A 72,089-nucleotide genomic window follows, 5' to 3' on the forward strand; every position below is an offset into this window, starting at 1 on the left:
CAGACCCAGGGGAAGCAGACCCCCCAGACAGCAGCCCCAGGGAATGCAGAGATCTAAGCAATGGAGTTCCTCCTGTTCCAAAACAGGGAGTGCAAAGCCACCCCCTTATGGTAAGAACTCACAATGACTTTACACCTCCACCCCTTACCTCTGCCCACCTGCTCGTGCCTCTAGGAGGAAAACTCTCCTTCCACGCAAGTAACTGGGCCACTATTGCCAACGACTGATGGGCTCTCAACATAGTGTCCCAGGGATACAAATTTTATTTCCACACACTGCCAACCCCAAAAGGGATCCCAGATCTTCCTCCAAACCAGTGGGCAGAGGCTAAAAAGCAAGTCCTTTCCCTGCTCTCCATGAGGGCAATACAGCATGTTCCTGCAGAACAGATAGGCCAAGGTTTCTACTCCAGACTCTTCCTGGTACCCAGAAAAGAGGGCACATGGCGCCCCATCCTCGATCTATCCATTTTAAACACCTTTCTCGCGATACCAAAATTCAAAATGCTCACCATCCAGCAGCTTCTACCAATGCTTTCCAAGGATGCTTGGTTAGCCACCCTAGACCTAAAAGAGGCCTACTTACACATCCCAGTCAAGGAGTTATGCAGAAAATGCTTATGTTTCAGGGCAGGATCTTTGCACTTTCAGATGTTCTTCGTGTTTCACTGTTGCAGTCATTGCATTTGGGTAATCTGCTGGCAGGTTGCCCTCAGTCGGCCTGATTAACAAAGTCTTGGGTCCTGCGTCAGTTGCTGTCCCTTCTTCCATGACGTCAGTTCATCAGGGGTATAAAACATGCAGCCGACACCATTACATCAGTCTTTCTTGCCACGTGGTGCCGAAAGCAGAAGCAGTTTGCAAGTGCCGGTCGGCCGACTCCTTAAATTTTTGTTTTCGAGTTTCATAACCGAAGTCTTCAACTAAAAAGCTAAGTACCCCATTGGGGAAACTTTTTCTTGCTCCTTACCGATGTCAGTAAAAGTTAATAATTGCATTACTTGTGGGAAGCAAATACCTCATAATGATTTTCATTTGTACTGTATTGCTTGCCTAGGCCCTGATCACAACATGCCTTGCTGTCGGTTTTGTGCTAAATTTAATTAACGCACTATTAAACATTGGTATATTTTTGCTTCTAAATATTTTGGTTCACGCTTTAATTATCCAGAAATGTCATCGGTTAGTAATCCAACTACCGGAATACATAAAAAACACAAAGAAAGACAGAGACAGGCTGAAGAGGTCCAAAACTGACGACGCTTTTCCTAAGCCAGTTGCCAGTTCGCTGGTACTCAGTGAGGCTCTTTCGCAGCCCCTGATACCCGCTACGTCTTATTTGCAGGCTTCTACTGAGACCCATTTGGAGTCTGGTATGCCGCAAGATGCTTCAATTATGGAACCCGCGGATGTCTCTACCTTAGATGGGTCTGGAGCCGCTGTGCAGGCACCGGCTTCTGAGGGTGTTTTCAGGCCTACAGATTTATGTATTAGACCGATGCCATCTTCAAAACTAAGGCCAAAATCTAAATCTATATATAAAAATCTACGCCTGTGCCACATCTGCAGACCCCTATGCCTAAAAAACAAATGATCAAAATGGCTGAAGATTTAATTACTCTGATCAGGGTAGCCACCCCCCCCCCCCTTCTAAGAGGCCTAGGCAAGACATTGATTATGACTCTTCTGAACAGGATTCTATTTCTTCTGACTCCTCTAATGAACAGGATTTAGATTCCATTCCTTCTGCTTCTCCCCCTGAGGATTTTTCTTTTGGGGAAACTTTACATACCTTACGGGAACATTTCCACTGGGAAAGTCAGGATTTATCTGAATCTAAAAAGAGACTTGGGGAGTTTCTTCTTCTTCCTCAACATAGGCCTTTGGCTATACTTCCTGTCCTAGACATTGTTGATGATGTTTTCACAGAATGTAGTATGGCTCCTGATTCTCTGCCTCCGGCTCCTTGTAAGCCAGACAGATACTACAGTGTTCCTGACCCACAAATTCCTTTGCAAAAATCCTATTGCAGATCCTGAAACCATATGTTCTTCGTGTTTCACTGTTGCAGTCATTACATTTAGGGTAATCTGCTGGCAGGTTGCCCTCAGTCGGCCTGAATATCAAAGTCTTAGGTCCTGCGTCGGTTGCTGTCTCCTCTTCCATGACGTCAGGTCATCAGGGGTATAAAACATACAGCCGATGCCATTTTCTTTAGTCTTTCTTGCCATGCGGTGCCCAAAGCAGAAGCAGTTCACAAGTGCCGGTCAGCCGACTCCTGAAATTTTCGCATTCAAGTTTTAGAACCGCAGTCTTCAATTAAAGCTAAATACCCTGTTGGGAGATCTTTTTCTTGCTCCATACCAATGTCAGTAAAAGTTAATAATTGCATTACTTGTGGGAAGCAAATACCTCATAAGGATCTCCATTTGTACTGTATTCCTTGCCAAGATCATAACGTGCCTTGCTGTCGGTTTTGTGCTAGATTTAACCAACGCACTATTAAGCGTCGGTATGTGTCTGCTTCAAAATATTTTGTAAACAGATTTAATTACCCTGAAATGTCATCGGATAGCAATCCGACTACCAGAGTTCACAAAAAACGCAAAGAAAAGGACAGAGACAGACTGTCGAGGTCCAAAACCGACGACAAAACTTCTCCTTAGCCAGTCGCTGGGTCGCCGGTACTCAGTGAGGCACTTTCGCAGCCCCTGATACTCGCTACTTTCGAGTCGCAGGCCTCTACCAAGACCCATGTGGAGTCCGGCATGCCGCGAGATTCTCAAAGTATTGTACCCGCAGATGTCTCTCCCTCGGATGGGTCCAGAGCCGCTGAGCAGGCACCGGCTTCTGAGGGTGTTTTCAGGCCTCAGCATTTCTATATAAAACTGACGCCAGCTTCAAAAACAAAGAAAAAAAACTTCTAAGGATAAAAAAAATGACGCATGAGCTACATGCTCAGGCCTCTATGCCCAAAAAACAGATGATCAAAATGGCTGAAGACTTAATTACCTTGATCAGGGGGTTCCCATCCCCCCACCCCCCGAAAAGAGGCCTAGCCAAGACACTGATTATGAATCTTCAGATCAGGTTTCTATTTCTTCTGATTCCTCTTCTGATCAGGAATTTTCTATACCACCCTATGAGAATTCAGATGCAGAGGAATCCATCCCATCTGCATCTCCTCCTGAGGATTATTCTTTTGGGGAAACCTTACATACTTTGAGGGAACATTTTCATTGGGAGAGTCAAGATTTCTCAGAATCAAAAGAGGCTTAGGGATTTCTTTCTTCTTCCTCAGCATAGGCCTTTGGCCATACCTCCTGTATTAGGCATTGTTGATGATGTGTTTTTGGAATCAAGCATGGCTCAAGATTCCCTACCTCCGGCTCCTAGCAAGCCAGACAGATATTACAGGGTTCCTGACTCCCACACATTTTTATTCAAAAACCCTGCTGCTGACCCCAAAACTATCTCACAGGGTCCCAAAGGTGTAAAGGCCTCAACAGCTAAGAATCCTACCTCCTCTGATAGAGATTTCAGGGTGCTGGATAGATGGGGAAAGAAAGTTTATATGCCTGCAACCTTGGCAATTAGGGCCTTAAACTGCCAGTTTCATATGCTTAAATATCAACAGCATGTTATGGGATTATTGAAACAGAAAATGATGTTGATTTCTGAATGTGCAGAAAATAAAGAATTACAGGAATTATTGCATGCAGCAGAACAGGTTGGAAAGCATACTTTGCAATGTGGTTTTGATTCCTTGGAGGCCTCCTGCAGGGCCGCAGTTACTGGATCTGTGATTAGAAGGCATGCCTGGCTCAAGGAGCAAAATCTGCCTGATCATGTTAAAGCCAAATTGTTGGATGCATCATTACAGCATGATACTCTGTTTTGTAATAGGGCAGAAGAGGTTTTAAAGAAAGTGGGAGACAAAGCTAAGTCTATGCAAACTGTAAAAGACTTCTTACAAGTGCAGCCACCATGATTCAGTAGACACTGACCTACAAAAAATTGGTCCTTTCCTGTGTCCGACAGAGCCTCATGGGGCAAATCCAGGCACTCAAAAGGCTCCAGATATCAATCACAGGGTTCTTACAGGTCAAAGCAATGGGGTGCCTCTACCTCCAAATCTGGAGGAAACAAAACCCAACCCTACAGTAAACAGTCTCAGTGACTTCCCTCTGCCATCACCAAGCACTTATCTTTTGGCAGCCCCCTTAGGGGGAAAACTAGCACTTCATGCTCAAAATTGGCAGTTAATAACCCAGGACAAGTGGATATTAAACATAGTATCCCAGGGATACAGATTTCATTTTCATACCTTGCCAATTCCAAACGATTGGCCAGATCTGCCACAAAATCACTGGGCACAGGCACAGAGACAAGTTACGTCCCTCATGGATATGGGGGCTGTTCAGCCAGTACCAGAACTAGAAAAAGGACAAGGGTTTTACTCGATTGTTCTTGGTACCCAGAAAAGACACTGCCTGGCACCCAATACTGGATTTATCGATTTTGAACACATACTTGGACATCCCAAAATTCAAAATGCTGACTTTGCAACAGCTTCTGCCCATGCTGGGCAAGAACGCTTGGCTAGTGACTCTAGACTTAAAAGAGGTATACCTGCATATCCCAATAAGGGAATTATGCAGTAGATACCTCCACTTCAAGGCTGGTTTTATACATTACCAATTCTCTGCACTGCCCTTTGGTTATCTACTGCGCCCAGGGTTTTTACTTTTGCAGACAAAGAAGCATACAGATCTATCCATACTTGGATGACTCTCTCATTCAAGCAGAAAACAAGGACATTCTGCTTCCACATCTGGCATTTGTAAAAAGGCTTCTAACATGCCTAGGGTACACAATAAACGAAAAGAAATCACAAACTGTACCCTCTCTAAAGATTACATTCCTGGGTGCAAGCTTGAATACAACTGCCCAGATGGCTTACCTTACTCCAGACAAACAAAGGCAACTGACTACTTCAAACAGATGGCAGCAAAAACCCAGTTATCTGCAAGACCAATTCTGCAGGCTTTGGGGTTCATGGCGTCCTGCATTCTACTAATTCCATATGCAAGACTGCATATGAGGAAACTACAGTGGTATCTAAAAAGTTTATGGAGTCAACATTGTCACAGTCTGGAAACAATAATTCCTCACATTCCCTGCCTACAACAGGAGTTTCTTTGGTGGGCAGAGACATGTCACCAGAACATGGGGCAGTCTTTCACTCTACCCCCTGCCAACCAAACCCTAACTACAGATGCATCAGATTATGCTTGGGGGGCCCACCTGGCGGGGAGATGCATTCAGGGCATATGGAGCCCAAAACAAATGCATCTGCATATCAACCAGAAAGAGATGTTAGCTGTTCAGAATGCCCTGATAGCCTTCAAGGACTTACTTCATCCAGGACAACTACTGATAAAGACGAACAACACCTTGGTTATGTGGTACATAAGCAGGGGGATACACATTCCTACCTCCTTTGCAGACTAGCCATGGCATTGTGGGACACAGCCCTGACTTACCAAATACATCTTCAAGTTCAATTCCTGCCAGGAAAACAAAATACTCTGGCAGACGACCTAAGCAGAAATGTTATGGTCCCTCACGAGTGGAACCTGGATCCACAAGTCTTCAACATGATAACAGAGAAATGGGGGAGCCCGGACATAGATCTATTTGCCTCCCCCCAGAATTATCAACTGGATAAATTCTGCACAAGGACTTATCACAGACAAGCATGGAAAGTGGATGCTCTATCCTTCAGTTGGAAAAACCTATCAGTCTACGCCTTTCCTCCTCTGCCTCTTCTTCCCAAGGTCCTACTAAAGGTCAGACAGGAAAAACCTAATTGCCCCGGACTGGCCTCGCCAGCACTGGTATCCAATTCTAAGGAATATGTCTCAACTCCCTTGGTATTTGCCTCAAATACCTCATATAGTGTCTTAGCAGAACAATCAAATTCTGCACAATCAGCTCCAAACTCTGAACCTGGCAACATGGCTGATCATGTAATTATTTAAACAACACCTCTCAGTAAATCTGTGATGGATGTAATTTTGGAAGCCAGAAGGCCTAGTACTAGAAAATCTTATGCTGGTAAATGGAAGAGATTCTGTGGTTGGTACCAAGCACAAGGGACTGACAGAACAAAGCCAAATATTCCTCAGATTTTACAATACTTAACTGAGATGCTTGACAAGGGCCTATCTTTTTCATCAATAAAAATCCATGCCTCTGCCATCTCTGCTCATTACAACAGAGAGCCTCCCATCTTTTCTCATCCACTGCTAAAACAGTATCTTAGAGGTGCCAAAAATTTAAGGCCTCCCAGAAGATCAACAATTCCTGCATGGGACCTCAATTTTGTGTTGGAAAAGCTCACCCTGCCTCCATTTGAACCAGCAGCTACTGCAGATATAAAGTTTTTATCTTGGAAAACAGCTTTCCTTCTGGCAATCACTTCAGCAAGAAGGGTTTCAGAACTACAGGCCCTCATGGCTGTGGAGCCTTTTATTATTTTTTCCTAGACAGTGTGTCCCTCAAGACCAAACTTTCCTTTATCCCTAAGGTGGTATCCAGTGTAGCTCTTAACCAAACTATTTGCCTGCCAACTTTCTACCCAAATCCACAGAACAAGGGGGAGTGGATTCTGCATTTCTTGGATGTACACATACAACTAAGATTCTACTTAAACAGGACCAAATCTCTAAGAAAATCTGAGCAGCTACTGGTGGCATTTGCTGCAGGATCAGAGGGAAAGGCTATTTCAAAGCAGACTATTTCAAAATGAATAAGTCACTGCATTCGTTTCTTTTATTTGCATCATGGTAAACTGGTGCCCAGGGGTATCAGGTCACATTCCACCAGAGCTGCATCTACCTCAGCAGCTTTTCTCAGAGGGGTGCCAACCAAAGATATTCTAGAAGCTGCTACTTGGAGCTCTGTTCATACTTTTACAAAGCATTATCATTTGCCTCTCTTCTCTAAGTCCAGGGCAGGCTTTGTCACTGCAGTTCTGCAGGGCCTTATAGCCACTCCTAAGGCTATTTAGTTCCAGCCTCCCATCCATAGCTTTGGGATTCTACCCAAATGTAATGACAGCAACAGTAAAACACGAAGAACATTGTACATTTGTGTACACTTACCATAAATGTAGATGTTCGAGTGTATTCACTGTTGCAGTCCAGTTTACCCATCCGCCATCCCCCTTTTTTCTAGAACTTCTCTTTCCTTCACTATATTCTACAGTCTTTGTGGTGTATTTGCTTTTAGATGAAGGTAAAGTCTATGTTGTTACAATTGCTTTGTTATATATTGTTTAATATATATATATATATATTTTTTTTTTCTCCCCATTTGGGGGGCACCTGACATCTGGGGCAAGAAAAACTAAAGAAAATGGTGTCTGCCTGATGACATGACATCATGGAAGAGGAGTCAGCAACTGACGCAGGACCCAAGACTTTGATATTCAGGCCAATTGAGGGCAACCTGCCAGCAGATTACCCTAAATGGTAATGACTGCAACAGTGAATACACTCGAACATCTACATTTATAGTAAGTGTACACAACTGCACTTTCTCAGGGTCCCAAGGGCATTAAGGCCTCTACTGCTAAAAATCCTACCCCTTCTGATAGAGATTCCAGGGCGCTGGATAGATGGGGTAAGAAAGTTTACACTTCTGCAACCTTGGCAATCAGGGCTTTAAACTGTCAATTTCATATGCTTAAATACCAGCAGCATATCATGGGACTGCTTAAACAGAAAATGATGTTAATTTGTGACTGCATGGAAAATAAAGACTTACAGGATTTATTGCATTCAGCTGAACAAGTTGGAAAACATACTTTGCAATGGGGTTTTGATTCCTTGGAGGCCTCGTGCAGGGCTGCTCTAACTGGCTCTGTGCTAAGAAGGCATGCTTGGCTCAAAGAGCAAACTCTGCCTGATCATGTTAAAGCAAAATTGTTGGATGCTCCTTTACAACAGGACCGTCTCTTTGGTAATAAGGCTGAAGAAGTTTTTAAAAAGATGGAAGATAAAGCTAAATCGATGCAAACTGTGAAAGATTTCTTACAAGTGCAACCTCCAAGATTTAGTAGGCACTGACCTACTAAGAACTGGTCCTTTCCAGTTCCTTTGAGAGCCGCTAAAGTCAAACCCAGATATTGCAAAGGCTCCAGGTTTCAGTCACAAGGGACTTTTAGAACAAAACAATGGGGTGCCTCCTTCTCCAAATCTGGAAGCAACAAGGCACCTCCCTATGGTAAGCAGTCTCAATGACTTCCCTGTACACTTACCAAGCACTTAACTTTCAGCTGCCCCTTTGAGTGGAAAACTGGCACTTCATATAAGAAACTGGCAACTTATAACCCAGGGCAAATGGGTTTTAAATATAGTATCCCAGGGATACAGATTTCATTTCCACACGTTGCCAATCCCAAACGGAAGGCCAGACCTGCCCCCAAATCAGTGGGCAGAGGCCCAGAAAAAAGTACTCTGTCTCATGAACATGGGAGCTATTCAACCAGTCCCAGAAGAGAAAAAGGGACAAGGTTTCTATTCAAGACTTTTCCTGGTACCCAGGAAAGACGAATCATGGCGTCCAATTCTGGACTTATCTACTCTAAACACATTTCTGGACATTCCAAAATTCAAGATGCTAACTCTTCAACAGTTACTTCCTATCCTAGGCAAAGATGCCTGGTTTGGTAACTCTAGACTTAAAAGAGGCTTACCTGCATATCCCAATCAGGGGAATCTTGCAGAAGATACCTCCGCTTCAAAGCAGGCTATTTGCATTACCAGTTCTCTGCACTGCCCTTTGCCTTATCTACTGCACCCAGGGTGTTCACAAAGCACCTGGCTCCAGTAACTGCATTTTGCAGGCAAAGAAATATTCAGATATATCCATACCTGGAAGATTGTCCAATTCAGGCAGAAAACGGGGACATTCTTCAAAAACATCTGGCATTTGTAAAAAAATGTTCTAACTTGTCTAGGGTACACCATAAATGAAAAGAAATCACAACTGGTACCCTCTCAAAAAATTACATTCATGGGTGCAAGCTTGAATACAACTGCCCAAATGGCTTACCTTATGCCAGAAAAGCAAATTCATTTGGTGACTTACTTCAAACAGGTGGCCACAAAAACCCTGCTATCTGCAAGACAAATTCTGCAAGCCTTTGGGTTCATGGCCTCCTGCATTCTTCTAATTCCATATGCAAGACTGCATATGAGGAAATGTCATTGGTACTTAAAGAGTTTATGGAGTCAACATTGTCACAGCCTGGAAACAATGATTCCTATCATACCTTGCCTGCAACTAGAGTTCCTATGATGTGCCGAGGCCTACCACCAAAACAAGGGACTGCCATTCATTCCACCCCCTGCCGCCCAAACCGTAACTACAAACACATCAGACTATGCTTGGGGAGGCTCATCTGGCAAGGAAGTGCATTCAGGGCAAATGGAGCCCAAATCAAATGCACCTTCATATCAATCAAAAAGAGATGCTAGCTGTACAGAATGCACTGACACCCTTCAGGGACTACCTTCATCCAGGACAATTAATGATAAAGACAGACAACACCAAAGTTATGTGGTACATAAACAAGCAGGGGGGGGTAGACACTCCTACCCCCTTTGTAGACTAGCCATGGCATTGTGGAACACGGCCTTGACCTATCAAATTCAACTACAAGCTCAATTACTGCCAGGAAAGCTGAATACTCTGGCAGACGGACTAAGCATAAATCTCATGGACCCACACAAATGGAAACTGGAACCATGGATTTTCAACATGTTGGCACGCAAATGGGGGGAGTCCAGACATATTTTTGCCTCACCCCAGAACTATCAGTTGGACAGGTTTTGCACAAGAACTCATCACAAAAAATCCTGGAAAGTGGACACTCTATCATTCAATTGGAAAAAACTATCAGTCTATGCCCCCCCCCCCCCTGCCACTGACCTCCAAAGTTCTACTAAATGTCAAACAGGACAAACCAAAAATTATTTTTGATTGCTCCAGACTGGCCTCGCCAACACTGGTACCCACTCCTGCGTAATGTATCACACCTTCCACTGTGGCACCTGCCTCAGACACCTTACTGTCTCAGCAGAACAACCAAATTCTGCACACTCAGCTCCATACTTTGAATCTTGCATCGAGGCTAATCAGCTAAATTCACCGTTGGCATCCCTCAGCAAACCTTTAACAGATGTCATTTTGGAGGCAAGAAGGCCTAATACTAGAAAATCTTAGGCTGACAAATGGAAAAGATTCCGTGCCTGGAATCGGTCACAAGGGATAAGCACAACAGTGCCCAATATTCCTCATATTTTACAATATTTAACTGAGATGCTTCACAAGGGCCTGTCCTTTTCTTCCATAAAAATCCATGCCTTAGCCATTTCAGCTCATTACAGCACGGAACTTCCCCTCTTCTCTTATCCTCTGCTAAAGTAGCATCTCAGAGGGGCCAAAAACTTAAGACCACCCAGGAGAGCTCCAACCCCTGCCTGGGACCTCAATTTTGTATTGGAAAAAATCACTCTCCCTCCTTTCTAGACAGCTGCTACTGCAGACTTAAAATTTCTCTCCTGGAAAACAGCTTTCCTTTTAGCAGTCACTTCAGCTAGAAGGATTTCCAAATTACAGGCTCTTATGGCAGTGGAGCCTTTCATTATTTTTCATGCGGACAGGGTGTCTCTCAGGACCAGTCCATCCTTCATGACTATTCATTTGCCAACTTTCTTTCTCAATCCACAGAACAAGGGGGAACGGATTCTGCATTCATTGGATGTACACAGACAACTTAGATATTACTTAAACAGGACAAAATCTCAAAGAAAATCTGAACAACCACTGGTGGCATTTGCTGCAGGGGCAGATGGAAAGGCTATTTCAAAGCAGACTGTTTCCAAATGGATAAGCCATTGTATTAATTTCTGCTATATGCACCATGGTAAATCTATCCCCTAGGGTATCAGATCTCATTCCACCAGGGCTGCATCTACCTCTACAGCCTTTCTCAGAGGTGTTCTTACCAGAGACATTTTAAAAGCTTCTACCTGGAGCTCAGTTCATACGTTTACCAAACATTACCATTTGCCTTTCTTCTCTAAATCCAGAGCTGGTTTTACCTCTGCTATCCTACAGGACCTTATAGCTGGTCCTAATGCTGTATAAATCCATCCTCCCAACCATAGCTTTGGGAATCTACCCAAATGTAATGACTGCAACAGTGAAACACGAAGAACATAGTACAGTTGTGTACACGTACCATAAATGTAGATGTTCGAGTGTATTCACTGTTGCAGTCCTGGTTACCCTCCCTCCAACCCCCTGTTTTTTTTTCTCTTACTATACCTCTTCTTTCCTTTACTATGCTTAAAAGCCTTTTTGGTGTATTTGATTTGGTTTGGAGGTATATTTTTGTGTTTTTAATTAATTAAATATTTCGCTCCCCATTTGGGGGGCACCTGACATCTGGGGCAAGAAAAACTGATGTAATGGCGTCAGCTGCATGTTTTATACCCCTGACGTCATGGAACAAAGGACAGCAGCCGACGCAGGACCCAAGACTTTGTTAATCAGGCCGACTGAGGGTAACCTGCCAGCAGATTACCCAAATGTAATGACTGCAACAGTGAATACACTCGAAGATCTACATTTATGGTAAGTGTACTCAACTGTACTTTCTCTGCGCTTTCCTTTGGCTTAACTGCTCCCAGAGTTTTCACAAAATGCCTGGCTCCCACCATTGCTTTTTGCAGACAAAGAAATATTCAAATTTACCTATACTTAGACGATTGCCTGATTCAGGCAGTCAGTCAGGAAAAACTGTTGCAGCACCTGACAGTTGTACAGGACCCACTGACCTCCCTGGGGTATACTATCAATGAAAAGAAATCAAAACTAGTACCCACACAACAAATTTTATTCCTGGGAGCAAGCCTGGACACAGCATCCCAGATGGCATTCCTTACTCCAGAAAAACAAGCCTACCTGACAGGCTACTTCTCTCATCTAGCCACCAGAACCCAGTTAACCGCAAGGAAAATCCTGCAAGCTCTAGGATTCATGGCTTCCTGCATCCTACTCATTCCATATGCCAGACTGCATATGAGGAAACTACAATTGTACCTAAAAAGCCTTTGATGTCAACACTCTCTAGACCTGAAAACTCTCATACCAATGATAACTTGTCTACGGAAAGATTTTCTTTGGTGGGCAGCAGCTTGCAACCACAACAAGGGACTTACCTTCTCTCAACCTCATGCCACCCAGACCCTCACCACAGATGCATAAGACTATGCCTGGGATGCACACCTGGATGGCAGGTGCATTCAGGGCCATTGGAGCCCAAGACAAATACATCTACACATCAACCAAAAAGAGATGTTAGCTGTTCAGCCTGCCGTGACAGCCTTCAGACCCCTACTCTTCCCGGGACTGATACTGATCAAAACACACAACACCACAGTGATATGGGTATATCAACAAGCAGGGAGGGACTTACTCTTATCATCTCTGCAGGCTCGCCATGACCCTTTGGCACATGGCCTCAGCCATGCAACTACACCTGCTAGCACAATTCCTGGCAGGCTTTCTAAACTCTCTGCCAGACAACTTAAGCAGAAACCTGCTAGACCCACATGAGTGGCAGCTAGATCACAGAACCTTCACCCTTGTAACCCAAAACTGGGGCACCCCGAAGGTCGACCTCTTTGCCTCCCACTCCAATCATCAGCTCAGAAAATTCTGCACCAGGGAACCTCACAGCAAGGCCTGGAAAGTGGATGCTCTATCCTTCCAATGGGTAAACCTCTCAGTCTATGCATTTCCCCCTCTACCACTCATATCAAGGGTACTGCTCAAAATAAGGGAGGAAAAACCGAGGACAATCCTGATTGCCCCAGACTGGCCATGCCAGCACTGGTACCCACTGCTGCACAGCCTGTCACCCCTGCCACCATGGCACCTACCTCAGATCCCAATACTCCTGACCCAGGGGAATGGAGAATTAATACATCCCCAATTGCAGACCCTCAACCTGGCAGCCTGGCTTATTCCCTGACCACCCCTCCATCTGCTAGACTAAGCAAACAAGTCCTAGATGTTATACATGAAGCCAGACACCCCAGCACTAGGAAATCCTATGCGGACAAGTGGAAAAGGTTTTGCACCTGGATCCAGGCTAAGGGAGCCGGAATGGCACAGCCCTCCCTACCTCTCATCCTGGATTACCTGGCAGACCTACTGCACAGGGGTTTATCCTTCTCTTCTATTATAATTCATGCCTCTGCCATCTCTGCTCATTACAGCACAGAGCCTCCTCTCTTCTCTCAACCTCTCATTAAACAGTTCCTAAGAGGGGTTAACAACTTAAGGCCACCCAGAAGAGCTCCTACCCCAGCTTGGGACCTTAACTTTGTGTAGGAAAAGCTCACCCTTACCCCCCTTTGAACCTACAGCTTTAGCAGAGTTACAATTTCTCTCTTGGAAAACAGCCTTGCTTCTGGCCCTCACTTCAGCTAGAAGAGTATCAGAGCTACAAGCACTCATGGCTGTAGAGCCCCTCATCATTTTCCATGCTGACAGAGTCCCACTCAGGACTAACCCACCTTTCATGCTTAAAGTGGTGTCCAGTGTGGCTGTCAACCAATCCATACATTTGCCCACCTTTTTCTCTACCCCACAAAACAAGGGGGCTAAGGATTCTGCACACTCTAGATGTGCACAAACAGCTCAGATTCTACCTGGAAAGGACTAAATCTTTCAGAAAAACTGATCAATTGCTAGTCAGCTTCACAGCAGGAGCAGAGGGTGTAAGGCCATATCTAAACAATCTCCAAATGGATAGCACATCGCATCCATTTCTGCTAAAGACAGCATGGGAAACCACCCCCAAAGGGGGTCAGGACACATTCCACCAGAGCAACCTCCACCTCTGCAGCCTTTCTCAGAGAGGTCCCCACCAGGGACATCCTGGAGGCTGCACCATGGACATCTGTTCATACCTTCACCAAGAATTACCACCTTTCTATCTTCTCCAAATCCAGAGCAGTCTTTCCATTGCAGTCTTGCAGGGCATCCTAGCCAGCCCACAGTCTTCTTGACTGCCTCCACCTTTTTTTTTTCAGCTTTGGGAATCAACCCAAATGTGATGACTGCAACAGAGAAACATGAAGAACATAGTACAGTTGTGTACACTTACCATAAATGTAGATGTTTGAGTGTATTCACTGTTGTAGTCCTGGTTTCCCTCCCTCCATCCCCCTTGTCTTTCTCTCTCTTCCTATCTCCTTACAGGGATTTTTTTTGGTATTTACTTTCTGCTGGTGGTGTTCTTCCACTATAACCTAGCTCCCTATTTGTGGGGCTCCTGACAGTTGACAGGACAAGAAAAACTGATGTAATTGCGTCGGCTGCCTGATTTTATACCACTGACGACCTGACATCAGTCCTGTAGCTACAGCAACTGACGCAGAAATACTAAGCCTCTGGTATTCGGGCCGACTGAGGGCTAGCCCTGACAGAATAACCCAAATGTGATGACTACAACAGTGAATACACTCGAACATCTACATTTATGGTAAATGTACACAACACAGCTGTACTTTCTGAGGTAGGTGCGTGCTGATGTCTCTTTTTGGCCAACATATGTGTGACGATGTGTGGTGTAGCACATACCTCACAGTAGCATGTAGACATTTGGATACTGGCCAGACATACGAGTCAGATGGAGGCAGACTCCCTTATGTGATGAATACTGCAGCATATAGAAGAGAAGGACATATATGATTATGGTAAGATTTTACACAACTATTCTTTCTGAAACCATACATTTTATTTAAGCTTCATAATCTGATACGAGTATTATGGCTTGCAATTTTGCCAGAAAGCATTGAATTTTGGTAAATCTCAAAAAGTGGAATCCATTAGTAATGCCTTTGCAAATGTACACGTGCAATGCCATAATTAGTTTTGACTTCTAGGGAGTGTTACTGTTTTAGTTGTTAGATACATTATTTTGATTAAAGAAAGTGTCTGGCTTTGTGGTGCAGAGGGATGGAGCTCTAACTGTGACTTGGGTGATCATGGTTCAATTATCAGCCCCAGCACTGGAGGGACTAGGCATTAAGGGGGAGGAGTGAAGGAACATGGTCTGCTTTTCTCTCCCAGGGGGAAGAGCTGGGTTTGCATGCAGTTGCAGGCACAAAAAGTTGTGCAATCTCCCTGCTGGAGGCCAGAGAGACCACTGATCATATCACTGGGGGAGGTATAGAGCTGCTTAAAGGAAATGACCTTGCAGAAGTAAGGGACACCCCCCTGGAGGCAGCCCATTGCACATCTTCTTCCTGGTGTCTTTCTGAGTACAAGCAGTTGGAGCTAGGAGAAAAATGGAAAAACCTTGAGCCACTCGTAATGGTTGCCTCAGTGATGACCCTTCTCAGTCGGATGTCCTTCCATAGATCACTGTTGCAGTATTACAGACTGTTGCTTTATCTCTCAAAATAACCATGACATCTGGCCGGGGTACCAAAGCCAAAACCTTCCACTGAGCCATACATCTGACGTATGACCTAAGTCTGCAGGTGTAAGGGTACATAAGCAGATGCATGAGCAAAAATTATCAGACTGTCTTGTCTCGTCACCAGTCTGAATGTAGGCCCTGCCTTCGTATGTCTGTTCTTTGCAGGGTTATTTGTACCTTTGTCCTTCTGTGGTTCAGATAAGTGTCCCATCAGGCAATCTTCCTTTCTTTTTCTCAGTTCTGTTGCTGTTTGTTGCTGTATTAGATGTCAGCTAGGAGGAGAAAATGTGCAGTAGGCAGATTTCCTACAAGAATCTTCACTCCCAGTGCCTCTTCTGCTTAGGACAGTGTGTAATTATTAAAACTGTATGATTTGTCAGTCTTTCTTCCCAAAGACCTTAAGAACTTTACTTTCTTCACTCAACTCTTATTTGGAAATGCAGAATTTAAAGTTAAAATGGCAAATGCCACTGCCCCTGACATCCTGCCTAATAAAACGAAATGTAAGTGGCCTAGGCCTGAAAGTACTGCTTCCAAGTCAGACTCGGACATACCTGCTGAAGCCTTAGAACCAACGCTACACCTGATAATTCAGATTCCTGCTGCCGCAACCCCGCTGGAGGCCAGTGTGGCATTTGAGATTTACACGTCCAATGCGACTATAGATATAGATGCAGGTGAAAAAGGGGGATCTCCATATTATTATCTCAGAGGGACCAAAGGACATTCCACAGATTCTTGTTAGAGAGGAAATCTCAGTGTCTATCATTGAAGTGGGGTCAGCATCTCCTTGAGATGTAGCACCAAAGAAAAAAAAATGTTTCTTCCCCTCAGATGTCCCAGGAAAAAGAGTGGATGGATTTCTGTCAGGGCAAAGCCATCATGGGACTCGGACTGCCCTCCTTCTCAGGGCCTACTCTGACATCCTCTTCCACTCATACAAAGCCTGTAGAAACCTCTGCTGATGAGGAAGTGGATAACTCAGATTATCGTGAACACTCCTTGGCATATTCTTTATAGATCCATTCCCCAGGTCAAGTGGGCTCAAATGATGAAGATGCCATTTCCCCTGATTCCCCAGTGGATGAGTGTTCATTTGGAGAAACTGTTGTCAGTATAATGAAACACTTTGGAAATGCAAAGAAATCTCTAATATTCAACATGCCACTTGTTATAGTGGCCTTCCTGGATGCCTTTGCATTCACTTTCTCTGCACCCAACTCCCAGCCCCTAAAATGACTGATCGATTTTACAATATCCCTGTGAAATTAAAATTCCTGTACAAAAATCTGGTATCCGACCCAGCTGTCTTTTACCGGTCTACTGACAAACCTCCAAGTTGCTGCCTAATGCAAATGCTCTGCCTTCTAAAAAAGACAGCAGGTTAATTAAAAAGTTCAGTAAAAACGTCTAAACATCTCCCTTTCTAGCCTTTAGAGCACTGAGCTAGTGGACCCAGATAACCAAATATTTGTTCAAGTTAGACAAAATAGATAACGTTTTGTCTGCACTTGAGGATTCAGGTAGTAAGCAAGAGGCTTTATGCATGATAATGCTGGCTTTCAAAGTAGCCAGGCACAGTATTAAATGTAGCTATGCTTCTTCAGAGCAGTTGCAACAGGCTGTCTGATCAAGAGGTGTGCATGGTTATGTTTTCAGTCACTACCAGAGGTTATTAAAACAAGACTGTTAGATTCTCCATTAAACAGAGACTTGTTGGTTGGTCCCAAAGCTGCAAGTTTGTTCAAGCAACTTCAGAAACAGGGCAAACTCATGAAGGAGTGTAGATGGATCTTTGTTACTTCAGTTTTTAGATACCAAATGAATTATCCTGCCTTGCTCACTTCATTTGCTTGAAAGGAGCCCAGGTTCATAGGTTGGTACTAGGCTACCTGCCCTTTCAGGCCATGTTAAGCCTAGCCAGTTACCCCATGTGAGAATCAAACCTTGCACCTTGTGTTTGTAAGGTAAACACCTTAACCATTAGGCCAACAAAACCAAGAAGTTACCTATGAAAAGATTCCAGGAAAAACCTGAGAGGGACTCCAGACCTGTGAGACCTTCCTACCCACAAAAGTCTGCCTTAATATCCTCTTCTCCCTTCCCCACCCCTCAGTCATTACCTGCCCCCTCTCCAAAAGACTGTCCTCTTCCCTAAAAAATGGTTGCTCATCAGAACTAGGTTCATATGTGTTTACTAGGCTAATGACCCCAAGGGGCTTTTTAAGCCTAGCCATGCTTCCCAAATCTCTAAGAGGTTCTGGTACCCGTGATAAGCGCAACCAGGGGTTTGGGAGGTGAAACATTTACAAGCAGGGTCCTGGGAGGTTAACCCTTTACAATGTTGTCTGTATCTGTTAGACATAGATGCCAAACCAGGAAAGAATTTCCTGTTCCCCATCCAGTTGTCCAAGTTGCACTTGAATTGGGTTAGGGAGGAATTCTGCTTTACATGGATGGAGAGCCTGTTCCAGAGAAGGGGTATTCTCTGGGATACATACCTGTGTTTCCAGCATGTCCTATTTATATCATAGGCAAGGTTTAAGTCTTTAGAATGGGTAATTGTGATAGTTTGTTTTGTGGATATGCAGGAGGTCTATCAGAATGGGTTCTGATCAATGCCTTGTAAGCCAGCCATAGATCTTCCTCCTTCGACAGCCTGTAGGATACAGAATACAGGGATAGGGCCTTGAGACGGTCTGCATAGGACATGCTACTTATGTCCTGTATTCTTTTAGTGAGGAACCTCTGTGAATGTTCGAATTGTTGGATATGCCTGGTTAGGCATTGTACTCAATGATAGGTGTGATGAATGGCTGAATACGGTGTGACAATGACTGCCTTGGCCCAAGATATAATACCTTTGTTTATAAGTTACACAACTTAGAATGATTTTTTTCAATACTGTAGACATGTGGTGGTCAAAAGATAGATTACTGCCTATGTGTTACAAAGTCCCTGTCTACTGGGTCAACTCTTAGGGGTGTTTTGTCAATATGATAGTTACCAAGGGGTGGATGACTTCCCAAAGGATACTGTTATGCATTTCTTGGCATTTAGTTTTATTCCATGGCACCAACACCAGTTGCTTGTCTGTGTCAGCTATTCCAGGAGAACATTTGTGCTGGTGTGTGATTCAATGACAGCTCGTAATTTGCAGTCATCTGCAAATTTAGTCAGCCAGAGGCCATTGATATTGGCTTTGACCTTGACTATGCTTGTGACTGGCCTCTTTGTAGAGGTGGACTCCCCAATTACAACTTCCTAGGTCCTGTCTGTGAGCCAGCTGGCTACCCACCAGGTGACATAAGGGTTTTTTACCTAACCTCATAAGTTTGTCAACAGTGCCCAAGTGGAGTATTGTGTCAAATGCCTTGGCCAGGACATGATAGGCAGTGTGAACCATTTTGCCCTCATCCATTACTTTGGTGACCTTATCAAAGAGGTCCAGCAGGCTGAGTGGGCATATCCTGCCCATGAAACCAAATTGGGTTGGGTCCAGTGTGTGGGTTTCCTATGTCATTATTGATAATTTCCATGATGACCCACCTTTATGTAAAGGGATGACTGTTGCTGTTCTCCATTCATGAGGCATGAAGCCTTTTAGGAGGCTACAGTTGCATAGCAATTCCAGAGGGCCTAATGGGTCATGTTTCATGCTATTTAGAAGTCATCCTGTGATATTGTCTGGGCTCACTGGAGCAGTGTTCTTGGCCCTAGAGAGAGCATTAAGGACCTGTTCTGTAGTGATCGCAGGGGGAGTTGTATTTGGTGGTATTTCCTGAGAGAAGGTTGAGGGGCATAGCGGGGTAAAGCTGGAGCTGAATTTGTCATGTAGTAGGTTTGCTGAATCTTCTGGATTAGTATAGGTGGTTCCATTTATGATGAACTCTGCACACAATTGTGTATTGCCTTTGAGTTTGTGGTCATAGCTAAAGAATGCCTTGTGGTTTTCCTTGGCCTGGAAGACCAAATTTACCTCAAATTTGACTTTGGTAGACTTTATTTGTCCTTTGAGTTTTGTTTAGTTTGATGAGAGTGCTGTTTTTCCTGCTGGGTGTTGCACCTCCTGATTTGTGCCATTATTTTCTCCCTTCTGTTGTGCAGCCTACTGATGATGTGATTCCACCAGGGTGGCTTGTGTTTTGAGTTAGTTCTCCATTTCTTCCTGGTGGGTACAGCTGCCTCTGTGCAGCTATTAACATGCTTGTGTAGGGTTTCTGTGAACATTTCTGCATAGGCAGCAGTGCTCAGAGGGTTTATGGGGCCTTGAAATTTTGCAAAGTTATCACTTAATAATAGGAAGTTAGCCTTAGTTCCTGAATATTCCAGGATTAGTTGTGGTTTTAAGTTTTATATTTACTTCAAAGGAGATCATTTCATGGTCTGACCTTATGTGAGAAGACATTACACCTAGGGGGTGTGCAGCACTGTCCCCTATTAGTGAGGACCAGATTCAGTATGTTTGCACCCCTGCTTACTGTACTGATAATCTGGTCCAGGGAGTTTGTGTTTACAAAATCCAGAAATCTCTGTGCCTGTACATTTGTTGTCATATATGATTCCCAGTTAATAACAGGGTAGTGTAGTAGCTGGTCTAAATGTGTGGAAGGCATTATAACCTTACACAGTCATGCTCTCTACAGTTTTAAACCTTGTCTCAGTGACTGCACAGATGTCAGCATTCTCTTGACGAAGAGAGCTTCTAGGGAGTGCAGTTTTTTGTTTAGATTCCTAGCATTGACCAGTAACACCTTTAAATTTTCTTTTTTTTTATTTGATATTTTGGAAGTACTTTCAGTTTGGCATTGCCTAAAAAAGGCAATATTGGGGAGGACAGTGTTTTAGCTAATATTTGAAAGCCTAGAGGGGAGAGGTGCAGACCCATCCCTGGCAATGCAGCATGCTCTGTTGACTATCTCCTTTCATGCTGAGAAATATTGGATCCCCTTAGAATGACACCAGAAACTAAGCCAGTTATTAAAGTCAGTTATCTTTTGTTCATATTGTGGCATTATCCTTGGAGAAGGTAACAGAATGCTAGGCTCATAACTGGCCTGGGACACTCATCATGAGAATGCCATCATTCAGCATGGGTACAGAATGACTTCAAGCTTAGCCACTTTCACAGGCAGGCCCCTGCCTCCTCTCAACCAGATTCAGCTGCTGTATCCTATCATCCAAGCTAATTCAGCAGGGTACACTAGAGCCAGTTCCCTCTCAATTCATATGAAAATTGTATGTATTTATTTTTATTTGACATTTGTTTACTGGGAAAGTTCAACTGGATGGGTGGCCATTTTCAGCGGAGGCCCAGTAGAAAAGCTTATTACAGAACAATGAAGGTTTTCACATACAAGAAAGAATATAGACTAGGATAGCACATAATTTTTACATATATTGAATGAAACATACTTGCACATTAATTAGACATTAGATATTACTAAGGAGGCTATATACATGAGACAAGTGGTCTTTGCAATTATATGATTCACATCAGTAATGATTCTCCTTGATAGTTAAATCATTTTTGTTTATTATAATGTACTTTGTATATGTATCTTATAGTACAGGGTTGAGAGAGGAGAGTAATTACAGGAGAGGGAAAGTAAGAGACAGAAACTTATGTGTTTATTAGTAAAGTGTGGTGTATGGATATGGAAGAAGCAAAACGGAGAAAGAAAAGTTAGGGGACTTTATAGTGATAATAGCAGTCTAAGGTATAGGTAAAAGAGGCAAGAAAGTATTAATTGTATAAAATGTAACAACAAGATGGAGGGTAATGCTGTTACAGTTACAAATTAACAAAATTTAACTAACTTGGTGTTAGAACATGAGCAGAAGAGCCATGTATTTTTTAGATTTATTTATTTATTTATTATTTTATTTATTTATTTTACATTTGTTGACCGGGCTAGTCTAACTGGATATATGTCCATTTTCAGTAGAAGCCAGAGGAGAAAAGCTCTGCGACAATAACAAGGACAGACAAAAGAAACATTTATACAAATAATCCGCAAGAAATAGCAATTACAAAAAAATAATTGTATAGCCCCAAGGAAAAAAGTTAAATACAAGAATAATTACATGAGTAAACAATTGATTGCCAGTAAAAATAAAAATTTATTTATTTATTTTTTTTTGACCGCCAAAAAAGAAAAAAAAATAGTTCTAGTTCAGTTTCAGTAAGCATAAAAATACAAAACAAAAATAGCATAGTGGGGAGATGCAAAAAAGTGAGCAAGAAGTTTAAACATGCCATATATGGAAGGTAGAGGAGTTTCAGCAAAAGAAATCCAGTTTGAGAGAGTAGAAAGAGGAGAAATAAGTATCAGTCAGGCTGAGAGCAGGGGCAAAGCCATTTGGTTTTAATGAAGTTTTTCAGCTGATTCTTGAAAAGGTTGGTGGAAGTAAAGGATGTGATCTCAGTTGGAAGTTTGTTCCAGGAATTGTCAACTGCATTTGAGAAAAGGCAGTCTCCAGCTTTGTTAAAGGATTTGGTAGTGGCGACTTGTAGTTTTTTAGCTGATCTTAGGGTAGGAAAGTTTTTATAAGAATTTACTAGGTTACATAGTATGGGAGTGTTTGAAAGATGATGTAAAATCTTGTGAATAAAAATAAGTTGCTGGTAAACTAGTTGGTTTTGTACTTCCAGCCATGCGAGATGTCTAAGGTTAAGGCAGTGGTGAGTACGGAAGGGGGCACCAGTGGCAAATTTAGCTATGATGTTGTAGGTGGTTGCTAGTTTATTTAGATTAGTTTTGGATAGGTTGGTATATATAGGTGAGGCATAGAGTAGGGTGGAAATAAGGTGGGTTTGGGCAATAGAGATCTTTGCTGACTCTGTAAGAAATGGTCTGATTCTGTAGAGGAATCTAAGTTTTCTATTTACTGATTTAATACTAGCGTTAATGTGCGAGTCAAAGGTGAGATGGTTATCTATTAATACACCGAGGAGTTTGGTGGTGGTTTCAGGGGCTATTAATGTGCCATTGTTTGATTTTACTGTGAAATTGATAGAGGGGGATTTCTGTGGGGGAGTAAATAGCAGTAATTTAGTTTTTTAGGGTTCAGGAGGAGACAACGTTGATGGAACCAGTTTTCCACTAAAGTAAAGACAGTTTGTGTGTTAGCCTGTAATTCAGCAGGGGAGGATGCGGCACATACCAGAGTTGAATCGTCAGCATATTGTATGCATGTAGTTTGTAGAAGGGAAGTTTTTAGATCATTAATGAAAATTGTGAAAAGGAGAGGTCCAAGAATGGATCCTTGAGGGACTCCAAGGGTGATAGGAAGCTGAGAAGATAGATTGTTTTCCCAGAGGACTGCTTGTTTCCTGTTTTCAAGGTAGGATTGGAACTATTTTACTAGTTGATGATCAAGGGAAAGTGATTCAAGTATACTTAATAGTATTTGGTGGTTAACCATATCAAAGGCCTTTGAGAGATCTATGAAAAGAGCAGAAGATAGAAGGTTAGTATTCCTGTTTTTATTAATGCTATCCATAAAGGATAGAAGAGCTGTTGTGGTACTATGATGAGACCTGAAACCATGCTGGCAGTCAACTAGAAGGTTGTTTTGTAGGAGGTACTGAAGTAATTGCCGATGGATGCATCACTCCATAATTTTTGCAAGGGAGGAGAGAAGGGCTATTGGGCGGAAGTTAGATAATTCATTTGTGGTATCTCCCTTATGCAGAGGGATGATATGGGAGATTTTCCAGATGGATGGGACATAAGATTCAGAGATGGTTCTGTTTATTAGGATAGAAATAGGGTAGGCAAGTACACCAGCTGCGACTTGCAGGAATTCAGCTGGGAGCAGGTCAGCTGATGGTGTACATGGTTTTAATTTAAGAAGCAAGGAGTGTATCAAAGATGTTGGGACAGGTTGAAGGTTAAAAGGCTGGGGTAATTTGGTTAGTGAGGGAAATTTAGTGGTGGAAGTAGGTGGTAAGGTGGTAGATAGTATTTAAGAGTGTGTGTGAAGGATTTGAGGGGTGCCTCTGTAGATATGGGCATAAAGTTCCATGGTTTAGCTATGGAGTGAGAATGCCCTGCTGACTTAGTTGTATGAACAGTGAGTTGAACATGGTTACTTGATTGAAAGGGTCATTTAGAGGAGTGTTTTTGTAGTATAGAATTTAAGGCTGGGCAGGTGGCTGGGTACTGAATGATTTTGTGTGTGGTGATTAGCCTAATATATTTAGGGTAGTTGGGTAGTTCTAGCCAGTTAAATGTTTTCAATGCAGTGCAGTGGTGAGTACGGCAGTGAGACTTCAATGCAAATCTGGCTGTTTTATTGTAAAGTTCAGGGTTTTGAGTAAATGAAATTTGAAGATTAGTGAAGATGGGGGCTCTGTAAAGAAGTGAAGGCAGAAGATAACTATTTGCAAGAGTGTATCTGGATGTGGAGGTGAGGAAGCTTCTAGCTTTATAGAGTAAGCCTAGTTTTGGTGTGTCTTTTTGATGGCATTTTGTGTGTGTAAATCAAATTTAAGGTTGTCTATGGTCATGTCTAATAGTTTTGTATAGGTTACCACTTCTATAGTGGTGTTATTGAGGGTGTATTTTTTAATGTTATTTTTTTCATGAGACAGAGATTTATGATAGAAAAGTAAAAGTTTGGATCTGATATTGTCCATTTCATTCTGCCTCACTACTGGGTTTACAGATCCAATCTCGGATCCGGCTCAGCCACTTCTCAAGCTCCTCCCTCTCCCATAGTGCAGCACTCCTCCTCTAACCCCTCAGATCTCATTTGCTGCCTTGCAGCTCAGATGCAATTCCATAGTCTCAGCTAGAGATAAGTAGTCTTTTTCTATTTCGTTAGTGTATCTTTCTGTAGTGATTATTTTTCTCCTTTATTTAGTAGCAATACAGTTAGTCTTTCCTCCCTACCTTTTTAGCTAGTTTTAAAAGACATTAAGGTTGCCCCTCCCCCTCACATTTTTCTCTTATAACCATTAATTCCCTCTTTTTCTCTCCTTTAGCTGTTAATAAAAATAAAAAAAATAAATTAAAAAAAAAAAAAACTTTGCCAGTATCTTTGCTTAATCTGTGGTAGAGTTAGCGTAGTTGTGTTGGTCAGCTTATCTTTGGGTAGTGCTTGTGGTGTGTGCACATGCATGCACTTACCCTTCTGCTTGCAGCATGTCTGACAAACCTACAGGTTTTAAAAGGTGTACCTCTTGTGGGCATAAGATTCTCCAGTCAGAGGCGCATGAGAGGTGCGTGTATTGTCTTGGACCAAGGCATTTGGAAATCAGATGTGACATCTGTGCAGCTTTCAATCCCCTTGCTGATCTTCATAATAAGCTAATTGTGACAGGTCTTTTACCGACCTCTAGAGCTCAAACTCCTGCTTCTAAAGAGCTTAAGAAGCATGCCCCCTTAGCATCCCCAGGATCCACGTCTTCTGTGCCAGAAAATGTCAAAAATTATTGGCTGGAACCACTTTGGATCTTACTGATCTCCGCACCTCTTCATATCCGAGAAGTTCCTCAGATCCAACAGAGTTGTCACCAGCTAAGACCCAAATGCTTTTGAATCCTTGGCCTTTGGGTCTGAGAGGCTCCATGGCTCCTATAGATGTGATTCGGAATCCAGAGCTCTCCATCTCCAGGCGAATCCTCATCAGGTTGGAAGCACTTGGATTGGTGATCCCATCGTCATACAAGTCGTCTTCTCCAGCCCAGACCACTTGGACCAGCGTATCCCAGGTCAAGTCCTACCCATTCTTCAGCCTCCTCCACATCCTTTCAGCTGTCACACTCAGACATGGACAGGATAATGCAGAGTTTTCTCAAAGCCCAGATTCAGATGTTCATCGTGCATACAGCTGCAGTCCTCACAGATGGGTTCTCCTGCCGTCAGGCGGGTCCTCGGTCGGCCGAATTCCAAAGTCTAGGTCCGGCGTCGGTTGTCGTCGCTTCTTCCCTGACGTCAGTGCGACAGGGGTATAAAAGAACCAGCCGACACCATTTTCTTCAGTCTTTCTTGCCGCGCGGTGCCTGAAGCAGAAGCAGTTCGCAAGTGCCGGTCGGCCAGCTCATGAGATTACGAAAATTTGGAAACCGAAGTCTTCTTAAAAGCTAAGTACCCCGTTGGGGAACCTTTTCTTGCCTCAGACCGATGTCAGACAAAGTAAATAATTGTATTTCTTGTGGGAAGCAAATACCGCATAAGGATTTCCATTCCCTCTGTATACCTTGTTTAGGCCCTGACCACGAGGTCTCGGCCTGCCGCTTTTGTGCTACTTTCAACAAACGCACTATTAAGCGTCGGGCGGAGTTCGCCCAGCATTATTTTGGAAAAGCATTTAGCTATACTATGTCGTCGGATACTTCGACTCCGGTTTTGTCTAAAACATGAAAAGACAAGGACCGTCACGCGAGGTCCGCGGCCTTTACTGACACCACACCAAAGCCAGCTACACGTGGTCCGGTTCTCAGTGAGGCGCCTACGCAGCCCCTGCCTACCAACGACCTGCCTTTGACGGTGTCTCCTGTACCCGTAGTCGCAGGCTCCTCGGCCCACACCCCGACTACAGATACCGAAGCCACTGTCGGAGTTGAAACTCAGAATGTGGACAGGTCCACCTCCACTCAAGGTGTCTTCAGACCTTCCTCTTCTTTTTCTATCAAGGCTCTCACTAAGTCTAAAGCAACCATGCACTCTAAGAGACCAGCTGCACAGGGCCCATCTCCAGGCCCCATGCCTAAGAAACAGATGCTTAAAATGGCTGAGGATTTAATTACTCTTATCAGAGGTTCTCAGCCCCCTCCAGACAAAAAGCCTAGAGTGGAGGAAGATTCCCCCTCCTCTGATCAGGGCTCCATTATTTCAGAGCACTCTGATGATCAGGAACATTCTTACTCCCCTTTTGAAGACTCTGATGCGGAGGAGTCCATCCCTTCTGTATCCCCCCTGAGGATTACTCATTTGGGGAAACTTTGCATACCTTAAGGGAACACTTCCACTGGGAAGGCCAGGATTATTCTGATTCTAAGAAAAGGCTCATGGAATTTTTCTTGCTTCCTCAGCACAGGCCTTTGGCTATACCTCCTGTCTTGGACATCCTAGATGATGTTTACTCGGAGGCCTGCCTTAACCCGGACTCTCTACCTCCAGCTCCAGTTAAGCCTGACAGGTACTACAGGGTCCCTGACTCACACCAATTTCTATACAAGAGCCATGCTGCTGACCCAGAAACCATCTCACAGGGCCCCAAGGGAGTTAAGGCCTCCATTGCTAAAAATCCTTTGCCTTCCGAGAGAGATTCCAGATCCTTAGAAAGGTGGGGAAAAAAGGTATATACCTCGGCTACCTTATCTATGAGGGCCTTAAACTGTCAGTTTCATATGCTAAAATACCAACAGTTTATGTTATCACAATTGAAAAGTAAAATGTCACAACCTGAACAACCAGACTTGGAGTTGCAGGACTTGATGCATAGTGCAGAACAAGTGGGTAAGCATACCTTACAGTGTGGTTTTGATGCTCTAGAGGCCTCATGTAGAGCTGCTGTTACAGGATCAGTCATACGTAGGCATGCCTGGCTTAAGGAACAAGCCTTACCTGATCATGTCAAAGCTAAATTACTAGACGCTCCTCTTCAAAAGGATGTACTATTTCGTGCTAATGCTGAGGAGGTATTAAGGAAAATGGAGGAAAAGGCTAAATCAATGCAAACTGAAAGAATTTCTACAGGTTCAACCCCCACGTTTTAGTAGAAATTGGCCTTCCAAAAACTGGTCCTTTCCTGCCACAGACAGACCCCAAAGAGGCAGATACAGGCGCCCGAGGGGCAGAGGACAATCCCAAGGATCGTACAGAGGCAGACAGTGGCAAGCTCCTACACAAATAGGTGGTGAGGACAACTCGCAATCTATCAGAAAGCAAACCCAATGACTTTCCACTTTGCATGCCAACCAGATCTCAAATGGCAGCCCCCTTGGGAGGAAAGCTGGCATTATTTTCAAAAAATTGGCATACTGTCACAAAGGAAAATGGATCCTGGACATTATAAACAGAGGCTACAAATTCCATTTTCACACCCTTCCAAAAATGAGAGGCATGCCAAACCTGCCACACAATCAAAGGGCAGAGGCACAAAGGCAAATTACAGATCTCATAAACATGAAAGCTATTCAAGAGGTACCTACGCACGAACAAGGTCAAGGGTTTTATTCCAGGCTATTTCTGGTGCCAAGGAAGGGAAAAGATTGGAGACCTATTCTGGATTTATCCATCCTAAACACATTCCTACTCATACCAAAATTCAAGATGCTCACTCTACAGCAGCTTCTTCCCATGCTGGGCAAGGAGTCTTGGCTGGTAACACTGGACCTCAAGGAGGCATACCTGCATGTCCCAATCAGACAAAATTGCAGAAGATACCTCAGATTTCTTGCAGGTTCAACTCATTACCAATTCTCTGCATTGCCCTTTGGCTTATCTACTGTGCCCAGAGTATTCACGAAATGCCTGGCATCAGTAATTGCCTACTGCAGACTTCAAGGGATACAAATATACCCCTATTTGGACGTCTGTCTGATCCAAGCGGACAGCAAACACATCCTTCAGAAACATCTGGCTTACATAATAATGTTATTGAACTCTCTGGGATACACAGTCAACAAAAAGAAATCAAGACTAATACCCTCTCGGAAGATAATTTTCCTGGGTGCCAACTTGGACACAAACACCCAGATGGCCTACCTCATGCCAGAAAAGCAGGGGCAACTAATCCAATACTTCAGAACACTAGCAAATTGCACCAGGCTTACTGCAAGGAAAATCCTGCAGGCTCTGGGATTCATGGCATCTTGCATCTTACTAATCCCATGTGCAAAGCTGCATATGAGGAAACTACAATGGTACCTGAAAAACATATGGTCTCAACACAGCCACAGTTTGGAAACAATAATACCACTAATTCCATGTCTGCAAAAGGAATTTATATGGTGGGCTCAAGCATGCCAAACAAACACAGGTCTTCCCTTCAGCAAGCCTCAAGCAAGTCAAGTCATCACAACAGACGCCTCGGACTATGCCTGGGGGGAGGCACACATGACAGAACGGTGCATTCAGGGCAAATGGTCTCAAAAAGAAAAGCACCTTCACATCAATCAAAAAGAAATGCTAGCAGTAATAAATGCTATTATAGCTTTCAAGAACTTTCTACAACCAGGTCAACTTTTGATAAGAACGGACAACACCACAGTTATGTGGTACATAAACAAGCAGGGAGGAGCGCATTCTTACCCCCTATGCAGACTGGCCATGTCACTTTGGAACATGGCCATGGACTTACAAATGGAACTACAAGCACAGTACTTGCCAGGCAAGGAAAACACTCTGGCAGACAACCTAAGCAGGAATATGACAGATCCACACGAATGGAAGTTGCATCCAAAAGTTTTTACAGAAATAATCCAAGAATGGGGAAGGCCAGACATAGCTCTATTTGCCTCCCACAAAAATCATCAATTGACAAAATTCTGCTCAAGGATCTTCCATCCAAAGGCCTGGAGAGTGGACGCTCTCTCTTTCAGTTGGGCATCAATGACAGTTTATGCCTTCCCACCTCTTCCTCTGCTGCCCAAAGTGCTATTGAAGACCAGAGCAGATAGACCAAAGATGATCCTCATTGCTCTGGACTGGCCAAGACAACACTGGTACCCACTCCTGAGGAGCCTGACGCATTCCCCACCATGGACCCTGCCTCTAATGCCTCTTCTTCTGACTCAAGACAGCTTCAAAACTCTTCACAGTCAACTAAAAACACTCAATCTAGCCGCATGGAAGATTCCTTAGCATCACAGCAGGCCCTGCTCTCAAAGGAGGTGCAGGATGTCATTTTGGAGGCCAGAAGACCATCAACTAGAAAAGCTTACTCCGCAAAATGGAAACGTTTTTGTACCTGGAATGAGAAAAAGGGCCAGGACCCTGGAAAACTGAATTTACCACAAATACTACAATATTTGACTGAACTGCTAAGCAGTGGGCTTTCTTTCTCCTCCATCAAAATCCATGCCTCAGCCATTTCTGCAGAATACAACACTGATCCACCTTTATTCTCTCACCCTCTCTTAAGACAGTTCCTCAGAGGGGCTAAGAATTTGAGACCTCCAAGGAAACAACCAATACCTGCTTGGGATCTTAATTTCATTCTGGAAAAACTGACCCTGCCTCCTTTTTTGCCAGCTGCTTCAGCAGATTTGCAATGCTTGTCCTGGCAAAACAGCTTTCCTTCTGGCTATCACCTTAGCTCGTAGAGTTTCAGAATTACAGGCTCTCATGGCTGTCCAGCCTTTTATCATCTTCCATCAGGACAGAGTTTCCTTACGAACCAACCCGTCCTTTATGCCTAAAGTGGTATCCAGGGTAGCTTTAAATCAGGCCATACACTTACCTACTTTTTATCCTAATCCTCAAAACAAAGGGGAGAGATTGCTACATTCCTTGGACATCCACAGACAACTGCGTTATTATTTGGACAGAACAAAGCCTTTCAGAAAATCAGAACAGCTCTTTGTGGCCTATGCAGTAGGAGCTCAAGGAAAGCCAATTTCCAAACAGACAATTTCAAAATGGATAGCCCACTGCATACACTTTTGCTATTCCTTTCATGGCAAAACTGTACCTACAGGCATTAGAACTCATTCCACCAGGGCCACAGCCACCTCTACAGCCTTCCTCAGAGGAGTTCCTACCAAGGATATCTTGGAAGCAGCCACTTGGAGTTCTGTGCATACCTTCTCCAAGCACTACAACTTACCATTATACTCAAAATCTAGAGCAGGCTTTGCCACTGCAGTCTTGCAGGGCATTTTGGCTCCTCCTAGTTACACCTAGTGCCTACCACCCCTTTCTTAGCTTTGGGATTCTACCCATCTGTGAGGACTGCAGCTGTATGCACAATGAACATAGTACAGTTTTGTACCTACCATTAATGTAGGTGTTCGAGTGCTAATACAGCTGCAATCCAGGTTTCCCTCCCTCCTTCCCCTCTAGGGGTATTCTTTTATGGTGTATTTGCTTGCAACTACTGTTTTTTGATTATATTGCATTGCATTATTACCTAAATTTATGTATTGCCTTCCTTCTGGGGGCACCTGACATCTGGGGCAAGAAAAACTGAAGAAAATGGCGTTGGCTGGTTCTTTTATACCCCTGTCGCACTGATGTCAGGGAAGAAGCGACAACAACTGACGCCGGACCTAGACTTTGGAATTCGGCCGACCGAGGACCCGCCTGACGGCAGGAGAACCCATCTGTGAGGACTGCAGCTGTATTAGCACTCGAACATCTACATTTATGGTAGGTACAAAACTGTACTTTGGGGATTTTGCCATCTCCGACCCATGCAGGATCAGTGAGAGCTTCAGCTCCCATACCTCAATCTCCTCTTCTAATCCAACCTCCGGTTTTGAAACTTCAGGATCTGGCTTTTCTGAGTGGGCCATCATCTGAGTGGAGAATTTGTCTGTCTTCGCTCTGATGACCTTTGAGCAGAGTGGGGACCTAGTCCTGAGATGTATGTCAGCCCCCACTCCTCAGGATGGGTCTAGGATCTGACCTTTTTTGAGCCATGTCTGCCCCTAGGAGCCTCGGTTCTTGACAGTTTGGGCCCAGTGCTATCTAGAGGCATTGGATCTGAGATGGCGTCTTCCTTGGTAGCCTCAGTTGTGAGGGAGAGGGGGGAGCTTCTCTAGGTTTGTCTACCTTTCAGGTGGCAGAGAGGGCTTTCTCCAGACTGTGAGAAGTTGTTCCTCATCTCCTGGATCAAACACAGTCTCCCTCTGATCTGAGCTTTGCTCCCATTCATCCTATCTGTAGTCAGCCCCTCCAGGAGAGCCTCCAGGCTAACCACCAGCAAGGGATCCTCAAGTCTACCTATTCCTCTCCTGAGTATCCTACAGGGGAGGTTCATCAGAAAAGGCAGTGCAAGAGGAAGCACTTAGACTCCCCTTTCAAGTCGTTGATAGAAAACACTGACTTCTATGAAGGGGAAGATTCCCCCCGATCTCCAGCCAATGACACTGGAGTTATTTTGTAAATACTGAAACAAAAGGGTGTCTGGTCATCCCAACCCCCCTCTTCTGAGGAGTCTGTGTTTCTGGAGGCCATCAGGACAAGGCCCATCTGTGTCCTGGGTAACCCCACCAGTAGATGAGCTCATTGATCTGGTCACCTGCTGGGTGTAGAAGGAATCGAGTTGAGACAAATACCTTAGTCCCCCTAGTAATCATCCTTACTTAAGCAAAGGCATCCTGGTCGATACCATTGTGGTGTCGGCAGCCGCTAAGAAGGAACTAGAAGAGCCGAGCTCATCCCCCAAATAAAGAGTCTGGGACTGGACAGCTACAGGAAGCGCATGTATGCCTCAGCTACATTTTCATTGAGGGCCTTAAATTATTTGACACACTTCACATGTCTCCAGAGGGATCTGGTCAAAGAACTCACCAACTCTCTGGCAGAGTCCTTGTCAGAGGAGGACTTCAAGATGGTATCTCCCCAATTGACCGCTATGTCATTGATTGCTAATTCCTCAATGAAGTTACTTTCTTGTGCTGCAGAAGGAACTTCTAAAGCAGCCAGCACAGGCATAGCCCTGCAAAGACATGCTTGGATGAGGCTTTGTGGGTTTGTGGACAGCTTTAAGGTGTCATTCATAAACACCCCCTTTGATGGTTCCACCTTGTTTGATTTTAAAGAAACATTTCCACAGTGAGCAGGAGGGGAAAGACCTTATCTGCCATAGGGATCAAGTTTTCTTCCCCCCAATGGACCTTCTCTAGAAACCAACAGAGTGGGAAGAAGATGTGGTTCCAAAAGTCCCAGGGATCTTTCTCAGAATCTCAGGATGAATCCTCTTCTAGAGGAAGAGGATTTAATTGCAGGTGCTGCTGCACAGAACTAAGGCAGCAGAGAACCTTTATCTGACAGGACTTACCAGCACTCCTGAAGCGCTGCCTGACTGTCCTACTCTCTAGATAGTCTGGGACAAGCAATCATTGCACCCAGATGCAAATGTAACAAATGATAACTGGGTGTTAAACGTAATTTCCAGAGGTTACTGTATTCCCTTTTCTTTTCCACCTCCCAGTCCCAGTAGGTATCTTCCTGATGTGCCATACAGTCAGAGGGAGAATGCCATCCTAGACGTTCAGAAACTACTAGAAAAAAAAGTGTCATCCAAGAGGTCCCAACCAAACATTAAGGATGAAGAACTTACTTGTGCTTCTTTTTGGTGCAAAAGAAAACAGGGAACCTTCGACCAATCTTAGATTTAAGCAGTCTGAATTTATTTGTAAAGAAGTCAAAGTTCTGCATGGTTACAGTACAGTCCATACTGCTGCTACTGTGCAAGCCCGATTGGATGTGCTCTGTAAATCTCCAGGATGTGCACTATCATATCAAAATAGACATGCCCTCCAGGAGGCATCTGCGCTTCCCATGCCCTCCAGGAGGCATCCGCACTTCTGGCAGGGAGCCAATCATTACCAATTCAGAGCACTACCCTTTGGCCTCACCACCGTCCCCTGGGTGTTCAAGAAATGTACGGCAGTGATTGTAGCCCACCTTTGGCTGCAGGGTGTTCAGGTGTTTCCATATTTAGACAATTGGCTCCTGATGGCACCCCAATGTGTCAGCTACTTTGGGCCATCCAATTTCCGCTACAACATTTCAGTTGCCTGGGAATTACGGTGAATTTGGCAAAGTCAAAGATGTCCCCTGTACAGGACATAGAGTTTATAGGGATACAGTTTGAACACAGTCAGGCAAATAACTAACCTACCTCTGTAACAAATATTGTCATATATATTGCTGGATACCCCAAATGTGACGACTCACCTGGTTCTGAAGGCTATAGGATCCATGTCAGCTGTCATTCTCTGTTACCATTTGCAAGATTTTTCATGTGAGTTTTCCAGTGGACCCATTGGTGTATTCTGTATCATCCATTGTCAGCTCCCATTAGCCTAACTCTGATCTGAAATCTACAGTGATGGATGCTTACAAATGATCTCTAGCTCGGTGGACCTTTTGCTCTTCCCCACCATAGCCACAGTGACCATGGATGCTTCTCTTTTGGGATGAGGGGGGACATTGGTCTATGACTGAGACCAAGCTGCACATAAATGTCACTGGAGATGAGGGCAGTCCTCCTCTCATTGTAAGGCTTTCATGACTGCCTCCCTCTGGGTACAATTGCAAATGTTATTCTATTCATATGCTGCTGTATTCATAACATGAGGGAGTCTGCCTCTGGTCGAGTTGTACGTCCGGCCATTTTACGAAAGGTAGTTGCTACTGCTTATGTATGTGCAATGTCCAGTGTCTCTCTGTGAATGTCGACCATAAAAAGACTTTGGGTATAAAGCAGACATCAGCACGCACCTACCTCAGAACTTTTCTGCTGCCTGTGTGACTGCCAGCTCTGGTCATCACTCACTTGCAGAAGTGATTTTGTGCTGTCTGTATTCAGATACGTACCCCATAGGGGGTTTTGATTATCTTTTGCTACTGTGTTTTGGGTTAATGTCAGGTAGAAAGGGCAAGTGTCAGTGTAGAAGGCAGATTCCACATAAAGATTCACATGACCTCTGCCTATTCTAAGACCACAACCACACCACTTGTGAAATCTGTCAGTCCTTTGTTCACGAAACCCTCGAGTCGTCTTGCCGCATTAAAGCTATATCTAGAGAACCAGCGCTTGAAATGTTTAATTAAAGCCATGGACCTGACATCGGGAGTCTCGGAGGAGCCACCTGCAAAAAAGGCCAAGAAATCTCTGCCTGATCCAATGGCTGCGTCCTCTATTCCGACCACACCTCTCGAGGCCAGTGAAGGCCTGGAGTCCGAGTCAGAATCCGCAGATCTTCCACTGACTGGTACCCAGGCAGAAGCTGTCAAAGAAGCTGCTGGCACATCCCAGAGAGTCGCAGGCATTTGACTCGGGAGCTGGGGGGGGGGGGGGCTAGGCTTATTATTTCTGAGGGCCTGTGTGGCTTTTCCCAAATCATCGTCCGTGAAAAGTTATCTCCAATATTGTGGAGTGCCACCTGGCGTCTGGCCTTCCTTCCCTACACTGCATCACAGACATGTCTGTTGGAGGCCCACAAAAAGAAGCAGCAAAAGACAAAACATATTGTTTCTCAGGTGTTCATACCATCCAATCAAGCTCCTGCCTCGCAGGCCCTTACTCAAGGCCTACTTAATGCCTTCCTTGCATTACACAAGGCCCCTGATGCTGCCCACGCCCTTTCAGTTTCTACCCCTAAAGGCAAACTAATAAATGTCATCCTCTAAAGATGAGGATTCTTCAGGGGATGAATCCCTTACTTACACATCCGAAATTGCCTCCCCTCTGGTGTATGCTTCCCCAGAGGAGGAGGAGGAGTCATATGGTAAAGATTATGGGGAAACTATAGTGCAGATGAAGGACTTTTTTAAGTGGGACTGCAGTCAGATTACTGAGACTCAAAAGAGGTATTATGACCTCTTACAAATGGAATCTCCTAATCCGTCTGCAGTTCCTCCTGTGCATCCTTGCTGGCTGCCTCTAAAAATCTAGATTCATAACCCCCTGCACCTAAGCACCCAGACAGATTTTATAAAGTCTCTAAATTTCTCTTCAAGGTCCCTTCTGCAGACCCTTGCACCATTTCTGTGGCTCCAGATAAAACCTCCAATCTTCTCCCCTCCACTACCCTCCTTCCCTCGGACAAAGAGAGTAGATTAATGGAACGACTAGGCAAAAAAGTTTATATATCTGCCACCTTAGCAGTGAGAGCCATTAACTACCAAACACATGTGGCCAAATACTCTTTGGCCCTTCTTTCTGATGCTATTAAGCAGTTGGTTGACCTCCCTGATAACGCTGTTAAGGCCAAAGTCACTAGTCTGTTAAATTCCTGCAGTCAAGTAATTAAACACTCCATTAAGTGTAGTTATGATGCAGTAGAGGTTTCATCTAGAGCTGCAGCCTCAGGTTCTATCATCAGGAGATATTCCTGGCTTAGGCTACAGCATCTCCCTGATGACATTAAGTCAAAGCTCATGGATACTCCCTTGGACAAAAATCTTTGCTTGGTACAGTGGCTGCTGAACTCTTTAAGGCCCTTCAGGAGAAGGGTAAGAAGCTCGGACACATTTTTGTCTCCCAGGTTCACCACTTTCAGAGGAACTATCCAGCTAAAACTACATTTGTGAGAAGGCCTTCCAGCCAAATGCCACCCAAAGGGAAAAAGGATTCCAGGAAGCAGACCCCCTCTAGGTCTGCTCCCTCTACCCCAGTTCAAAAACAGCCTTTTTAGGCCAAGCCTGGTAGTCTGTGACTACCAGTCCTTAAGTCCAGATACCCCTCTCTCCATGCGTCTCTCCCTGTCCCTTCCAGCTTGGAAACAGGTTATCCAGAACTCTTGGGTCCTGTCTATAATACAACTGGGATATTTCATGGTGTGGGAAACCAGACCTACTTTCACAGGCATTCCTTAACCACCTTGAAACCAAAAGGCTTCCTTTTCCTCAGTTCTGCAGGATCTTCTCTCTCAAGACACAATTCAAGAGGTACCTCCACAATCAAGAGAAACAGGACTAATTTGGGATTTGTCCTATCTCAACACATTCCTCCAGGTCCCCTCCTTTTGGATGCTCATCCTTCCAACTCTCCTCCCCCTGATCCTCCCTCAGGTCTTCTTGGTGTCCTTAGAGATAAAAGATGCCTACTTACACATTCCTGTCCATCTCCTTTTTAGGAAATTCCTCTGTTTTTCAGTGGGTTCTGTGCATTATCAGTTCTGTGCTTTGCCATTTGGTCACTCTATGCCCCCAAGAGTGTTCACAAAGTGCCTAGCCCCAGTCATTGCCTTTGCCAGAATGCAGGGGATCCAACACTTCCCCTGTTTGGACAATATCTTCATCCAGACCCCTGTTCCCTCAGTTGGTCTTACAACACCTAGACTTCACCTTCTCTCTCTTGAGAGGCCTGGGGTTCACCATAAACTTTCACAAATCCTCCTTGACACCTTCTCAGGATTATGTGTTCTTAGGATGCAGGATCTTAACAGGACAAATGATGGCCTGTCTTCCTCCAGACAAGATTGTGTCCCTCACAGCCTATTTCAAGGGGATACTACCTCTCCGAGCCTTGTTGACCAGGGGGTTTCTCAGGCTTCTGGGATTCATGGCCTCCACCATCCTGATGGTACCCTTAGCAAGGCTACACATGAGGAAATTTCAGTGGTACTTAAGGACAATCTGGAAAGAACACCTGCACCCCCCTGGAGTTTATGGTGCCCTTACTACCATGCATTTCCAGGGAACTAAATTGGTGGATAACCCAGATTTCGGCCAACCCAGGCCTGCCCCCCCCCCCCCCCATCCAGGATCTGTGCACAGATGCTTCAGACGCAGGTTGGAGAGCAACCTTAGGAGAATGGAGAGTGAGAGACACTTGGACCCTGGACCAACAGAGGGAGCACATCAATATCAAGGAGATGAGAGCCTTGCGGGGGGACAAAGTCCTACCTCCTGTGCAGACTAGCTCTACAGGCATGAGAAATCACCCTGCAGAGACAAGTGGACCTTCTAGCTGTCCACATACCTTCTACAAAAAATGTGATGGTGGTTGCTGTAAGCAGGAACATGACTCAATCCCATGAATGGATGCTAACAGGGATGTGTTCCTGGACCTGGTCCATCGATGGGGTATACCTCAGGTAGATCTTTTTGCCTCCCCTGTGAACAGACAACTCCGAGCCTTCTGCTCCAGGATATTGTCTCCCAAAGCATGGAGGGTGGATACTCTCTCATTTCCTTGGAAGGGGATGTTCGCTTATGTATCCCCCCTTCCCACTTGTACAAAAAGTTCGGCTGAAGATGCAGAGAGAACAACCACAAATCTTGTTGGTGACCCCCTGTTGGCCAAGACAGCATTGTTCCCCCCTATTACATTATCTAGCCAAGGGCATTCACCACAAGTTACCTGAGTGGATGGACCTGCTCCCACAGGAAAAGGGAACTCTCATGCACCCCCAGTTATCCACCCTCAACCTTACATTGTGGTTGATAGGGGGCTGATTCCTTTCAGACACCTTTACACCAATGATGTTCTTCAGGTTCTGCAGGAGGCCAGAAAACCCACTACCAGAAAATCCTATTTATCCAGGTGGAAGAGGTTTTCTGTTTGGTGTCTAAAACAGAATGTCCAACCACTGATGGTAGAACCCCCAGTGGTTTTGTCTTACCTGTTTGAACTGATGAACTCTGGATTGTCTTACTCTTCTATTAAGACACACCTGTCTGCTGTCTCAGCATGTGTCTACTTCTCACACCCACTCTAGCTTCTAGACTAGAAGTTAAGCTATTCTTGAAGGGGGTACTACACCTTAGGCTCCCAAGGAAGTCCATCCCCACCTTAGGATCTAAATTTTGTCCTGGAAAAGTTAACCCTACTGCCCTTTGAGCCAGCCACGGGCTGTTATCTCCAGCACTGCACATGAAAAACTATCCTCTTAGTGGCCATTACTTCAGCCAGAAGGGTTTCTGAATTGCAAGCCCTCATGGCCTCTCCTCCTTTTTCAATTTTCACCAGGTCAGGGTTTGTTTACTCACTAACCCACCCTTCATGCCCAAAGTTAATGAACTTTTCCTGAAATAGGCCATCAACCTTCCTACCTTCTTCCCTTTGCCTCAAACCCCTGCTGATAGGATCCTTCACTCTTTGGATGTACATAGGCAACTCGGATACTGTTTGGCCAAGACCAAACCCATCCGTGAATCAGACAGGCTCTTTGTCTTCTATCAACCAAGTGCCCTGGGACTTCCTGTTTCTAAGCAAATCATTTCCTCATGGATCTCTAAAATCTATTTCTTTTTGCAACACAGCCCATGGCAAAAGGCTGCCCTTCCCAGTGAAGGCACATTCCACTAGGGCTGTGCCCTCCTTAAGGGTTTGGATACAGCTGCCATTTTCAAAGCAGCTACATGGTCATCAGTCCACACCTTCACCAAACACTGTAATTTGGGCATCATTTCTAGATCCAGTGCAGGATTTGCCAGAGCCATCCTTCATGGCTTTGTAGAAAATGTTTCTGTTCCTCCACCCAATTCTTAATTGCATGATCTTTGGCACTCTACCTCATGTTATGGATGCAGCAGCATATGAATAGGACATAGTGCAGTTGTGTAAAATCTTGCCATAACTTTAGATGTCCTTCTCTTCTGTATGCTGCTGTATAGTTTTCCACCCTGCCTTCCCCCTGACACTTGCCTGACTCCTGAGAACCCACTCCGTAATCGCTGGTTCTGGCATCATTTAGTTCTGAGTTAGGTGCTTGCTGACATCTGTTTATAGTCTATGTTCTCAGAGAGACACTGGACATTGCAACTACCTTTGCAGTAGCAACCATATTTTGTAAAATGGCTGGATGTGCGAGTCAACAAGAGACAGACTCCCTCATGTTATGGATCCATCAGCATATAGAAGAGAAGGACATCTAAGGTTATGGTAAGATTTTGCACAACTGCACTTTTTAACAGACATGTCAGTTGGTTGGTATATCAACAAGCAGGGGGAACCTGATCATACCCATTGTGCAGGAGGCCATGAGGTTTGGGAATGAGCAATCTCTTCAAACTGCTTTCTCATTGCAATGCACATTCTGGAGGAGTCCAATATTCTGGCGGACAGACTGAGCAGATCGATCTTGAGTCCACACAAGTGGTCATGAATCAATCAGTAGCGAATCAGATATTCAGCTGTTGGGACCAACCATGCCACAACCTCTTTGCCTCTCCCTGGAACAATAAGTGTAGCAAGTACTTTGCTCTGATACCCCCAATGCGGGAGTCATCCAGGAAAGCTCTAGTCCACGAATGGCCTCTGGGTCTCCTGTATGCTTATTCTCTGGATTTCCCTGATCCCCAGAGTCTTACAGAAAGCCAACAGGTTGAAGAGCACTGTGATCCTCATTAATCCCTTCTGGCCACATCAAGTATGGTTCCCCTTCCTGCGGTCTTGCAGCAAGTACAGCGGTGCAGCGGTAATGTTGTTACCTCACAGCAAGAGGTTCTCCCATACGATTCTCAGCTTGAGTGCCTTCTGTGTGGAGTCTCCATGTCCTCCCTGCATTCATGTGGGTTTCCTCCCGGTGCTCCGATTTCCATCCATGTCACAAAGACATGTGTTTGGAGTGTTTCTCCTCTGTCCTCCATTGAAAATTGGCTTGGTTCCAAGTTAGACTTTCCAGCTAAACAAATGTTAAATAAGTAAATAAGAATCTAAGAAATTTCCATGGATACTGGATCCCAGACAAGATCTAATTTCCCATCCAATGGACCTTCAGACCACCAGTCTCCAATCCCTAAGACTAACAGCTTGATTTCTCCCCTTCCATTGATTCTGTGAAAGTCCAGGCTAGCTGCCCTGTTCGAGATATTATACTTGCTTCTCAGAGGTCTTCTACCAAAACAGTGTATAAGAGTAACTGGAAAATATTTTCCATTTGGGCATCGCAGTGGAATAGTAATCCTTTTTCTGCCTCTATTTTGGATATTCTTATGCTTGTTAGTTCACTTTTTCAACAAAGGGCTAGTTTTTCCACCATAAAGTTGCAACTAGCAGCTGTTGTGAATTTTCATGTAGGGAAAGGCAACAATCTTTCATCTTCCCTCGCAAAATCAAGATTATGTAGGGCTTTCTTTAGAGGAGTTTTTCATCTTAGACCTCTAATAAAAGATATGTCTCCTCCTTGGGATCTCACTGTTGTGCTTCAAGGCCTTACTGAGAAACACTTTGAGCCTGCGAGTTCATGTGACATAAAATTTTTGTCTTGAAAAACTATTTTCCTAGTGGGCATTACTTCAGCAGAAAGTGTGTAAGAACTACAAGATTTATCTTCCCAGCTGCTTTACATTGCCTTTTTCAAAGATAGTCTCTCCCTCAGAACGAATCCTTCCTTTAGTTGCTACAGAGATGAATATTAACCAAGCCATTTGTCTGCCTGTATTCTTTCCAAATCATTCCAATAAGGGCGAATATATGCTGCATTTACTGGATGTGCATAGACAGTTGTGTTTCTGTCTTCATGGGATGAAACTGCAAGGGAAATCTGAGCAATTGTTCATCTCTTTTTCTCCAAATAGATTAGGCCAGGCTGTATCCAAAATTACCTTAGCGAAATGGATTACTGATTGTATTCTACTGCCTATGCTTTGAATGGTATGCAACTCCCCTGTCCCTGTCTCATTCCACTAGATCCATGTCTACCTCATTAGCCTTTTTGGCTAAAACCTGTATTGATGAAATTTATAAGTTGAACATTATTTCTAGAAACAGAGCATCCTTTGGCTCAGGCATATCCTTCGTTGAGGGCCAGCCAGGGTTTATGTAGCTGGGAACTCTGACCCAGTAGTGAGGCAGAATGAAATGGTCATCAGATTAGAAATTATGTACTCACCATAACTTCGTAGCTGTGTTGTTGAATTTCTTTCTGCCTCGCATCCCAGCCAGCCAGCCCCCAGGCTAGACAGCTGAGAACAATCAAGATGATACAGGAATCCATAGGTTCCTAGTTTGAGCTCCAGTGTGAACACATATTTTTTGAATCCATTGGTATAGGTCTGGTTTGCCATTAATTGGGCAGTAAACTCGATCTGAGGGCTTAGAGGAGGAGTGGGGCATTATGGGAGAGGGAAGAGCTTAAGACTCAGATCGTTAAATCTTGAAGTGGCTGAGTCGGATCCGTAGACCCAGTAGTAAGGCAGAATGAAAATGGACAACACAGATGCCAAGTTTATGGTAAGTATTTTCTTTGGTTAAGCCAGAGTTGGGAGTTTTGTAATCATTTTTTAGTAGCAGTGAGGGATTTGTAATTTGGTTGAGGTGTGTATGGTTGTTGGAAGTACATAAGTGTTGATTCATCAGTGTACTGTATGAGAGAAGCATGTTGTACACAAGTGTGAAGAGAATTTGTAAGGATATGTAAGAGGAGAGGACCAAGGACTGATCCTTGTGGAATGTCAATGCTGACGGGCAGAAAAGGGGAGAGCACTGATTGCCATTTTACTGATTGGCATCTATCAGTGAGATAACTCATGAACCAGTTTAGGGTGTTTGGTGTTAGATGTAAGGCTGACATTTGCTGCAGTAGTTTAGTGTGGCTAACCATATCAAGGGCCTTTGATAGGTCAAGGAATAAGCAGAGACAAGTAGACTGCTATCTCCGGCTTTGTTCACTGTATCTGTGAAAGCTATAAGAGCTGTATTTTTGCTATGGGAGGGTCAAAAACCACACTGGGTTTGAGTTAGAAGTTTTTCTTGGTTGAGGTATTATTGTAGGAGTTTTTTGTGGATACATTTTCAAGAATTTAGAGAGGGGGGGATAAGATAGCTATTGGTCTGAAATTGCTGATGTCTATATAAGTACCGCTTTTATGCTGGGGAAAGGATATGTGACTTTTTTCCAGATTTTGGGGACATAGTTTTTCTGAATGGATATGGGGTGACATATGCTACTTGCTTTTATTTTAAGGAATTCACTAGGTAGATTATCTGCAGAGGCAGAGCAGATTTTTAGCTTGCTTAAGAGTTTTTATATACATATATATAAGGCTGTAGATACTGACTGAAGTGTAAATGAGGAGGTAATAGCTGTTTGTGATCTGCAGTACTGTGACTAAACTGTTTTGTAATAGATGCTGTGCAGTCTACAAAGTAGGTAAAAGTTGTGAAGCAGTGTCCAGTGGTGTACTGTTTGGACATGGATTAGTATTATACTTTTGCCCTGGTTGCAGTATTTTCTTGATGGTTGACCAAAATTTCATTGGATTGGTTTTGCAATTATTTTGGGGTTTGCTATAGTGTGTTTCTTTGTCAGATTATCTGTCTTTTGGCCAGGTTACGAAGACTTTTATATTGCTGGAGGTTTTTAGTCTGACGGTTTATCCAGGCTTTGTCTGTAGTTTGTGTTAGTGTTCTTGTAGTGTTAGTTAACCTGGGTGCATATTTTGTTTTTATTCTTTTATTTCTTTGAAGTGCCATTTTGTTGAAGGTATTAAGAAATATTGAGTTAAAAATTTCAACAGTGACATTTAGTGGGGTATTTCTTAGTATATTCCAGTTTATTGAGGAGAGGATATTGTTGAATGTCTGAGAGTTAAAATTTGTTGTGTTACGAATAGTTTTTATAGTTTGCTGTTTTGGAGGATTTTCTGTGTGATGTTTGGTAAAGACAGGAAGATAGTCACTGAGGGGATTTGACAGGGTGCCAGATGTGGTACATCTAGTTTGATCAGGTACTAAGATCCAGCCTAGTATGGAATTTGACTTTTTGCTGAAGTATTTTGGAGTTTGTATCAATTGTTTGTATCCAAAAAGATTTATGCTAAATTTAAGGGTGATTCAAGGTCAAGCCAATTAATATTAACATCTAGTATGACTGTTTTATGAGGGATGTAAGTTGAGGTCCAGTGTAGAATGTCTTCTGATACACTGATATTATTGCCTGGGGGTTATATATAAGGTATTGATACAGATTTGTTTAGTTTGAGTAAAGTGATACGTTCTGTGTATTGAATTGTGGTATGGGGGCATTGCAAGGGATTAGGTTGAGACAATCTGGGTATATTTTATTTATTTTACATTTGTTGACTGGGTTTGTCCGACTGAGTTGATGGCCCTTTTTCAATGGAGGCCTGAGGAGAAAAGCTCCATAAATTTACAATGAATTTGTAAATGTAAATAAAAACAGTATTATAAATTATAAACAAAACATTAACATTTTCAAGTTGGAACAGTAAAACCATAAAAATTATTTACAGAGTTTAAGCTGACATTTAACTTAAGTCACGTTCAGAAACAGTATGCAAAGTTTGTAAGAACAGCCAAGGTAGTTACATTTAGTGAAGATCGTACAGGTAATATACAAGTAGAAACATTTTTTAAGACTGAGTGATAGATAAGATGATTGAGAGAATGGACAAATAACAGAAATAAAACCAATGAGAGCAGACAGTAAGTTACATAGGAGAGGAGGACAGTTTATGGAGGGTGAGTACAGTGGCATGGCCTGTGGATTAGGTAGTCTTTGGAGTTCTTTAGTCTAATTTCAAATGGGAGTTTATTGACCAATTTTGCTCTTGGGTTTATAGAGTTGTAGTAAGTCTTGATCTGAGATTCAGAGAGTCCTAGAAGGAGTGTAGAAGCAGATTAGAGGAGACATGTTGGGACAGAAAGGTGGTTGGTACAAAACAGTGGATAATCTGAAGCTGAGAGAGGAGAAGCTGATGGGGTAATTCTAGCTAGTTTAAGTGTTTTAAAAAGAGACAGTGATGAGATCTATAATTTTGATTTGCAGCAAATCTGGCCACTTTGTTGTAGGTGTTTTCTAGCTTAGTTAGGAAAGATGTTTGGAGGTTGGTGAGGATCTGGGAGCTGTACAACAGGCTTGGTAGGAGATAGGCATGAGAGAGGGATACTTTAGCTTTGTTTGATAGGAACGTTTTATTCCTGTATTAGAGGCCAAGTTTTTGATGGGTTTTCTTAATACAATTATTAACTTGCTAATCAAATTTCACTTGGTCATCTATTATGACCCCTAGAAGATGTCCTTCAAGAATGCAACTGCAGTCCTTACATATAGGTTGTCCTGCCTCAGGCAGCCCTCAGTCGGCCGGATTCCAAAGTCTGGGTCCGGCGTCGGCTGATGTCGCCTCCTCCCCGACGTCAGAGCGGCTGGGGTATAAAAGCATCAGCCGACGCCATCTTCCTCAGTCTTTCTTGCTGCGCGGTGCCCGAAGCAGAAGCAGTTCGCAAGTGCCGGTCATTCAGCTCCTGTGTTTTACGTATCCGAAGTCATCAAAAATCTAAGTACCCCTTTGGGGAACCTTTTCTTGCCTCAACCGATGTCAGAAAAAACTGAAAAAGTTAATAACTGTTTGTCTTGTGGTAAACAAATACCTCATAAGGACTTCCATTCTTACTGCCTTCCCTGCCTTGGCCCAGACCACGACATCTCGGCCTGTGCTGCCTGTGCTTGCTTCAATAAGCGCACACTCAGGCGCCGGGCAGAGTTTGCCGAAGACTTTTTTGGCGATAAATATTCTTATACCATGCCGTCGGAACAACCGACACCACATATTTCCAAAAAACGGAAAGACCGCGACCGACATCCTCGGCCCGCGACTTCCACCGACTCCACGCCAAAAACTACCGCGAGTGCATCGGTCTCTTCTGAGGCGTTTTTTCCACCGCTCCAGACCGACGACACCGCTTTACCGATCACTTTGGCCCCGGAGCCTATGCCGGTGCTGGTTGTTGATTTTCTTCCAGAAACTGAAGCCCAAGATTTGCCTGAGACCATACCGGTGGACAAGGTTACTCCGGCACATGGGGCAGCTAGGCCCCCTATGTCTATGTCTATCAAGGCCTTCACACGTGCTAAGGCTTCCAGCCAGGCTAAGTCTCACCCTCCTAAATCTTTGCCTCAGCCCACTACTGATAAACAAATCATGACTTTAGCTGCAGACCTAATTTCCTTAATCAGGGGCTCCCAGGCCCATCCTGGCAGAGGTTCTCAACCACCTTCGGACAAAAGGCCCAGGGTTGAGCATACAGACACCCTTTCTTCTGATGAGGCCTCTGGTGACTCTGATCACTCTGATACCCAGGAAAAGTCCTTCCAGGCCTATGAGGATTCTGATGCGGAGGATTCTATCCCTTCTGCCTCTCCTCCTGAGGATATTTCTTTTGGGGAAGTTCTCCACTCCATGAGAGAGCATTTCCAGTGGCAAGGCCAGAAATTCTCAGACTCCAGGAAAAGGCTTCGTACCTTCCTTAAGCTTCCCCAACACAGGCCTTTAGCTATCCCTCCAGTATTAGATGTATTGGATGATGTGTACTCATATTCGAGTGCTTCTCCTGATTCTCTCCCCCCTGCTCCTGTCTAGCCGGACAGATACTACAGGGTTCCTGAAACTCATAAACATTTCTTTAAGGCCCATTCTGTTGACCTAGAAACAATTTCCCAGGGGCCCAAAGGGGTGGCCACATCCACGGCCAAAAATCCTTTGCCTTCAGACAGGGAAGCTAGGTCCCTGGAGAGGTGGGGCAAAAAAGTTTATACCTCAACCACACTGGCCATGAGGGCCCTTAACTGCCTTTTTCATATGTTTCAGTATCAGGATTTTTTGATGGATGATTTGCAGAAAAAGTTAGCCTCTCCTGAGCCTTTAGATAGAAAGGCCTTGCAGGATTTGGTTCATAATACTCAGCAGGTTAGCAATCATTTTCTTCAGTGTGGTTATGATGCATTGGAAGCTTCATGTAGGGCAGCTATGACAGGGGCCGTCATAAGTAGACATGCATGGTTGAAAGAACAGGCATTGCCAGATCATGTTAAAGTAAAGCTTCTAGATGCACCTCTGGAAAAACACAAGCTATTTGGTGCTAATGCTCAGGATGTGTTGAAATCAATTGAGGAAAAGGCTAAATCAGTGCAAACAGTCAAAGATTTCCTCCAGGTTCAGCCACCAAGGTTCAGCAGGAATTGGCCTTCTAAGAATTGGTCCTTTCCAGACACCGACAAGTTTCAAAGGGGAAAAAACAGACGTGCCCTAGGGAGAGGACAATACAGAGGCTCCTACAGGGGACGCCAATGGCAACTGACTAATCAGAGAGGTGGCACAGGGACTTCTACTGCTCCACAGGGACAATCACAATGACTTGACTTTCACACCGCCAACCAAGGCTCAAAGAGAAGCACCTTTAGGCGGAAAATTATCCTTATTTTCGAAAAATTAGCACATTTTAACAAAGGACAGATGGATTCTGGACATAATAGACCAAGGCTACAGGTTCCACTTCCATACTTTACCAACAAGACAAGGCATGCCCAACCTGCCACAAAATCAAAGGGCAGAGGCATTACTACAAATTTCAAAGCTGATAAAAATCAAGGCAATAGAAAAGGTACCTACTCAGGAACAAGGCCAGGGATTTTACTCAAGACTGTTCCTTGTTCCAAGAAAAGAAAAACAATGGAGACCTATACTGGACTTGTCCGCTCTAAACACCTTTCTCATTGTACCAAAATTCAAAATGCTGACGCTCCAGCAACTCCTTCCCATGCTGGGCAAGGTGTCTTGGCTGGTTACTCTGGACCTCAAGGAGGCATACCTGCATGTCCCAATCAGACACAGTTGCAGAAGATACCTCAGATTTCTTGCAGGGTCAGAGCATTATCAATTCTCAGCATTGCCTTTTGGCTTATCTACTGCGCCCAGAGTATTCACGAAATGCCTGGCATCAGTAATTGCACACTGCAGACTCCAGGGGATACAAATATACCCTTACCTGGATGACTGCCTTATACAAGCGGACAGCAAGCCTTGACAAAAAAACTTGAATTATGTCATTCACTTACTACAGGCTTTGGGATACACAGTCAACTTACAAAAATCAAGACTACTGCCATCCCAGCAAATATTTTTTCTAGGAGCCAAACTAGACACAGAATCACAAATGGCTTACCTCACAGAAGAGAAGCAAGAACAATTACCACATTACTTCAAAAGCCTAGCAAAGCTCACCCAGATGACTGCAAGGAAAATCCTGCAGGCCCTGGGTTTCATGGCATCTTGCATTCTACTGGTTCCACTGGCAAGACTTCACATGAGAAAATTACAATGGTACCTAAAAAGTTTATGGTCTCAACACAGCCACAACTTAGAAGCAATTATTCCACTCATCCCATGTCTACAAAGGGAATTTCTGTGTTGGGCTCAAGCAAGCCAGTTAAACAGAGGTATGCCTTTCAACAAACCTCAAACAAGCCAAACCATTACAACAGACGCCTCAGACCATGGATGGGGGGGCGCACATGGAGGGCAGATGCATTCAAGGGCAATGGTCCCCCCAGGAAGTGCATCTTCACATCAATCAAAAAGAGATGTTAGCGGTAATTCATGCAATCGAGGCCTTCGGAAAATATCTTCAACAAGGTCATCTGCTAATAAAGACAGACAACACCACTGTTATGTGGTACATAAACAAACAGGGAGGTACTCATTCTTACCCCCTTTGCAGACTAACAATGACTCTTTGGGAAAAGTCCCTGAAACTGAACATACAGCTGCAATCCCAGTTTGTTCCGGGCAGGGACAATGTTCTGGCGGACAGTCTAAGCAGAAACATCCTGGACCCGCACGAATGGATGTTGCATCCAGACATTTTTGCACAAATAACTCTTGCATGGGGGAAACCGGACATAGATCTCTTTGCTTCCCACCTCAATCATCATCTGAAAAAGTTCTGCTCGAGGACATACCATCCACTAGCCTGGAAAATGGATGCTCTCTCATTCAGCTGGAACTCTCTAACAATCTATGCATTCCCACCTCTACCATTAATGACCAAGGTGTTACTGAAGATCAAAGCAGAGCAACCCAAAGGCATCTTAATAGCTCCGGACTGGCCAAGACAGCACTGGTACCCATTACTAAGGAGCATAACTTGCACCAAGCCGTGGCCCCTGCCTCAATGGCCTCTACTCTTGACTCAGCACAATTACAGGATGGTTCACCCCAACCTGCAAACACTGCAGCTGACAGCTTGGAGGGTTCCATGATTTCTCCCCATATCTCTCTCTTCAAGGAAGTTCAACAGATATTATTGGAAGCACGCAGACCTTCCACCAGAAAGACTTATTCAGCCAAATGGAAGAGATTCAACATCTGGAACACCAACAAGGGACAGGATGCATCAGTAATGAGCATCCCACAGATACTGGAATACTTGGCAGAAATGCTGCATAATGGACTTTCCTATTCTTCCATAAAAATTCATGCTTCAGCAATTTCAGCAAAATACAACACTGATCCACCTGTGTTTTCACATCCTTTGCTAAGACAATTTCTAAGAGGGATAAAGAATATCAAACCTTCCAGAAAACCACCAGTGCCTGCATGGGACCTCAACTTCGTGTTAGAGAAATTAACTCTTCCTCCTTTTGAACCAGCTGCATCTTCAGAATTGCAATTTCTTTCCTGGAAAACAGTTTTCCTGTTGGCAATTACCTCAGCAAGAAGAGTTTCGGAGATACAGGCCCTCATGGCAGTACCTCCATTTCTCATTTTTCATCAGGACAGGGTTTCTTTAAGAACCAATCCTTCTTTTATGCCAAAGGTGATATCCAGGGTGTCTCTAAATCAAGCAATTTACCTGCCTACTTTCTTCCCCAATCCTCAAAATAAAGGGGAAAGGCTGCTGCACACTTTGGACATACACAGACAACTACGCTACTTGGACAGAACAAAGGCCAGCAGAAGGTCAGACCAACTTTTTGTAGCATACGTTCCTGCAGTGCAAGGAAAGGCAATTTCCAAACAAACAAGTTCAAAATGGATTGGACATTGCATCAGATTCTGTTATTCCTTTCATGGAAAGGGTGTGCCAGCCAATATCAGGCCACACTCCACCAGAGCTACAGCCACCTCCACAGCTTTCCTAAGAGGGGTGGCTACAAAAGGACATTCTGGAAGCTGCTACATGGAGCTCCGTGCATACATTTTCCAAGCACTACAACCTGCCTTTTGTATTCCAGATCCCGAGCAGGCTTTGCTTCTGCAGTCCTGCAGGGCATTTTAGCTACACCATCCCTATCTTAGAGCCTACCACCCCCAGCTTGGCTATGGTATTCAACCCATATGTAAGGACTGCAGTTGCACTCTTGAAGGACATAGTACAGTTTTGTACCTACCATAAATGTAGATGTCCGATAGATATGCAACTGCAGTCAGGTTTTCCCTCCCTCCTACCCCTCTGTGTATTGGGTCCACTTCCCTCCTTTTATACTTAGCTGGGGATATCTGTTATGGTGTATCTGTTTATTGCTATTGTGTATGTCTGGACTTTTTTATCCAGATCTAAATTTAGCCTTCTTTGGAGGGCACCTGGCATCTGGGGCAAGAAACACTGAGGAAGATGGCGTCGGCTGATGCTTTTATACCCCAGCCGCTCTGACGTCGGGGAGGAGGCGACATCAGCCGACGCCAGACCCAGACTTTGGAATCCGGCCGACTGAGGGTTGCCTGAGGCAGGACAACCCATATGTAAGGACTGCAGTTGCATATCTATCGGACATCTACATTTATGGTAGGTACAAAACTGTACTTTTTGTGTTGGGTTCAACTGTGATAGGTGTTTTATTTAGAGAATGGAACACTAAAAGTGGTTTTAAGGTTGTTTAGGTTTTTGAGAAGAAAAAGTAAGAGTGATTTTTTTTAGGATTCAAAATTAGCTGGTTGTTAGAGCGCCAGGTTTCAACAGAGTTGAAGGATTTCTGAGTAATAGGGTTTAAGTCAAAGAGGGTGTCTGTAATGGTAATGACTGTAGAGTCATCAGCAAATTGGATGAAGGATGGCTGAGGGCACGAGGTATAGAGTAGATTAGTAAAGATATTGAAGAGTAGTGGACCAAGATTAGATCCTTGGGAAACATCCATTTTGATAGGGAAAGGAGGGGCGAGAGCAGAGAGCCATTTTACTGATTGTGAGGTAACTTGTAAATGAGGCAATAGTAGAGGTGGAGAATTTAAGGTTAGTGAGTTTGTCCAGAAGAAAGGAGTGAGAGACCTGTATCAAATGCTTTAGAGAGATCTAGGAATAAGTATGACACTAGTTTATCATCTCTGGCCCAAGAAATAGTGTTGATAAAGGATAGGAGGGCAGTAGTGGTGCTGTGTTTTGGACGAAAGCCATATTGTGTGGGGGTGAGCAGATTTTCTTGATGTTCCATGACTTGCTTATGCACATATTTTTTTAATATTTTTGAGAGAGGTAACAGGATGGCTATGGGTCTGAAATTAGACATTTCTATTGAGTTACCTCCCTTATATATATGTAGAGTATAGAATTCTTTCCAGATAGAGGGAACTTTTGATTCACAGATAAAACAGTTTATCAGTATAGAGACTGGGAGAGCTAGAGAGCCTGCTGCTATCTGAAGAAAATAGGGAGGTAGACACACTGATGCAGAAGTGAGGGAAAACAAGTTTAGTTTAATTCTTGGAAACTGCCTTACATAGGTTTTAACTGAATGTATTTCTTCTTATGTACTTAGGCAACTAAAGATAGAATTCAGCTGTAGAAGATGTTCTTCGTGTCTCACTGTTGCAGTCATTACATTTGGGTAATCTGCTGGCAGGTTGCCCTCAGTCAGCCTGAATAACAAAGTCTTGGGTCCTGCATCATTTGCTGTCTCCTCTTCCATGACATCAGATCGTCAGGGGTATAAAACATGCAGCCGACGCCATTTTAATCAGTCTTTCTTGCCATGCGGTGCTCGAACCAGAAGCAGTTCGCAAGTGCTGGTCGGCCGACTACTGAAATTTTTGTTTTCAAGTATCAGAACCGAAGTCTTCAAACTAAAGCTAACTACCCCATTGGGGAAACTTTTTGTTGCTTCTAAATGTTTTGGTTCAAGATTTAACTACCCTGAAATGTCATCGGTTAACAATCTGATTACCGGAGTTCACAAAAAACGCAAGGAAAAAGACAGAGACAGACCGTCGAGGTCCAAAACCGATGACAAAGCTTCTCCTAAGCCAGTCCCTGGTTCACTGGTACTCAGGTGCTTTCACAGCCCCTGATACCTTGCTACTTTTGAGTCGCAGGCCTCTACCAAGATGCATTCGGAGTCCGGTATGCCACGAGATTCGTAAAGTATTGAACCCGCGGATGTCTCTCCCTTGGATGGGTCTGCAGCCACTGAGCAGGCACTGGCTTCTGAGGGTGTTTTCAGGCCTCAACATTTTTATATCAAACCGACGCCATCAACAAAAACAAGGTAAAAAATAACTTCTATGTCTAAAAAAACGATGCATGGGCCACATGCTCAGGGCCCCTATGCCTAAAAAACAAATGATCAAAATGGCTGAGGATTTAATTATCTTGATAAGGGGTTCCCAACCCCCCCCCCCCTGCTAAGAGGCCTAGGCAAGGCACTGATTATGAATCTTCAGATCAGGTTTCCATTTCTTCTGTTTCCTCTTCTAATCAGAAATTTTCTATTCCACCTTTTGAGGATTCTGATGCAGAGGAATCCATCCCATCTGCATCTCCTCCTGAGGATTACTCTTTTTGTGAGACTTTACATACTTTAAGGGAACATTTTCATTGGGAGAGTCAGGATTTTTCTGAATCAAAAAAGAGGCTTAGGGATTTCCTTCTTCTTCCTCAGCATAGGCCTTTGGCAATACCTCCTGTATTAGACATTGTGGATGGTGTGTTCTCGGAATCGAGCTTGGCTCCTGATTACTTGCCTCTGGCTCCTAGTAAGCCAGACAGATATTACAGGGTTCCTGACTCCTACAAATTTCTTTTCAAAAATCCTGCTGCTGATCCTGAGACTATTTCAGGGTCCCAAGGGTATTAAGGCTTCTACAGCCAAAAATCCTACCCCTTCTGATAGAGATTCCAGGGCGCTGGATAGATGGGGTAAGAAGGTTTATATGTCTGTAACCTTGGCAAGCAAGGCTTTAAACTGCCAGTTTCATATGCTTAAATATCAACAGCATGTTATGGGTTTACTGAAGCAGAAAATGATGTTGATTTATGATTGTGTGTAAAATAAAGAGTTACAGGAGTTATTGCACGCAGCTGAACAGGTTGGAAAGCATACTTTGCAATGTGGTTTTGATTCCTTGGAGGCCTCTTGCAGGGCTGCCGTTATTGGATCTGTGAAAACAAAGTGCCCACAAATTACCACATAGGTGGTAATCCATTAAATACAGAAGAAGTAATTAGGGACCTGGGGACCCAAGTTGATAGCAATCTCTCATTTGACAACCACGTGGCCAAAGTGGTTATAAAACCATTGTATATAGCCCACCTAATCATGAAGGGATTCACATCTAGATCAGGGGAGGTCATCGTGCCTCTTTACTCATCCCTCATCAGGCCCATAATTGAGTACAATGCCCCTTTTGGGATGTACCTTACCAGACACCTGCAGCAACTGGAAAGACCCCAAAAGTACCTCACCAAGAGGATCAAAGGGCTCAAACAGATGCCATATGCTGCTCGGTTAAAGAAACTCCAGCTCTACTCAGTGGCATACCGCCTGCTCAGAGATGATCTGTGCCTGACGTATAAAGCCATGTCCAACCCGGAATTAATGGACATGCTGCACCTCAGAAAATCCAAATCCCATCGAACTATGCGCTCGAGAGACTTGAACCTCAGCACTGAAATAAATTGGACATGCTGGAGGGACAGATTCATAACCCAGAGGCTCCCTTCACTCTGGAATAAAATCCCAGTCAAGGTTATGCAGAGTCCCTCATTGACTCTCTTCAAGAGGAATCTTGATGAGTGGATGGGAGATCATAGGTTTACCCCGGGTATCACTTCTGTGTCACTGTTAGACAGAGGCACAGTATACTAACCTCGAAAAAGGGCATAGCAAAATTAATTTAAAATGGGTGGCGAAAGCCAAACACACTCTGGCTAGGCTTATAAATGCCCTAGGGCAGATAGCCTAGTATGAACCTATGAACCTATAAGAAGGCATGCCTGGTTCAAGGAGCAAAATCTGTCTGATCATGTTAAAGCTAAACTGTTGGATGCCCCTTTACAGCATGATACTCTGTTTGGTAATAAGGCAGAAGAGGTTTTAAAGAAAATGGAAGACAAAGCTATGTCTATGCAAACTGTAAAAGATTTCTTGCAAGTACAGCCACCGAGGTTCAGTAGGCACTGGCCTACTAAAAATTGGTCCTTTCCTGTGTCCAACAGAGCTTCTCAGGGCAAACTCAGGTGCTCAAAAGGCTCCAGATATCAATCACAGGGATCTTACAGGTCAAAGCAATGGGGTGCCTCAACCTCCAAATCTGGAGGTAACAAAGCACAACCCTACAGTAAGCAGTCTCAATGACTTTTGTCTACCATCTCCAAGCATTTATCTTTTGGCAGCCCCCTTGGGGGGGGAAACTAGCACTTCATGCTCAAAATTGGCAGTTAATTACCCAAGACAAGTGGGAATTAAACATAGTATCCAAGGGGTACAGATTTCATTTCCATACTTTGCCAATTCCAAACGGATGGCTGGATCTGCAACAAAACCAGTGGGCAGAGGCCCAGAAACAAGTCATGTCCCTCATGGATATGAGGGCTATTCAACCGGTACCAGAAAAGGAAAAAGGACAAGGATTTTATTCAAGACTTTCCTAGTACCCAGAAAAGACAATTCTTGGTGTCCAATACTGGACTTATCGATTCTGAACAAGTTCCAGACATTCCAAGATTCAAAATGTTGACTTTACAACAGCTACTGCCTATGCTAGGCAAGAATGCTTGGTTAGTAACTCTAGACTTAAAAGAGGCATACCTGCATATCCCAGTATGGGAATCTTGCAGAAGATACCTCCCCTTAAAGCAGGCTTTTTGCATTACCAATTCTCTGCATTCCCCTTTGGCTTATCTACTGTGCCCAGTAATTGCATTCTGCAGACAAAGAAACATTAAAAGTTATCCTTATCTGGACGATTGTCTCATTCAGGTAGAGGACAAGGACACTCTTCAACATTTGGCATTTGTAAAAAGGGTCCTAACATGCCTAGGGTACACCATAAATGAAAATAAATCACAACTGGTACCCTCTCAAATAATTACATTCCTGGGTGCAAGCTTGAATACAACTGCCCAGATGGCTTACCTCACGCCAGACAAACAACTGCAATTGACAACATACTACAAACAAATTGCAACAAAAACCCAGTTATCTGCAAGACAAATTCTGCAGGCTTTGGGGTTCATGGCACCCTGCATTCTTCTAATTCCATATGTGACAGTGAGACTGCATATGAAGAAACTTCAATGGTACCTAAAAAGTTTATGGAGCCAACATTGTCACAGCCTGGAAACAATGATACCTCTCATTCCCTGCCTGCAACAGGAGTTTCTTTGGTGGGCAGAGACATATCACCAAAACAAGGGACTGTCATTTACTTTACCCCCTTCCACCCAAACCCTAACTACAGATGCATCAGACTATGCTTGGGGGGCCCACCTGGCAGGGAGATGAATTCAGGGCAAATGGAGCCCAAACCAAATGCATCTGCATATCAACCAGAAAGAAATGCTAGCTGTTCAGAATGCTCTGACAGCCTTCAAGGACTTACTTCATCCAGGACAACTACTGATAAAGACGGACAACACCACAGTTATGTGGTACATAAACAAGCAGGGGGTACCCATTCCTACCCCCTCTGCAGACTAGCCATGGCCTTGTGGAACACAGCCTTAACTTACCAAATATGTCGTCAAGCTCAATTCCTGCCTGGAAAGCAAAATACTCTGGCAGATGACCTAAGCAGAAATCTTATGGACCCTCACGAATGGAAACTGGATCCACAAATCTTCAACATGTTAACACAGAAATGGGGAAGCCCAGACATAGATCTATTTGCCTCTCCCCAAAACTATCAGTTGGACAAATTCTGCATGAGAACTCATCACAAAAAAGCATGGAAAGTGGATGCTCTATCCTTCAGCTGGAAAAACCTATCAGTCTCTGCCTTTCCCCCTCTGCCTCTACTCTCCAAGGTCTTACTAAAAGTCAGACAGGAAAAAACAAAAATTATTTTAATTGTTCCGGACTGGCCTCGTCAACACTGGTATCTGCTTCTAAGGAATATGTCACACCTTCCTCCTTGGTACTTGCCTCAGACACATCACCTACTGTCTCAGCAGAACTACCAAATTCTGCACACTCCGCTCCAAACTCTGAATCTTGCAGCATGGCTAATCAACTAATTATTCAAACCACATCTTTCAGTAAACCTGTGATGGATGTTATTTTGGAAGCCAGAAGGCGTAGTACTAGAAAATCTTATGCTGATAAATGGAAGAGATTCTGTGCTTGGAACCAAGCACAGGGAATAGACACAGCTGTCAAAGCCCAATATTCCTCAGATTTTACAAAACTTAACTGCGATGCTTGACAGGGGCCTATCTTTTTCTTCAATAAAAATCCATGTCTCTGCTATCTCGGCTCATTACAACACAGAGCCTCCTCTCTTTTCTCATCCACTGCTAAAACAGTATCTCAGAGGGGCCAAAAATTTAAGACCTCCTAGGAGAGCGCCAACTCCCACATGGGACCTCAATTTTGTGCTGGAAAAACTCACCCTACCTCCTTTTGAACCAGCAGCTACTGCAGATATAAAATTTCTTTCTTGGAAGACAGCTTTTCTTTTGGCAGTCACTTCAGCTGGAAGGGTTTCAGAACCACAGGCTCTCATGGCAGTGGAGCCTTTCATTATATTTTACCCAGACAGTCCTTTCTTTATGCCTAAGGTGGTATCCAGTGTGGCCCTTAACCAAACAATTCACCTGCCAACTTTTTTCCCAAATCCGCAGAACAAGGGGGAGTGGATTCTGCATTCATTGGATGTACACAGACAACTAAGATTCTACTTGAACAGGACAAAATCTCTAAGAAAGTCTGAGCAACTACTGGTAGCATTTGCTTCAGGATCAGAGGGGAAGGCTATATCAAAGCAGACTGTTTCTAAATGGATAAGCCACTGCATTCGTTTCTGCTATTTGTACCATGGTAAACCAGTGCCAAAAGAGATCAGGTCCCATTCCACCAGGACTGCCTCTACTTCAGCAGCTTTTCTCAGAGGGGTCCCTACCAAAGACATTCTAGAAGCTGCCACTTGGAGCTCTGTTCATACGTTCACAAAGCATTACCATTTACCTCTCTTCTCTAAATCCAGGGCAGGCTTTGCCACTGCAGTCTTGCAGGGCCTTATAGCTGCTCCTAATGCTGTTTAGTTCCATCCTCCCATCCATAGCTTTGGGATTCTACCCAAATGTAATGACTGCAACAGTGAAACACAAAGAACATAGTACAGTTGTGTACACTTACCATACATGTAGATGTTCGAGTGTATTCACTGTTGCAGTCCGAGTTACCCACCCGCCATTCCCCCATTCTATACCTTTTCTTTCCTTCACTATACTCAAAAGCCTTTGTGGTGTATTTGCTTTTAGTTGAAGGTAAATGTTGTGTTTCTAAGGTGCATATATATATATATATATATATATATATATATATATATATATTTACTGTTTGTTTATATATTTTTGCTCCCCATTTGAGGGGCACCTGACATTTGGGGCAAGAAAAACTGATTAAAATGGCGTTGGCTGCATGTTTTATACCCCTGACAACCTGATGTCATGGAAGAGGAGACAGCAACCGATGCAGGACCCAAGACTTTGTTATTCAGGCCGACTGAGGGCAACCTGCCAGCAGATTACCCAAATGTAATGACTGCCAACAGTGAATACACTCAAACATCTACATTTATGGTAAGTGTACACAACTGTACTTTCCTTTGGCAATGTGATTATGTTAACGACTGCAGCAGCAGTTGTCAAACATGCTATGTGCTCCGTAAACTGAGGAGAGAGAGATTAAAAAAAATAGCATTGTTTGATGGTTGAACTAGATAGATAAAGCACTATTTGTCTCTACTCTGCTGCATTAAGTGGTGTTTGGCCAACATGAGTAGTGCATTTCTGCTTTACAACCTTTAAGTAGGAAATATGTCTAGGTGTACATGTTTGGGATTACTACAGTGGAGACTTCCACAGTTTGGAAGGACAGATGGAAAATAAAGTAGCTAACAAGAGATGTGTTGGTGTGCAAGTTTGAGATTACAGAGAGGGAGGCTTAGAGTTTTTAGAAGGACAGGTAGAATGCTCATCTCAGTTTCCACTGTTTGCTACACAACATGCAATCTGCAAGTGTAACATTTAAGCACTTTAGAATAAGCAGCTTGAGTTTTTTCAACATATATGAAAAAGCAATGACCCAACTCTCTTCGTAAACAGAAATATCTTGTGTTGTTAATAAACTAGACTAACCAATAATTTTGCTGTTCGTAAAACACAAAAATCAGGCAGTACAGGTGAAACCTTTTAGTAGAAGCCAGTAGAAAACATGCAAATATATATACTACAGAGTAGCATCAGAGAGAGAAAAATAACACTTAGCCAGATGGCAACAGACTACAAACTTGCTTACTGTAACTTTGCATTTCATAAAGCAAAAATGATGTGCTATCCCTGAATCCTACAGCAGAAACTTGCTGAAATGTGCTACTCATTAACAGCAGAAAAGATAACACTTAATCTGAGTATAACACAGTACAAAAAATAACTAAATAAAAACAATATGTACTACCACAGAAACCTAAAACAAAAAAGCCAGTAAAAACTTGCTGATAAATTTGCTAGACATTAACAACAGAATGACAACAACACATTAGCCAGTTTGTAACGCAGTAAAATCTTGTTTGTAATAATTTCTAGTGAGACTGTGGCACTGTAAGGGCCACATAGAGACTGCTTTGGCCAACAAACTGTAAAAGAGATACCAAGTGGCACAATCACAGCATACCAGTAACTGGAAGTCTCTGACTTTCTTCAGAGTGGTGACAGTACTACCAGGCCCAGGAAGAAAGCTGTGTGGAATTGAAGGATTCAACAGCTTTCCTGGAAATTGTATGCATGTGTGTGAATGTGAAAAATAATGCATCTGATGTTGTTAATCTTCTTTCCATTCATCACTGATGGATCTGGTTCTGAGCCCTCCGAAACGAGTCGGCCTAATACCAAGCTCACACCAGCCAAAAACACTTGAGCTAAGCTTCTACCCACAATGCCCTTCTCCCTGTTACCTCAGATCTCATTTGCCACGTAGCCATAAAGCCACGTTTCAGCCGAGCTCTCAGCTAAGTGAAAACGTTTTGATATTTCTTAGGAGTTTTTGTCACCTTTCCTCTCGATTGTGGTTTAGATTGATAATTCTATATTTTTACAGTTATATTTAGACCTTTCACTCCTACTTCTACCTGTTTGGTAAACTTTTAAGTACCATTGGTGGTACAGCCTTCTCTCTCTGCCCTTGTGGTATTCCTTGAATACCATCATTGGTATTTTTTTCTCTCTTTCCCTTTTATCTGAATAGTCGTGTGTTTTTTGACATATTTCTTAGGTATTGTGTGTATTTAGATAGGTTTAGACATAGAGATAACAGAGTTTTAAAATTTTCCTATAGTACTCTGCCTTGATTGTTCTATGTAAATTTCATGATGTCTGATAAAAGGGCACATCGGTTTCAAACATTGTGCTTCTTGTAAGGGTAAACTTCCGAATAGTGACTCTCATGATGATTCTGTTTATTGTTTGGGGGTGCCCCATCTTTCGGTGCAACCTCCCTGTGTGATTTGTCAAAGTTTCAGTCAGCGCACTTTGAACGAGCACAAGAATAAGTTGATCCTGAAGGGCCTTCTTAAGTCGCTCTTTTTAGAGGCCCTTTCTGCAATGGAGGTCTCACCCCCTCCAATTAAGGATAAGAAAAGGTCCCATTCGGTTCCCTCTTCACCATCTGGTGACCAGGGCAAACCTGTGAAACCTAAAGTGCCAAAACTATCTTCAGGGGATAAGTCTCCCTCGTCTGCACCAACCTCTTCTGCTCCAGCTATGACCGTTACTATATCGGCACCAGCCTCGTCTCCGGCACTGACTTCGACTTCACTATGATTACTATGACTTTGGCACTGAGTGCTGCTTCGGCGCAGTGCACGCCTTTGATGCCTATCTCTGCAATTCCAGTTGAGCCTTCCGCATTGGCTCCAAGTGCCCCTTCAGCATCGAGCTCTTTTATGGCCCTGGTATGTATGAATTTGACCCCACTGCTTCCGGTCTCCAAATTTGAGACATCGGTGCCAGTAGATTCCACACCATGGACTCGATAGTCTCCATCCATAGACCCATTACTAGGGCAGGTGTACAATCTGTTCCTAGAATGGCCTGACTCCTCGTCAAGAGTATCCACTAGATCCACCAGGAGCCTTTCAGAACTTGATGTGGTACGTCTTGGGGACCAGTTGTTGACAGCCGTGGGATACCCACTCCTTCCAGGATGCATCCTCCTGCAGGACTTGGGTCAACTTCTCCACAGACTCCATCCTATTCTCCTCCTTTGACCATTATGGTTCCAAAGCTTTCTGCTCCGATGTTGTTTTTGGACCCCCCATCTCAGCACCTGTAGTGGACCTCACTGGGGCTCTGGGACTGTCCCTTTGGTCCTTGGTTCATGCTGAACCAGTCCTTCCTCAACCCCGTGATTGGGCTGCAGCCTCCTTGGTTAATGGCACGGTTTAGATTTCGAGTGTTTCTTCAGCTCTGTCCTCTGTGCCAGGAGTCCTGTCTGCACCGATCCTGCTTGAGGCTCCATCCTCAGAAGCGGGTTTGATGGAGCTGGGTGTGACCCAGGTTCTGAACTTGTCCTTCTCGGTTCCAGGCTCCCATCCCTCTTTGGGCGGACTTGCTTTCCATGCTATGGAGAGGGCACTTGCTTTTGGAAGCATTCCACTGACATTGAAATCCCAGTCCTCTTCCCCCTGAGCTACAGCTGTCACAGGCCACCTCCCCGGGACACCAGGCAGGAAAGCCGCAGGACCCCCCATTGTAGGGTGCCCTCTCTTCAGAGTCCTCCTCATAAGTCCCCACTGAGGAGCCCCCATGGAAGAGATTGTGCAAGAGGAAGCACGTCAAATCACCTGAGTCTCCTTCGGAGACATCCTTGAAATGTTGAAACAGAGGGGTGACTAGAAGACCACTAATCCTTTTTCCGAGGAGTCCGTACTTCTGCAGACTTTCCATGCCCTGCCATCTACCTCTTGGGTGACCCCGCCTGCAGATGAGCTAGTTCAGCTCGTGGTGCAGCGTGCTTGGAAGAACCCTGATTCTCTTGAGGCGATCCCCCGGAGACCTGACAAGATACTTTCTCCACCCGAGGAAAACCCACATTGGTCCAGAGGTTTACCAGTCAATGCTATGGTGGTGGTGGTGGCCACGAAAAAGGATCTCACTGAAGAGAGTCCTGTTCACCTGCCCAGTAGAGAGTCGCGGGCCATGGACAGATTGGGGAAGCGAGTCTTTGCTTCAGCAACCTTTGCTATGCGGTCCCTGAACTACTTGGCACATTTTACGAGGTTCCAAAGAGACCTGATCTCCAAACTGACTGGAACACTCACACTACAGGTGTCTGAAGAGGTAAGGGATAAAGTTGCCTCACAGCTCACAACCCTGGAATCTATCTCCAATTCATCCATGAGGTTGCTCTCACACGCAACCAAAGGGACGGCTAGAGCTGCAGGTTCAGGCATAGTTTTGAGATGCCATGCCTGAATGTGTCTTTTTGACCTCATGGACCCTTTCAAGTCTTTCTTCCTGAATGCTCCCATCAAAGCATCTTCCCTTTTTGGCCCCAAAGTGAAGGACACTGTGGCCAGTTGTGAGCAGGATGGTAAGACCCTGTCTGCCATATGTCTACATTTTTCCAACCCTCAACTTTCCTTTTCCAGGAACCAGAGGAGTGGCTAAATGTGGCACAAAAAAATCTCAAGGTCCTTTCCATGCCACATGTGGTGATGATCCCCCAGGGGCAGAGGGGGGTAACAATTCTGAAAGACACCCCTACTGAGGCAGAGGGGGTCCATGTAATCAGGTACCCACTGATTCTTTCTCTGGGCAGCCTTATCAGTGCTCCTGAAGAGCGTCCCGATAGCTTTCCTCTTGAAGCAGTCAGGGGTCATTTCTTTCTGCACCAAGCTGCCTGGCATTCAATAACCACCAATCGTTGGGTGCAGAAGATCATAACCAGAGGTTATACCATTCCCCTCATTGCGTACCCAAAGCTCCAAGCAAAACCTCCCGATGTTCCACCCAGTCAAAGGGAGGAAGCAGCTGCAGAAATAAACAAGCTGTATCAAAAAAGTCATCCAATTAGTCCCACCAGACCAATGCAGATCTGGAATTTACTCAAGATTCTTTTTGGTGCCAAAAAAGACAGGAGACTGGAGACCCATTCTGGATCTCAGCAATTTGAACAAATCTGTTGCCCAAACCAAATTCTGGATGGTCACGGTTCAGTCCATTCTCCCTTTTCTAAGGGAAGGTGATTGGATGTGCTCTATAGATCTTCGGGATGTGTATTACCAAATCAAAATGGACAAACACTCCAGGAGTCTTCTTCACTTCTGGCTATGAACCTATCATTACCAGTTTCATGCCCTGCCGTTCGGACTCTCTAGAACTCCCAGAGTGTTCCAGCTCACTTGAGACTACAAGGGTTCTGGGTGTTTCTGTATTTGGACGATTAGCTCCTTACCACCCCCACCAAGCATCTTCTGGTAACAGCCCTGCAATACACCCTTTCACTGGCAAAACTTTTGGGGACAACTGTAAACTGGGAGAAATCCAATCTTGCTCTGGTCCAGAAGATAGAATTTATCAGAGCAGTCTTCTACACCTGCTCTTGTCTGGTGTCGCTCACAGACTTCAGAGATTGAGGCTCCAGCTCTAGGTGCTACTCTGTCAAAACAAAGTCTCAGTGAGAGAGGTTCTTCAGGTTCTAGGATCCATGGCAGCTTCCATACCAATAGTGCCTCTTGTGAAACTGCACATGCAAATACTTCAATGGCTTCATCTCTTTCAGTGGTTTCTGAATTACCACCCCCTATGTTTTCAGATTCAGATAACCAATTCTTGCAAGCAGGACCTTTTTTGGTGGATGAGGCCAGACACAGAACTTTGGAGCCGTCCATTCCAGCCCCCTCAACCCAAAGCCATTGTAACCACTGATGCTTCCCTGATAGGGTGGGGGGCCATTTCCCGGGAAAGACGGTCCAAGGTGCATGGTCCACATTGGAGGCCAACCTGCATATCAACATTCTAGAACTGAGAGCGGTGCTGTTAGTGTTGCAAGCATTCCAACCTGTTCTTCTTTCTGGAACAATTGCAGTTCAGTCAGACAATATGTCAGTAGTCTGGTATACCAACAAGCAAGGAGGATCCAAGTCCTATCCCCTGTGTCGAGAGGCCATGAGAATTTGGCAGTTGGCGATAGGTTCCAACCACTTTCTGATAGCAACGCATATCCTGGGGATTTCCAACATGATTGCAAACAAGTTGAGCAGATGTATTCTCTTGCCTCACAAGTGGTCTCTCAATCCCAAAGTAGCGGCAGAAATCTTCAGCCATTGGGGCCAGCCTTGCTGCAACCTATTCGCCTCCCCATAAAACAACAAATGCAGCAGCTATTTTGTCCTATTCTCCCCCAAAAGGGGAGTCCCCAAGGGATGCTCTAATTCATGATTGGCTCGCGGGACTGCTATATGCTAATCCTCCCATTCCTCAACCAAAGCCGTTCGGTTGAAATGCAAAGTGATCCTCATAGCCCCCTTTTGGCCTCAACAGTTTGGTTCCTCTTCCTTCGGCCTCATCTGTTATGCCGACCATGGATTCTGGATCCTCTTCCAGACCGAAAATTTCTCACCCCAAGGTTTGAGTCATCCGAACCTGTCCAGTCTCAAGCTGACAGCTTGATTTCTCCACTTCCGTTAGTCGTGAGGCAGGATGATCTCACCTCACCTGTTCATGACATTATTCTGGCCTCTCATAAACCATCCACCAGAAGACTATATATGGACAAATGAAAAAGATTCTCTGTTTGGTGAAAAGAAAAGATGCTAGATTCGTATTCGGCTCCAGTCACAGCGATTTTGCAATACCCAAGTTTTTCGAAGATGGAGCCGTAGCCTCTACCATATGAGTACATCTAGTGGCTATTTCAAACTATCATAATGGATTAGATGATACTCCCCTCATATCACTATGTTTATGTAAAACTTTTCTCAAAGGAGTATCTCATATTAGACCTCCAATCAGACAGCCTATAGAGCCATGGAACCTCATGTTACTTCTCCAGAATATGACTCAACCTCCTTTTGAGACCGCAGCGATATGTGACCTCAAATTCTTGTTGTGGAAATCCATATTCCTGATAGCCATCATGTCAGTCAGATGAATTTCTGAGCTTCAGGCATTATGCACTAAAAGTCCCTATCTAATCTTCCACAAGGGCAGAGTATCACTCTGGACAAACCCATCTTTCCTCCCAAAAGTTGTTTCTGACTTTTCCATCAATCAGACTATTGATTTACCAGTATTTTTTCTGAAGTTTTCTAATAAAGGGGAATACTGCCTACATTCCTTGGATGTGCACAGACAATTGAGATTTTATTTAGACAGGACCAAAGCAATTTGTAAAACTGACCAACTTTTCATTTCCTTTTCTGGGCCTAGAATGGAAAATTCTGTCTGCAAGGTCACTTTATCAAAATGGCTAAGGGACTGCATATGTTTTACTGATTTATTTGCAAAAGAACCTATGCCACAGAATATTAAAGCCCATTGTACTAGATCTATGGCAACATCTGTAGTCTTCCATTCCAGGGCTTCTATGGATGATGTCTGTGCAGCAGCCACTTGGGCTAAACCACACTTTTATCAATCATTACAAATTGGATGTGGTCTCCAGAGGGAGAGCTGCATTCAGCTGAGTGGTACTCAGGCACGTTCTTCCATAAGGGCCGCCTAAGGATCTCAAGGTAGCTGTGGATTCTGTCCCATCAGTGATGAATGGAAAGAAAATTAACAACATCAGATAAAGAAGTTATGTCTTACCATAATGTTCTGTGTTGTTGATCTTCTTTCATTCATCACTTCCCACCATCCTTACCCCGCCAAAGGCTGCTGGGAGATACTTTAGATCCAAGTGGTCTCTTAGGGCATTTCCACAGAAATGGCCTCTGCTTTACTTGTATAACATGGGCAAACTCGATCTGAGGTAACAGGGAGAAGAGCATTGCGGGTAGAAGCTTAGCTCAAGAGTTTTTGGCTGGCAAAAGCTTGGTATTAGGCCGGCTCAGTACCGGAACCATCGGTGATGAATGAAGGAAGATCAACAACACAGATGGAACGTTATGGTAAGACATAACTTCTTTTTTGAGTAAAAGGCAGTTACTGTGGATAGAGGTGTACTGGGAGGCATTGGTTCATGGAAAGAGTGGTGTGGCTCTGTAAGTGAACAGTGTTCAGTCTAATTTGGGTGTGGAAGTTGGAGACCCAGACCCAGGACATTAGATAACTCTCTCTATGCTCATAGTGACAAGCTTGTATTTTGTGGATTATTCATTGAAACAGACTGGGTAACAGCACTTACTTCACATTTAGTGGCATTGGTTGCCACAAGGTCATCACATTTGGTATGCCAGTTATGAATCTGTGATCCTTTGTGCATATGAGAAAATTTCAGTGGTACCTCAAATCAGCAAGGCTTCAACACTGCCACACCCTGGACTTCCCAGTATCTTTCCTTCCCTGTCTCAGGCTTGAGCTTCAGTGGTGGATTCATCAACTTCCTCTCAACCCAGGGCTTCATTTTCAAGCTCCAGTTCCTATTCAGGAGCTCTTTACAGATGTCTCAGACAGGGAGTGGGGTGCCTCCTGTAGCCCCTAAGAAGGAAGGCTGTGATTTTTAGCTCTGTAAGTTTATCATTCCCTGTTTCATTCCGGGCCCCTCAAAGTTTTCATAGAAAATACCACAGTGATGTGGTATGTCAACAAATGGGGAACAAGGTCCTATCCTCCTTGCACACTAGCTCTTCAGGTCTGGGATCTAGCTATCCAGTATCAAGTGACGCTTCAGGCAGTTTACATTCCCTCGGAGTGCAATCCTAGTAGCAGGTTCCTTGAGCAGGTCCAACATACAAGACCACAAATGGATGCTTCACAGAGATGTGTTCCTGGACACTGTCCTTTGGTGGGGAATTGCTCATATAGATCTTTTTGCATCCTCTCTGAACAGACAGCTTCAACTATTCTGTTCCACAGTCCCAAGTCTTGTTTGGAAAGTGGGCACCATATCTTTTCCCTTGGAAGGAGATATTTCTGTGTGTCCCCCACTTCCTCTTTTACCTCGAGTTCTGCACAAGATCAGGCAGGATTCTCCCAAAATCTTGCTGGTGACTCCCTTTTTCTCCAGACAGCATTGGTTCCCTGTTCTTTCTCACTTGATTGGGGGGTAGTCACCGCAAGTTACTTCATCGAGTGGATATTCTCACACAAGACAAGGGGTCTCTTATCCATCTTCACTTGTCCACTGTTCAGCTGACACTGTGGGTGATGGTGTTTTGATCCCTTTTCAGGTAACTGTTTTCTGAGGAAGTTCTTCAGGTTATATAGGAGGGCAGGAAACCCATTACCAGGAAATCATAAATGTGCAAATGGAAAAGATTTTCTGTCTAGTGCTTCTTGTCATCAGAATCCTCTATCCATGAAGGTCCCTTTGGTCCTGTCTTATTTGTGTGATCTGTTCCATGCTGGGTTGTTTTGTTCTTCAGTGAAAGCTCAGCTGTCAGCAATTTCTGCTTGTCTGCCCTTGAATCCTCCTTTGGCCTGTAGGTGTGAGGTCAAGCAATTTCTTTAAAGGCGTCCTTCATATCAGGCCTTCCAGGAAGCCCATTCTGCCTTCTTGGGACCCCAGTTTTGTACTTGACAAATTGACCCAGGCTCCTTTTAAGTCTGGTTCCTCAGTTTCCTTGCAAAATAGTACTTGGAAGACTGTTTTGCTTTTGTCTCTTACTTCAGCCAAGAGGCTATCTGAACTTAAGGCTCTCATGACCATTCCTCCTTTTTTAATTTTTCATAGAGACACAGTGTCTCTTCTTACTAATTCTTTTATGCTCAAGGTGGTCAATGAGATGTCCCTTAATCAGTCTATTCATCTTCCTTCCTTTTTTCCTTTTTCAAAGTCTGCCAGTGAGAAGGTTCTGCATGCTTTGGATTTGTATAGATAACTCCGATGTTGTTTAGAGGGTTCATATTACATTGTTGAACTTTTAAAAGTCCGAACGCCATGTAGTCGAAACCATACGTTCGAACTTTCAAAAGTTCAAAAATGTCAAAAAATAAAAAAAACAGAAAAAACCTACCTGACGGTTGTAAGCAGTGGGGCAAGCCCCCCTTCACCCCCCCCCCCTGCTCTTTAAATATACCAACTCTGAGATCACACTACAGTGCAGTACAGGGAAATCTTCCCTTTCCGCACTGAATGGAAATCCCCATTGAAACATTCAAACCTTTCCAAGTTGGAAAATATGGGTTTAACACTATGGCGTTCGAACTTGTAACGGTTCGACAATGTAGTATGTATCCCATTATGATAATTTTTTTTTTTTCAAAAAATCTGACCAGCTTTTTGTTTCCTTTCATCCCAGGACTTTGTGTTTGGCTGTTTCTAAGCAAACCATCTCCTCCTGGATTTTTAAGACCATTTCCTTCTGATATTCTTTTCATGGCAAATGTCTTTCCTCATCTGTAACACATTCTACTGGGACAGTTGACTCCTCAGTTGATTTTTTTCAAGGGTCTGGATACCAGTTCCCATCCTTGAGGCTGCTACTTGGTCCTCACTTCATACTTTCACTAAACAAGACAAGTTGGATATCGTCTCCAGGGCTAGGGCAGGCTTTGCCAGGGCTATTCTTCATGGGTTTGTGAAGGGTTCTTCTCTGCCTTCCTACTCTCAGGCATCATCTTGTTCTGTTATACTCTCCCTTAGGTGAAGACTATTGCAACAGTGATACAGAAGGACGTAGTACAGTTTAAGCTCTTACAATAACAGTACATGTCCTCTTCACTGTTGAAATATTTGGTCCCTTCCTCCTTTGTCCTGCATTTTGCCCTGTACCTATTTTCCCTCCTGACCGAGATGCCCTTCTCCGTTCTTTCTTTTTCCCTCTGGATGCATGTGTTCCTGTTGATCCCTGAGCATATTCTTTTCCTCCTGGGGCTTTTTCATTTCTTAGTATCTGCGTCTGTGTGTCACTTTTCTGCTGTATGTTGTGCATGGGGAGCATGTGTGTGACATACAGCGCTTATAAGGGCTGAAGTCTTTGTTATACTGGCCAGACATTGGGCTTTCCTTGGCAGGAGACTCCTTAGGTGAAGAATACTGCAGTAGTGAAGAGAAGGACATATACTGTTATAACATCTCACAGAACTGTACTTTCTAAATAACTGTCATAATTTTGTAATTGCCGTTGTATGTTTTTTTCCTACATCAAAAAATGAACAAGCACAGGAATCTGTCTAGTTCCAACCTCACCAACACAAGTGTTGGGGAAAATAAAAAAACAGAAAAAACTTGTAGTCTTAAAACTTCGTTGATGAGCTCAGTCACAATAACTTCCAAAAATTATGAAACCCAGGTAACGTTCCAAAGCAACACTCCTTTATTCCTCACAGACAAGCGATTCTCAGTAACAAAAAAAATCAGAAATACTTTACAATGTTAAACACATCCACTTTTATACACTTAGAAGCAGGTGTGGAAAATGGTTTACTATCACTTTGAGAAAGTGCAGGGTATAGAGATGCACATGTTCAAATTGCAGTTTACAAATGTGCATAAAAACGAACCAAAAATGATCGACTCCACAACCGTGAATGCTAGTGTGCATTCGCTGTTGTGAAGTCGATGTTCTCCTTGGAGATCGCACTACAGTGGGGATTGGGAAATGTACCCATTTCCTCACTATAGTGCGATCTCGAAGTTTGTATATATAATTATCAGGTAGTGTAGAGGGATGCTAGGGGACTTGCCCCCCTGCAAAACGTTAGTTGGACATATCTAACGAGTAAGGTATGCTGGGTAATGTTGACTATGCTGAAAATGGACTTGTTGACATTACCAGTTTCGTCTTTGTGCCTTTCCGATGTTTGTAATTTCAAGTTTATTTGTTGAGTAAGTCATTACTCGATGGAATGCCTTTCAAGGTTTTGATAGTAAATCATGGAAAATATTTATTTTGTTTAATACATATATTTTCCACAACTGCTTCTAAGTGTATAAAAGCCAATATGTTTAACATTGTAAAGTATTTCTGATTTTTTTTGTTACTGAGGATCGCTTGTCTGTGAGGAATAAAGGCTTGTTGCTTTGGAACACTACCTGGGTTTCAAGATTTTTGGAAGTTATTGTGACTGAGCTCATTAACAAAGTTTTAAGACAACTAGTTTGTCTGTTTTTTTTTTTTGTTTGTTTTTTTCTACAGCCCTATAGCTGACCATCAGCTTCCACCAGCTGAAGACTGTCTTTGTTTACTTGGTCTGCTGGGCCCACCTTAGCCTTCTCCAGGCTCAACCTGACTCACATCCAGGGCTACTGAGTAGATCAAGCACTGGGGTGCAGTGTTGTACTGCATCTGGGAATGTGCCTTAACCCTGACAACTCTGTGTCAGCCTTGCAAGCTCCACAATTGGTGCCTTTGGGAGGTGCATGTTTGGCTCTGCCCATGAGTAACCTCCTGACCAAGTGATATAAGATTTGCAGCATAGAGCTGCTGTGCATTTAGGCCACCTTCTTCCCTCATGTGTAGGTATGCCAACATTTGCTGCTAATCCCCCCTCCACCTGTTCCCTCTAGTGCCATTGCCATTAACTCAAAATACTGGTGGTCTGGAGTGCAGTAAGGGCTTTGTCTCCCTGACCGTAGAGGCTGATCTAATTCAATGTTTAACACTTGTCTTTAAAATTTAGTCCTTAATGAATTTATTTTCACAGATCTTTTATAGAGTTTACAATTTCAAGCTAGTAATTAATCATGATTATTGAATTACATCAAAAAGTACCTACCTAAACCTGTTTTGGATGTCCATAAGTTTATTTCTACCAAGTAATTATTTAAGTAAACAATAATGCCCAACAGGCATACCTCTCAACCTCCTAGAGCAAGAAATCTGGACAAAGCCATAAAAAATGGGGTGACAAAGGCCCAAAAATAGGGACAATTTTAAATATTGCTGTTACAAGCCTAGAAAGTAGATAGAATAACAGGTTTTATATTAACATGAATTTTCTGAAGGATATGAAGTCTGACACTCAAATATCTCATTATTTTCTGACTTAAATCATCAATAATTTGCCAGTGATTTGCTAGAAAACCACAATTTATTGAAAAAGGTACCAAAAATGTGAGGCAAAATTCTGGATATTCTGCAAAAAGTTGTACAGAGGTATGCGACAGGGTGTGTGTTAATGTGTAATGCCCGCCCAGAGGTGTTATGAGGCCCAACCCTGCATGCAAAGGGCCTCTGCTCCCCTGGAAGGGCATTAATTACACATTAACACACACCCTGGAGGGCATTATTGCGCTTAGAGAATGGGCTGTCTGTAAAATTACTTACTTTTTTTTTTTAAGTACTATATTTTTTTTGCATATTTTTGAGGTAAAATGGTTCCTCCGCCTAATATTTTAAACTTTCTCTAGTATATGTTAATGGTGTTGGAGGAAACATTTTACATCAAAAATATATAAAAAATAATATAGAACTTAAAAAAAAAGAAGTAATTAAGTAAAACAATTTTACAGACAGCCCATTCTCTCTCTCTCTCATACACAGTCACTTCTGCTTTCATACACAAATTCACTCAAACAAGATCATTCTCTCTCTCACTCATACACACACACACACACACACACACACACACACACACACACAGTCTCCTCTGCTTTCATACACGCATTCACTCACACACGCAGGGAGAAAAATAAACACACACACACTTCTTTCTGTTTTTTTTTTTTTTTCACTTACTAAACAACAAAAGCGCTGCTTAGCAAGTGTAAAAGTAATGTCGGCAGGTAGTTTTTTAGCAGTCTGAGCTTCACGGCAGCTTGATATGCTGCCATGAAGCAGCGGACTAATTTTTCACTGGGCATTACTTGTACATTAATACCCTGCTGGAGAAGTTTTGTTCTCCAGTCAGGGTGCTGATGTACAGTCTGTCCATTCTTTAAAGTGCATTAATCTCCATTTTATTGATTACTGCACCAGTTTTAGAGCCATCAGCATACTTGCCAAAGTAAAAGTCTGTACTGCTAGGGAAACCAATGAAAACCATATTGCTGGCCCAAGACAGATTCCTGGGGTACACCTGAAGTTGCTTTTATGCAATTAAATTATTATTTGCATATTATCACTCTGTTTAATAGCACCCAGCCATTCTGTAATCCAGTGTACCATATATGTATCAGTTCATAGCTGGTGAAGTCTGTGTCTGCTAATGTTATGTGGTAATGTATCAAAGACCTTACTTACATCCAAATATGTTACTACACAGTTTTTCCTGTGATTTAAATTTTTTGACATAACATTATACAAGGATATTAAACGTTTTAATGCATGTCTAATGCTCATCATGATTATTTACTGCCCTTATCAAAATTTGTAATACAAATTATTCAAAACTTTTCTTGATAATAAACCTTAAACTTATTGGCTTGTAGTTTTCCATCTCAGACCTAAATCCATCTTTATGTATAAGAAGTTAAAGTGAAATAACCCAATCCTTGGTTATATAACTAGTACTTAATATTTTTATTAAATATAGTCATTAATAGTTTACTTATATCCATTGTTATTCTACAGAGTAAACTTCCTGGGGTGTTATCTGGTCCCACTGAGCAAGTAGTGCTAATTCTGTTTAAGACACTGCATTATGCTGTGCTACATTTAGACAAGCTTGTAACTCTCCTACATGCCTAGGAAAACTATCCTCCTGCATATCTAAATACCCCAAATTAGCAAAATATTGACTGAAAAGGTGCGCTAGTATCTTCCTTGAAATAATGAGCTTTTATTCAAAAAGTACTGGCTCAAGGAAGATGATTTCTCTAAATAAACTAGCTGCATAGGTTATTTCTAAGCTTATGGTGATGGTGAAAGGGGAGACCATTGAGAAGCTCAGCCACAGCCATTTATGGTGAGAGACCAACACCCCCCACCCCTACGCACAAAGTAGACTTTTTCCACATATCTCCAGTGAAAATTAGTGATCACCCATCCACTCATCCAAATTCATTTTAAAGGCTGCTAGGAAAGTACTCTGTTTGACAGAAAAGGGCAACCTGTTCCAGAGACAAAGGATTGGGTTACGTATGTGTCATGCTGTCTGGTGGTGATAATGTGGTAGTATAGATTTAGACCTCTAGAACAAGAATCCAATTTACCAATGGTTCTATTTAGGTGAAAGAGTTCAGAGAGTGCAGTCATTCATCACACAGACTATTAGGAGTCTGTATGACACTGAGTAGTGGGACACAGTTTTTAATCTCAGAATAGCTAATGGTACTGAGACCTGAGAACATTTTGGTGAGAAAACAGTGATGTCTCTAAATCTGGTTTAGGTACTTAGTAAGGCACATGCTGACAGGTACATTATATTCAACAATGACTGTAATAAGTGATGAACAAAGTGGGACTATAACTTCTTTGGACCTTGAGAAGATGCCACAAAGGATAATGTGTGCAAGACAGAAGGATGTTCTAACCAACACAAAGATGTGAGATCAAGGGGATTCTATTAACAACATGCAAACCCATGTTCTTGATGACTGTGTCAGATTTAAGTTGATTATCTGTAATAAGCAATAATGAAGCTAGACTTACTGGAGGAGGCTAAGCTGCATTTCTTGGTGTTGGAGGTAAGCTCATGATTAATGGTCAAAGCATT

This window comes from Protopterus annectens, chromosome 8.part0 (assembly GCF_019279795.1).
Source record: "Protopterus annectens isolate FY-2018-M chromosome 8.part0, PAN1.0, whole genome shotgun sequence".
NCBI lineage: Eukaryota > Metazoa > Chordata > Ceratodontiformes > Protopteridae > Protopterus > Protopterus annectens.